This window comes from Eucalyptus grandis, chromosome 3 (assembly GCF_016545825.1).
Source record: "Eucalyptus grandis isolate ANBG69807.140 chromosome 3, ASM1654582v1, whole genome shotgun sequence".
Classification (NCBI taxonomy): domain Eukaryota; kingdom Viridiplantae; phylum Streptophyta; class Magnoliopsida; order Myrtales; family Myrtaceae; genus Eucalyptus; species Eucalyptus grandis.
This window is the reverse complement of record NC_052614.1, coordinates 52,035,356-52,107,045: the sequence shown is the minus strand read 5'-3', so window position 1 is coordinate 52,107,045 and position 71,690 is coordinate 52,035,356. Positions and strand designations below refer to the sequence as shown.

Genomic DNA, 71,690 nt, shown 5'->3' with positions numbered 1-71,690 from the left:
TCTCTGTCTTGTTCAAGTCGTGGATTTTGATAATTCACTCTTACAAAAAGGTTCACATCATGCTGCTAAATAACAGAGCTCTGCTGTGCATCATGCATGTAAAACAAGATCTCGAATGAGAAAGTTACTGGATGTCAGACCGATAACATAGAGTAACGAAATCTCAAAGGGAGGAAAATACCATACCGGCCGACCGCATAGATACTCAAATGTAAACCGTGCCACTCCATTGTAACTTTCTGGAACCTCCAGTGTTCTGTTATGATTTATTCATTACAGCAGTTTCATCAAACTGCAGACATGCTACTACTTAACAAATGGAGGATCTTCCAAACATCACTCCTGGAGTCGTGGAAGTTATTTGGCCACCTGACTTGCTTGTTATCTCATGCCACATCCTCTGGAATTCCTTCTGAGAACTTCCATCTAAAGGCCAGAAAAAAATGATCCTGCACTTTGCATGGTTGACATCTCAACAACAATATGATAGAAAATCATCTCAGAATATAGTAACTTGCTTTGAATTTAACAGCACTTAACATCACAATCAGACAAAGATGAAATACTGGTTGCATACTTGTGCACTTTTGTAGTCAAAATAATTATAAAACATAGGACACCATCCTTCACCTGGTTTATGCAGCTTTCTGCTCTAGGATGTCGATAGTCATTATCATATCATGCAACGTTGCGTCACAACATGATAAAACTCTAGACTTAACTCCTTCCCTTTGAAATTAGAAGAAATCAGAACAAGTTGCCTTGAGCATGGACCACCATCGCTCGAAAGCTGGCTGGCTTGTGTTTACGCTCTAAGATTCGAGACGTCCTCTAGGGACTGCCGCATCAGTTGAGCGAGTGTTCACTTTTGTCAAATCCCAGATAGAGCCAAGTAGGACGACCGGCCAAAGAAGTAAAATGAAAGCTAGGTTAGGGACGGCCGAAAAATTTAAAAGAGAGAGAGAATCCCGTGCAGTAGTTGGAGCCCATGTTCATTTCTCCCAAGGCCCAACAACAGAAATGGCCCAAATAAGGTGGTGATCACTGATTATTGATTAGTTTGCGGCCAATAGACCCTAGGAGTGTGCAACTGGAATGGGTCAACCCGGTTGGCCCACCAGGAAAACAGGGTCGGGAACCGGTTTCGGTTGAAATGGGTTCCCAAAACTCAAACCCTGTTTGAACCGGTTTGGGAATGGGTTTTGAGGGATTACCCACCTGGGAATTGGATTGACCGGACCGGTTTGGGAATTGGTTGGAGAACCGGTTTGTAAGCCACCCCCAAAAAGACCAAAACGTAAAACCCTAATCTGTTATCTACTTTCTATCTTTACCTCTTAGGGTCAGGCTCTCACACTCGCAGACGGCAAACTTCCCCGAGCTCGCGATCTCCTCCCGTTTGCCGATCCTGGTTCCGCTCGCCCATCGTCGCCTTCCTCTCGCAGCCCGTGAGATCCCAACGTCGCCCCTCGAAATTGCGACGCCGCCTCTGTCAACTCGATTCCTGGATGCTCACCAGCCTTGCTCTAAGCTCCCCTCCCGAAATCGCGAAGCCTACGCTGCCTCTGCCACTCTCATCACACCCCTCGCGCTTGCACCACCACTGCCATTCCGCTGATCATCTGCAGCTCCGCTCCACTGGTTCTACCCGTGAAGCTATTGCCCTCGCCGAGCTCGCACCTGAGTGCCGACGCCGCCTCCGTTCGATCTTGTCGTTCCACCTGCTGCTGTTGCCTCACCAACACCTCTGACCCGTAGATCTCGCGTTCGCAAGCCCACCTTGTCACATCTTCGAGCAACCCACAGTAGCCCTCTGCCGATCCTGTTCTCACTAGCTACGATACTAGCAGCCTGTCGAAGCCGCTGCTGTGCTGATCCGCGTCAACCTGACATCGTCGCGTCCCGTCGAGCCCCCTGATGCAATGCCTCGCTTGCGCTGTCCTCCCTTGCGAAGCTGCTGCTGCTGGGTCCTCCTCTGCTCGACGCCCGACAAATCTGCTTCGATGCCCAACAGATATACTTTGAGCCTACTCCCAAGCGACGCCCTTGCTGCTGATAGCCCAGCTCCGCCGCTGTCCCTGTCCTCATCGCGCGACGACCCTAACACTACTTTTGGTCCGCTCCCCGCCGGTCAATGATGTTTGGTAATTAGAAATTATTAGCTTCATTGATTAGTTATACGAATGAGCAATAATAGTCGCTCTCTCATTCTTAAATATTTTACTTTTCCGGTTTCACCAATGGATTCTAGTTTTAAAATGGTTGTGTTGCCTTTCACGTTTCACCGATTGATTTTGTATTGATTATGAAACTGTTATGGTGTGTAAATCATTTACCTTTCGAGTTTCATCGATAGATTATACAACAATTATTAAGCTGGTTTTGCTAACTTGTTGCTGTCACAGTATTCGTTAATCCTACCTGATAAGGAAGGAATTTCATTTTCAACTTTCTGGTGATGTTATGAGGTACAAATTATTTGCTACAACGGTGGATGTGCTTATGCTGATCGAGATTGTAAACGTTTTATCTTACATATGAGTGTTAAACACTTTATCTTACATATGAGTGTTGTACAGCAATTTATGCAAAACAAGTTCCAATATAAACAAGGTTAACCTTATTCTCGGACCGGAAAAATAGAGTGGGTCAGGAACATGGTCTAATGCAAATAGGGTCAGGTACGGGGTCCAAAAAAAGAGAACCGGTTATAACAGGAGCGGGTACAGGATCCAGATCTAGACCCTACCCACCCTGGACCCAATCACCCCTAATAGACCCCACTTGGACAGTTGGGAAAAGTAGATGAGGGAGGGTGGTAATGGGATAGACAACCATGTACTTCTCACCACAAAACTGAGGTGAATGATGGTTAAATGCATTCAATCTAATGATCTGTCGGTTCGGGAGGTGCATGTAATGGATCCAAACTTGTTAATTGATCAACAGTTTCTCATTTAAAAATAAAATAAAATTATTTTACCAAAAGTTACATGTCATAAGGTATTGATGGGGTTAAATGCTTTAGGTTGTTTCCATGTAACTCTACATCACATAACGGTTGAACAATCGGTCATTTCATTTTACTACTTTACTCGCCATACGACAGTTAGGGATGGAGCTTCAACAGTTGTCGGAGCAGTTGATTAGCGACAACATACTCAAATTCAATCTTGATGCATGGAAATATTGTTAAGAAAAGCATTACATGCTAGTAAAACTAAAAGCTTTTTCCTAAAAACTAAGCTTTCTCTTTCGCAAAGTGGGTTTTCCAAGTAAATATAAAAGCCTAGAAGAAAAACGGTATCAAATATATATTTCTTGCGTAATTCCTAAGACACAACAGACAAACAATAACTTAAGTGGGGGTCGCCCACTGAATAAAGAGATCCCCCTTGAGCGTAATACCAATGAATGGTCAACAAAATTTCAGATTAAGGTACGTCACTAACGAGGATCTTTGTCGATTACATTGAAGTGGGAGGGAAATAATGTCCAGATGAGCAGAGATCAGCACATGCATCTTATCCAAGACTAAACCTAAAAAATCTTTAAGGATATCTAAGATTTCGAGGTGACGTTTCGGAATCTTGAATTTCCACCAATGGGGCTTTGTACTCGTGCTCAAAAAAAGTTGCTCGCGTTGTCTACGGACTATTACATAATTCGTGAAATTGGGTGGTGGATGCATAGGAAGTGCTTTGAGAATCATCAACTGATGAAGAGTTTTATTTAATCGATCAATCCATGCGAAAGCACTCCACTCCCACGGTTTTATCTTTTAGTTTTCTGCTGTAACCCACCTTTTGTAGTCATAAGTTCTCTCCTCACCACTTTCTGGTGAATGCATGACGGGCGATGCAATATAGTAACATTTTGCATTAGCAACCTCTAAAGTTGAAGACCTCAAGTGGTAAAGATAACATCTTCTGATTCATCGCAAAGGGGAAGAGAAGAAACGATAAAACTCCAGCGAGCCTATGAAAGTAAAAGAAATTGTGGGCATGCGGTCTTTCAGTTCCCAACGGCAAATAAACGACATGTGCTCATTATGCGTTTTGGTTATTATGGGAGAGGGACTATAAATAGACAAAGATGAACAAGTTTGTCTTCCACATTTGCCAGTTGGCTTCGAATTTGCGACGAAGAAAGATGGGTCAGATTGTAATGGCAATAGTAGCTCTCTTAACCTTAATAAGGAAAGAAATGGGTATATTTGTTTTTAGAGGAGCTTTACTAGCATAACCGTCTTTGGGCTACTCTAAAAATAACATTTTAATGTGAGGCAAATTTTTTTGAAGGAGTGGGCCCAATAACAATTTATAATTATTTATTATTTGATTTTTTTTTTATCCAGAATAGACTGTTATTTTAATAGTAAATAAAGATTATCACGTAATCCTTAAGATGTAGGAGTCCCTACTGCTTCCCATGATCCACCATACACCCATAAGTCCAAACCCATGTTATATCTTCTTCTTCTTCTTCTTCTTCTTCTTCTTCTTCCAGTCTTCAAACTGATTCAATCAGCAGAACTTAGGTTACGTTTGGTTTAGCTTTTCTAAGGGGCTTTCAGCCTCCAAAACCCCTTAGAGAAATGTTGGAGGGTTAGGCAAGTATTTTGAAATAAATTTCGGACAAATGCTAGTATTGGGAATGCAAAAAGCCTAATGCTACTCTACCCAGCCTTGCGAAGTAACATTTGCAAAATGTTAAAACTAATATTAAAATATTAATTTTCTTTCAAAACTACCCTCATTAATTCTTTCGTTTTTTATTTTTTTATTTTGTCTCTTCTTGTAATTGTTCATCTTCTTCACGCAAGGGTGACCGGCGAGTGGTTGGCGAAGGCTTGGCGAGCTTGAGTTGCCTGAGATCACCCGACCTCAGGCAGACCGCGCTTGGGTCGCGCAACCCTTGCCGAAGGTCACCAATGGTCAGGCCACCTTAGTTGATGGCCATTGGCGCTAGATCTGGCTCATGGCGGCCATAGCTCTTCATTGGAATTGGCAAAGAATTTGGATCCTTTTTTTAAAAAAATAAAAAAAAAAAAAAAAAAAATAAAAAAAATATACACCCAAAACCCATTGCATTTGTTTTTTTTTTTTTTGTCAAGACACTATTTGAACTCAAATCTCTTTGCAAAGAGTTTTTACCAAACACAATTTACATATCCCCAAAGGACCTTGGACATCATTTGCATTGTACCCAAAGTCCATTTACAAAGTTGAACCAAACTCACAATATAGGATCATGTGTGCAATGAATATTTGTTTAGCATGCTGGCTAAGAAGATGGAAATATGGTCATACGTGACGTCGGGCATTTTTTATAAGTATACAATATTTGATTATTCAAGAGGTTTGAGTTTCCAATAAGGCGAGAATGACACATGACATTTCATAAAATATCCCCACAAAAACAACAGAATAATACTTTCTCGTCATATATCAAGTATCTCTCTTAATAAAAAGATTCACACATGATATAACTTCTATAGGTAATATATGACTGTCATAATCTTTTTTTCTTCGTCATTTTCTTTTGAGGGGCAACAACCAGATGCAATGGGTATAGGGCAGACCAGTTTCCTCCAGGGAATCTGTTCGTGGCGGTGAGCGAAGGGTTGTGGGACAACGGAGCAGCCTGCGGGCGGCGGTACCGGCTGTGGTGCCTGAGCGGCATCAACAGGCCGTGCAAGGACGGCACGGTGGACGTCACGTCGTGGATTACGGCCCCAAGTCTCCATGCCCCTCCACCATCCTCTTATCCACCAATGGCTTCTCCGCCATCTCGGAATCTCCCTCCGCCAAAATCAACGCCGAATATATCCAGTAAAATTTCTAATTCTCTGTCTGTCTGTCTGTCTCTGTCTCTGTCTCTGTCTCTGTCTCTCTCTCTCTCTCTCTCTCACGTATTTTTGGTACTCCAACAAGTTTGACGTTGGATGAATCATTGGCCTTTGTTCTTGAATGAAGGATATGATCAGGTTTCTCTGTCCAAGGAATGAAGACTGCAAGAGGAAGCTCTAGTTAGAACTTTGTCCTACATTATCAGAATTCAAATGTTATCCTTGACATATGTAGATGTTTGCATCTTCAAAGTGAAAGAAAGACCCGTTGGTTAAGCTTCTGAGCGAAATTCTGTTTTGTGCGATAGGAAACGATCGTTCATGGACTCGCCATCGAAGTAGTTGTTCACGAACTACTGAATCATCACGACCATAAAATGAAGGAAACAATCGCGTGCCATATTTTGTTGCCATTCGATTTGGCAAGACACACATTTCAACATAAATCAAAGCTAAACAACCTTTAGAGAAACTCCTATTTCAACCATTAATAGATATCTTCAAATTTCTACCTTCAAAGAAATTCAACCTCAACTGGTCCTCCAAAATTCAAGTGATGTTTTCGACTAAACAAACGAGGCATTAGTCCTGTAGGAAATCCAAGCAGGCAATGATAAGAACATTCTTCATTGTTAGTGAAAAGTATTGACGCATTTTCGGAACGAGGGGTGGGTAGTAGATTAATTAGAAGTTTGAGGTTCACTCACTATAAAGAGAAAGCAAAAGCTTCCACCATATGAAAAATCGTGATGTATATATTGGAGTGCACATTAGTAGACTGACATTAAGGGAAAAGTATCAAAAAAAATTCTAAACCTATTATAATTATACTAATTCAGTTATAAATATTTTGTAATCGTGTTAATTTAGTCTTAAAATTTTTTGCAATTGGCTAATTCAATCCTAAATCTTTTCAAATATGCTAATTCAGTCAATCCGGTCAATTTTGGCTGGCAGACGCTGACGTGGATAATTTTCAATAATATTTTATTTTTTGATTTTTTGATTTTATTTTTTGATTTTTCTTTTCTTCCTTCTTTGCTTCTTTTCCCCATAATGGCTTGGTGAGGGTAGCGGCCCTCACCTAGCCTTGCCCAGATCTGGATGAGGCCTAGGGGCCGCGAGCAAGGTGGCTTCACCTAGATTTGGGCAAGGCCAGCCTCACCATGGCCACTCGGGCCACGGGTGAAGGTGGCCTAGCCCACGGCTGGCGAGCCATGGCTGCCTTTCCCTGGCGAAGGTGACCACACTTAGATTTAGGCAAAGCTGTTCCATCAATAGTTGGCAAGGGCTTCACGGCTCTTGCATAGTGGCCGACGAGCCTTGCCATCCATCGTGGGGGAAAAAAAGCAAAGAAGGAAGAAAAGAAGAAAATAAAATAAAATAAAAAGAAAAAAGATTAATAAAAAAAGATATTATTAAAAATTGTTCATGTTAGCGTTAGCTAGACCAACAGGCGTTTATGTCAACGCCAATTGACCAAAATTGATCGGATGGATTAAATTGGCACAATTCAAAAAGCTTAGGATTGAATTGATATGATTATAATAGGTTTATAACCTTTTTGATAATTCTTCCTTAATAACTTTATTGGCAGATCTTCACAAAAAAAAAAAAAAAAAAAAAACTTTATCGGTAGATTCTCTAGTGAAATCCGACTTCGAGTGCGTCAATATATTCAGTAGGATTGCCTTCAATAAAAAACTTAGAGCTACTAAGTTATGGACTAGCTAGTATATATTAATTGCTTCATATCATATTAATTTTTGGATGTAATACAATTTAACATAATATGCACGTGCATGCAGTAAGGAATTGCAAACCGGTTCACGATAAGCCTCCAGCTATGATCTCACTAAAGGGTGGACAATGATAATTTCCTACTCCACACACTGTTGCTTAACACGATGGTTTTCGCAGATAATGCTCACTATGTCAACCGTTGATGCGCTTCTCTAATCAATAAATGATTTGACATATTTCAGGCTATAACGTGGACTTCCGATGAGAGAGCCGTCAAATCTTTCTCTATTATTAGTAGTGAAAGTCGCATGCGCATTTCCAGACCTACTCTTGTTTGCCCACGAGATAACTCATCAACCCATTAGCCGAAGTTCAAAGCAGTTTTGCTTCTAGCTTCACATCCACAAAGATCAATCAACCAGAGGTGTTTCACTCAATCATTGAGCCGCCGCTGCTGCCTCCGGGGCAATTCGATTCGATTTTCATCATTTTCTCATCACATATGCCATTAACTTTATTAGACTTCATGCCATCTTTGTGCTAAGCTATTTAGTGAATACTACTAATTGGAACATGACAGCACCTCATGCACATTTGAGCAGTTCCTCATAGTGTATATTAGGGGGTCATCAGCTGATCCAATCTGTACTGGCCAAATAGTTTTCTCTTAGTGGTAGCATTAGTTTATGACCGAAAGAAAAAGGTGGTAGCATTAGTTTAAAAGGAGTGCCTTATGCTTTGTGAATGCAAAGGTTTAATTATATATAGAAGTTGCAATTTTAGACGAAACCATCCTGCGGATGTGTAAAGTTGAATGAAATCATCCATTTTTCCCCGAAAACTTTTTGCACTTCTAATACTATAAAACTTTTCTCATATGTAAAGCTAGCCTCCAACGGGTTGTATTAGGAATGTGGAGATGACATCAATTCCAACTGAACGAAAAGGCATGGAAACATAAATTGAAAACGTATAAGATTAGAGCTTCAGATAGCATGAATGACAAAAAACCAATAAAAAGTCATCTTTGTGCGTGGAGAGAGAGAGAGAGAGAGAATTAAGTTGAAGCATGGACAAGACTTAATTGGTATAAATAAGATCAAAACGGGAGATTGCTTAAGAACCGGAAGCCTTCTCTCTGACCACCCTCAGTCTAGGCTCTATGCTGATGCTATACTAGCAAGAACAATATGAAGTCACTCTTTCCAAGTCTCAGTCTAATAATCTTGTGCTTAGTTATTCTGAGAGTTCATGGGGATGTAGGAACTGCCATGTCATATGATCCGCCATATTTGCGTAAGTACAAAGTCAATTCTATTTTCATGTTCCGACATCTTTCTTATTTTACCTTTATTCAGCATTGCAATAACCAAAGCTCTGCTATCACTTTGTGTTGGGTGATCTTGTTCTCCCTCACTCCAAAAGTTAGCTCAAAGAGTGAGATTTTTCCTCATACTTATAAATCGATCACCAGTCCCTTCCACAATTGATGTGGAACAATCTTAACAATTTTCTCCTCACACATTGGGCTTGGGTCATAGTTGCAACAATCCCTAGCTCTCTCATGTAACTGTGTAGTCAAATGTCAAGATGGAGGGAAGAGAAGAAAATAGAAAGAAACCTTTGATGGAATTTATGACCCACAAACCTTATTAATGCTGCTCAGAAATCAACTAGGACAATTTGCAACATGAGAAATTTCTTGTAGTATCCTACCTCTTGCATGTAATCTGAAAAGGGTGCATAAGAAAAACTTACTTTAGCTTTGTTGATTTTTTCTGGTCCTAATGTGTAGCCACAAGGTGCAAGGGATACGACCCGGATCAGTTCCCTGAAGGAGGGTATTTCATTGCAGCGAGCGATGGCTTATGGGACAATGGAGCAGCCTGCGGACGACGGTATCGAGTGAGATGCATTAGTGGACCAAAGAGGCCCTGCAGAGAAGCAACCATCTTTGTTGAAGTGGTCGATTTCTGTCGAAGCAATGTGTGCCCTGCAACAATGACCCTATCTACCAAGGCTTTCAATGCTATCTCAAGATACCTGGATGCCAAGATCAATGTTGAATATACACAGTAAAAATATCTTGTCTTTCTCTCAATCTAGAGGCAGAATAAGTTTCACGATCATGCTTATCAGGACTTTCTCTTGCGTGCAGGGTTTGATGAGAATGCGAGCCAAGATTGGAAGGTTTGTTTCAATAAGGAATAAAGACATACAAGCTCAATAAGGAATAAAGACATACAAGCTGTACAAGGATAAAAATCCTGATGACAACACCAGTACCATCATGTCTTTTGTTGCGAAGGTAGCTTCATATGATAAATAACCAAGTTACACATGTAGAAGATGTTAGTCTCACTTGCCCCATGACAACATGTATCCACCCAGTGAGGAATTGTCTTGACTATGAAATATAAGGGTACATTTAGTAATATTTCTGTTCCCGAGAACAATTTATATTCACAAATATATATTTTTTTCATTTTTATTTTTTAGACAAGTTTTTCAGCAGAAGAACGCGTTTGATATGATTCTAAAATTTATATTTTTGAAATATAAAAGAACAAAAAAAAGTTTGGTATGACCTTCAATTTCTTTTGTGACATGGAACTTTTTTTAGTTTTCTAATTTTTTTCTTTTTCCTCCCTTCTTCTTCCTAATCGAGTTGGTCATTGAGGCCTTGGTAATGGCTAGTGAGTGGCCATAGACAAGGGCAATGAGGTCAACCTCGCCCAGTTACCGTCAAATCTGTGAGGTCGGCTTTGCTTAGTCATGGTGAGGCCGACCTTGTAGTGGCTGGGCAAGGCTCGACCTCAAGCCTCGCCAACTATTGCCGAGGCCAAAGGATCATCTAACGAAGGAAGAAGAAGCAAGGAAAAAAAAAAAAAAAAAGAAAAAAATATTATTTTAGAAATTATTATTGAGAACGAAAAATTAGATTATTTTTTTGTTTTTTTGTTCCAAATATGTTCTCATGTCATTGATCTATTCCAAAAAATAATAAAAAAATTAATTCACATTATCAAATATATTTTTGTTCTTTTTCTGTTCTGAACAATAAAAAAATATAAAAATAGAATAGTTATCAAATAGATCATAATTATATTAAGGACTAAATGTGCTTGTTTGATCAAGAAATGATTTGACATATTTCAGTCTATAACGTGGACTTCCTACGAGACAACCGTCAAATCTATTTCGATTATTAGAAGTGAAAGTCGCATGCGCATTCCAAGACCTATTCTTGTTCACCCACCAGAACACTAATCAACCCATCAGCGTCAATTCGAAGCAGCTTTCGCTTCTAACCTCACACCCACGAGATCAATCAACAAAAGATGTTCCACTCAATCACTGAGCCGCCGCTGCCCCCCGAGGCAATTCGACTTAATCTCTTCATTTTCTCGTCACATATGCCATTCACTTTTTTAGACTTCATGCTATCTTTGTTTAAACTAACATATCTAACTTGCTATCCAGTGGATACTACCTTTTGGAACATGACAGCACCTCATGCACATCTGAGCAGTTCGTCATAGTATATTAGGGGGTCATCGGCCGATCATATCTGTAGTGGCCGAAAGCGCATTAGTTTATGGCCAAAGGAAAAAGGTGGCGGCATTAGTTTATAAGGAGTGCCTCATGCTTTGTGAATGCAATGGTCTAATTATATATAAAACTTTCATATAGGACGGAACCATTTTATGAACATGTAACGTTGAATGAAATCATCCACTTTTCCCCGTGATCCTATCTAACAAGGCTTTCAATGCTATCTCAAGATACCCTGAGGCGAAGATCAATGTTGAATATACACAGTAACAATATCTTCTATTTCTCTCAATCTAGAGGCAGAATAAGTTTCACGATCATGCTTATCAGGACTTTCTCTTGCATGCAGGGTTTGATGAGAATGCGAGCCAAGATTGGAAGGTTTGTTTCACCAAGGAATTAAGACATACAAGCTGTACAAGCATAAATATCCTGATGACAACACCAGTAACACCATGTCTTTTTTTGCGAAGGTAGCTTCATGTGATAAATACCCAAGGGATCTGCTTTACACATGTAGCCTGTACATTACAAGATGTTTGTCTCACTTGCCCCATGACAACATGAATCCACCCAGTGAGTAATCGTCTTGAATATGACATTAGATTTCCATTACAAGAAATATCCAGGGAGGCAGCGACTAGGCATGAATCTGCTCTAGCAAAATCAGCATGTTAGTCTATGGAACTCCTAGAAAATGCTCCATCATCAAATTACTCTGTCTGTATGATGAATCCATCAGGTCACTCTGTCAAAAATGCATGATGAATCCGAGGCAAAGACGTTCTCTTTTATTGCTTTGCAAACGCCAAGGCCAAGACATCTGACAAACGAAGTAAGTTCTCTCAGAATAGGTCCATCATAAAGATAATGGAAAAGATATTGATAAAGTGGGCCTACCTGAATAGTGGGGAGACCTGGCTGAAGAATAAATTTAGTATAATTGAATGAGGACTTCTTCTGGCACTTACTAACGGAATAATATATCAGATTATTTTTGTTGGAGATCAAATAGACAGAAGATAGAACAATTGGAAGCTGTGATAATGGTTTTGTCACTTTTTCACAAGATTGTGATCACTCTGTTTTTAATGTTGCAATTATTGGCGATGTCTCTCAAAATAAGGATGAAAACTCTGAACTCCATCCAGATACAAAGGTGTCTGCATTTCAATTAAGCGCGATACCTGCATGAAGCTCATAAAGTTTAGGAAAAAAGGACAATAACTGAGGAAGGTCAGCTAAATGTTAGGGTGCTATTGGGAAAGTCCAAGTCGAAGAAAGTGATCTAGTGTAGAACCAGCAGTACAAGATTAGATTAGATCCATAACAGCCACCTAATGTCATATGCATCAATATTAAGAAAAAGTAAGTCATAAAAAACTAAAACAAGCAAGAAAGTAGAACTCAGTTTACTAGCAAATTCTGTGTAGTTGTGAGATTAAGCCTTGACCAAGAAGCACAGAGAGAGATAGAGAGAGGGAGGGAGGGAGATCAAAGCAGATCACTTACTGCTCGGCGAAATGCAAACATTTCTTCTTGACCAGATAGCATGGATATGATCCCAGTTGGGGCACCTCCAGAACTCATATTGCCTTCTGCTAAGACATCCCGGCGAAGTTTACTTCCTTCTATCTCAGTCTCAAATTGAAAGCTGGGCAAGGCAAATATACACAAATGGTGATAAGTTCATAGTTTTGAATCAAGTCACCAAGCATCAAACAAAATATTTTATGGTAGCAAAATTCCTGTTAATCCAGCACGACAATTTCATCAACTTAAGTCGAGCAAAACAGTGGTAGAAAGAAAAATCTAAAACATTGAAAATAGGAAGTATTGGGTATGCAGTGGCTACTAATTCCTGGTTTGGAAATCCATAGTTGCTGCAGCAAGGTTCTGGGACATAGATACCATTCTTAACCAGGGTTTCCGTTCATGATATTACTGTTCTTTCTTTTCATGCACCCGAAGCTTTCTAATTTGAATAAGTTATGATCACTCAAAAATGTCTTATTATATCATGAACATCAAGATTATAGGATACAAATCCTATAAATCATTAAAGTGATGGAAGCACACACGTTACCATGCCAACATTTGTTTCTTATAGAGGTTCTCAATAATATAGGATATATCTCCATGGACAGGGATATGGGCCTAGGATACTCAAATAAAATGACAAGAAAACTGCAGGATAACAGGTCCATTTAGATGTTCAACTGCTACTTAAAAAGAAGAGTTGCTAAATTTTGAGGCAGGACCAAACCATTTCAGTCAAAGAATTCTCAATATGGGAAAATCAGAACACTTGAAGCCTGCAGATTGCATCTGTGCTCACGTCTCTGGACCGCAACGGATGGAATAATTTTCTTACTGAAAACAGACTCACCTCTCCAAATCAAACAGAGTACCTTCTTCAGTTCCTTGAAATAAATCATCAATAGAAGAAGCTGCAGTGCAAACCAGGCGGCAGTGATGGTTGTATAGCTCATCAATGAGGGTGATAAACCTCCTTGCCTGAAATTTGGGAGTCAATAATTCCATGAAAAATGCTGCGTAAAAGCAGGTAAGATTAACAAAAATCCCTTTCTGTCTTGCTGAGAGACACGTGCAGAATTAAAGACTCAGTATATAAACAGAATTCGACGGGCATACATGCGTCTACGCACACATAAAAATTTTCAACAAGTATGAGTTTTTTACATTTTCATCTGCATGTCCAATCAGACAATATTCTACTTCCATCTTATCAGAACTTGATATCATCGTTTGCCATACATCAGAGATTCCATGAAGCAGTATTTCTAGAATAAATAGTCAGTACTTGGAAAATGGTGATGTACCTTGTCACGGATGCGCATGCTCATTTTTGGAATGTCAGATATGAAGACAGTATGATAGTTCCTAGCAACAGCAATATAATCTGCAGCTCCCACCTGTGCATGACAGGATAAAACCTTCAATAAAAGCAACAAACTTGACATAATAGAAGGAGGCTAAAGATTGTTTATCAAACTTAACTGGAAAGTTCAGAGACATTGTCCTTAAAATGAAGGTAAAGAGAATTTTGTTAGACTTCCAGGAAGGTATCAAATTGACAAGATTAATTAACTTCCTTTAGATGGAACGAGGCAACTACAATTTTTCTATAAATCATCAAGAAGTTCTACTCTTGGTAATTTAACATCAGCAACTACAATTTTTCTAAAGGATAAATGCACAAGAGGTCCCCGAAGTTTTCCAAATTATTCAATATGGTCCTCGAAACTTTTTTTTTTTTGGGGTGTGAATTGGGTCCTTAAGCTATAGTTTTCTTTATCAACTTGGTCCGGATACCAGATTTATTGAAAAGCAAATATATATATATATTCTAGAAAATTTTAGAAAAAAGGAAATCTAATCCTAGGTTGGGTGACTTTGGTGATCAGCGGTTTGGGTCGTGCCGCCCTAGGATAGGGCACGACACGCATGAACCCAGGCCAGATCTGGCCCAACCTGTGCAACCTGGCCAGGTGTAGCCTGGGTTGGCGCAACCCGACAGTAGTCAGCAAGGGAGGCCGAGCCCTTGCTGGCATGTGGGGGGTGCCACCACTCACCCTTGCTGCCTCCCCCTTCTCCTCTTTTTCTCTCTTAGGGTGTGGTCTTTTGTTATTGTAAATTTCAAATATGCTATGCAGTTCAGACATGAATATTATATGTAAGCACTGTCAGCATTAAGATAGCGCCAATGTGTCTCTCCACGTCAGCATCTCCGTGACTCAAACAAAAACACATATACTTTAAGGAACTGATTGCACCAAAAAAAAAAAAGTTTAGGGACCTCATCATACAATTTCAAAAAGTTCAGGAACATATGTTGCCTTTTCCCTTTCCTAAAACAAAGCAAAATTAGACAACATATCCAATTAGCTTTCCGAGAGACTGTACTCAGCACTGTTTACATTGTTATTTCTTCCTAGTCAGGCAGTTAGCTCCCTTCTTCCACTTTTCTCTGTCTTAATCATGTCGTTGATTTTAAAAATTCTCTCTTACAATAGAGTTCAAATCATGCTGCTACATAACAGAGCTCTGCCCATGTTAACCCATCATGAAGAGAGATTCAACTGTGCATCATGCATGTAAAACAAGATCTCGAATACGGAGCCTACTGGATGTGAGACTGATAACATAAAGTTATGGAATCTCAAAGAGAAGAAAATACCATACCGGCCGACCGCATAGATACTCAAATGTAAACCGTGCCACTCCATTGCAGCTTTCTGGAACCTCCAGTGTTCTGTTATGATTTATATGCATTACAGATGTTTTATCAAACTATAGACATGCTAATACTTAACAAATGGAGTACCTTCCAAACATCACTCCTAGAGTTGTGGAAGTTATTTGTCCACCTGACTTGCTTGTTATCTCATGCCACATCCTCTGGAATTCCTTCTGAGCATTGCCATCTAAAGGCCAGAAAAAATGATCCTGCACTTTGCATACTTGACATCTCAACAACAATATGATAGAAAATCATCTCAGAATATAGTAACTTGCTTTGACTTTAATAGCGCTTGACATTGCAATCCAGACAAGTATGAAAAACTGGTTATATACTTGTGCACTTTCCCAGTAAAAAGAATTATAAAACATAGGACACCATCGTTCACCTGTTCTACGCATCTTTCTGCTATAAGGCGTCGATAGTCAATGTCACTTCCTATCAGAATGGTCTGACAGTGTTCCTCCAATTTCCGGACCAATTTGAGAAAGATATCCCGCTGCATACCATCCTGTATCACAATTTAGAAAAGGCAGAAATTATGTGACGTAAGCAGAAGTAAGAAGGTACACAAGGTCATTCTTTGCTAATATTAGATTAGCATACTCCAGACTCGAAGAAAATTCTTCCAACCTACCAACTAATACAGCAACTGGCAAAACTCATAGCTTATACAGGTCCAATAAATTCTGACATGGTAATGCAGAAGCAAAGAAATCTTCCAAAGTACAACGAGTGGCTAGGCAAGGAAAAAGGTTGTGCGGCTTTCCAAAAGGCTGACGTACTTGATTTAAATCATTCGGTGCTCTGTTACTGGTGGCGACAAGTACTGTTCCACTGCCCAATAATCTGCTCAGAATTCCAGATAAGGCGACAATTGCAAATACATCAACAGTCTGCATTAGAGAGCACAAACATTTGGAGTCATAAAAATTGGGGGAACATCTAGAAGATAATTTCTCTGGAGATTATTTTTGACCCATATATCAGTCAAGGTAGCATCTATGCAAGAATAATGACCAAATTAGGATGACCAAATTAGGACACAGCACAAGTGTGTTCACCTGTATCTCATCGAAGCAAAGAACACTGGCTCCTCTATGATCCTCTCTCTGATCTATGAGAAACATGTCTGCCACTGCTGGAAGGATGTTCTTCATCTGTACCTCTTGCTTGTACCTTTCTTCTGCAGCCAACCATTCCTTAACTTTGGTATCAAAGGGGAGATTCATAATCCAGCTAGAGAGACTCGACTGCAAAGACTTGTCCTCTACTTGTTTCTTCCAAATCTGATGCATGCGTGCATTAATCTCGAGCATTGCCTACATAAAACCAGAAAGGCAACATCACAAGCTCAGGAAAGGACTCAGAAATAGAATGTCTAAAAAAGACGTACACAATAGCACAGCTTGTAACAAAGGGATAGTTTCAAGGCATTGAAGAAAAGGTTTACCTCATGAAAGTGATATCGTCTTCTATGCTTAATAATACCATTGGTGGCGCTATAAAACATATCCATAAGCATTGTCTTCCCTACAATTTACCATAATTATCAATAGATTTAAAGTTCTACAAGCAAAGTAAGTAAGAAGAAAATTGCTTCAATGTTAAGTTTTTCTTAGTTTTCTTTAGCTGATATGAACAACTAAACCCTATTGGAGAGTCAATATTGGAAAGTCAATCTAAGTGATCATCACTGCTGCAAGGAGCTGAGTGAAGTATGCTGCATGTCTCTTCCTGTGACAGCAAAATTTACCAACGTACCACTGCCCACATTGCCATACAGGTAAAGTCCTTTTGGAGAGGGAGGTGCAGTAGGACGCCGACCAATCATTGAATCCAACTTCCTCTCTCTGTTGAGATATGAGACCCATCTTCCAACTCCTGGCTCTATATTTTCAGGCCTTTTTCTGATAAAGCAGAAAACATTGGAAAATATGCCTCTTTAATCAATGCGGCTGGCAGACATCAACCTTTATCGTCTATACATTTCTCTATGAAAATATGCAATATCCAACAAATGAGGAAGTGCGAACTGGAGTTCAAATTCCAATAAATTAGTGTCATCACGAAAATCAGGAAGCATTATTACCAAAAATATCACTAGTTTTATATTATAGAGCAAATGGGGAGGACATCATTCAAGAAATTAGGACTAGAAGCAAATGTAACACAGGAGATGAGCCCATAACATATCTAGTGATTGATCAATTATGTCGTTGACATATAACAGAAGCACGTCTAGAGTAGCTGCACTTCCATAATATCCTGCATAGGAGATTTGTCAAATAAGAAGTAATAACTCCATTGAGCAACTTGCTTCATATTAATATATGATCGCAAAAATTACATCTACGTCAAAGCCTATGAATTCATGAGAATTTCAAGAAAATAACCATTGAAACAAAAGCCATACTTGAAGTGCACAGTTTTCTTCAAATGCATTTAGAGTGGGCTTACCGAAACATCCACTTCTCAACAAGCTTATTTCTCTGCTTGCTGAGTGATGGCCATTCATTTCCATGCTGCTTCATCTCTGCTTCTTCCATCAAAATCCTGCGCCGCTTATCCTCCCTCTTGTTCTCCCAATCAGCTAGCTTCATCTGCATAGAAAAAGGATAAACCGTCAGGAATGAAATTTCAGTAACATAGATGAATACCAAATTAAATTATGAATTAAACAATGCAAATGCATATGTGGTACATGGTATTCTTCCATATCTTTCTCATACTGTTCCAGCCGCCCAAGTAGATTTTCCAATTCGATAGCTACGCATTCCTGGTAAGGATCATGCTGCAGCTTTCCCTGCTTGATGAGATCCTTGTATTGTTCAAGTAGCCCTGAAAATGGGTTTTGCTTTCAGAACCAAGAGTTGGGTTCTCTAAACAACTCAACTTAGATGCACATACCCTTCACTGAGTACAATACCAGACATGACAGCTAAAAGAAGGTGCTTTAGGACAACCTATCTTTCACCCTAACATATGCCCATCGTGGACCTCGCATTGAAGAGAAATACTAGCTCAAAGACTGGAATAAGCCCACCATCAGAGCACGACTCGATCACATTCTTCCGATTGATAATTCGAACTTCTCAACTGGCTATTACTTAGAATTACCAGCTAGAAATAATCGACGACATCAATCATCTGTAGTAGCCTTCCCGGTCAAGACATAAACGACGTAATAAAAAATCCACACTTGCTCCAGAACAAAAAAAGAAAGCTCGAACCGGCATTACGAATATAATCCTACATCAGGCGCGCACACGAATCACATAACTCTCGGTCGCCGGCTCGAAATTCGTCGCGAATCCAGCTTCAGCTTATCAGTTTCATCGCGCCGTTAATCAATGCCCGGCGAAAGAAAGAGGTCAACGAAACATGAATTTCGCCCCGACCATCGCTGGGCGAGTTAGCAGAGATGGAAGTCCGAGGCAGCACTCACGAGAGAACCGACATCAACGAATCCAGCGAGGGAGAGAGAGAGAGAAAGAGAGAGAGGGATGACCTGGACGCTTCGGGGAAGCGGAGCCGGCGAGGCCGCGGCGGAGGCGAAAGCGAGCGGCGTCGCGGCGGGGAGGCCACGGAGAGAGAGAGCGAGCGATCGAGCGAGCTCGGCCCATGACAGCTCGGTGAGCCATGTTGATCGATCGAACGAGAAGCGAAGCGAAGCGGCGAGCTCTTTTGCTTCGATTCGGTCTCCTTCCTGCAACTGGAAAAGAGCAGAGGAAGGAAGGAAGGAGGAGGGAGGCGGGAGATGTCGACGTGGCGGCATTGTGGACGTGCCACGTCAGAAAGTACGGTGGCCTTTGGTGCGTCTTTTTCCTATTTTTGGGACCGAGTACGGAGAGAGTGACGTGGATGGATTTTGACCATCCAATGAGGCTCCGCGTGGGGGAAAAGCCGTGTTTTATTGGATGAAGTAATTCGGATTTAGCGCACCTTTGGCAATAAATAAAATGAAATAAATACAGAAAAAAAATCGCTATTCATACTTATAATTCGAATCATGAAATTATAGAAATCATTAGCATAAGATCTCGAGCAAATGAATTAATAGGTCATTGAATCAAACGGCTCTATTAAGTTGATTGTCAAATTCAATTCCCTACAATGTTCGGCCGGATATGAATCGGACATTTGCCGTTAAGAAAGTGACTAAATGCTTATTTATCTGAAAATGACAAAATGGAATACTCACTTTATTTATTTGAAGAAATTACTTTGCCAAATTAAAATTATTTAAATGCCCCTAAGCAGAATCGGTGTTAAGCTGAACTTTTACCGACATGAGAGAACAATCCACCACTACCGACAAATTCAACTCTCCTCTGAGGCTGAGATGGGATTCATCAGCACAGAGAAAAGGCCAGGATCATCACATTCAGAGAACTCTTCACCAACTTGAGACGACCGGATCCGATGCACGCGATACAACGACATTTGCATCGTCATTGGTTTGGTAGAGTCGTCCTGAGTTCCAGGATAGGCCGATGAGTAACTCATACCCTTCGACAGAGGGCAGAAAAATGAAGAGTTTGACATCAAGGTAGGACAACAAAGTTTGCCGGTCGAGAAAGGCAAACGTGTGACTTTAACAGAGATTCATTATTGAGCCTGAAGCAGTTCCCTCTAGTTTTTGGTACATATAAACTGCGCTACTCAGATTGTCCAGAGTTAAGGAGCTGACACAGTCCACACAAACATGGCAAATTGCACAAGCAGAGGCTGCCACAGCTCATCTACCGATGAGGCTGCGAAACCATCAACATGTTTTGAGTCACGCTACGCATTTGAGATCATTGGATGAGACATCATCTGAATGAAGATGAAAATATGAGTAGCAACTTCTCAACATTCAATGTCGGTTTGGATGATAGGTCATGATCTGTTCATTTACCTTTCTCAAAAACTGAGGATCCATACCCCTGCTAACAGAAGGAACATGACCTATAGATCAAACAAACTTATGCGAAAAGGATGATTTCCTGCACACTAATTAGCTCTAACTAGTGCCAAAGTTTGAGACTTGAAATACAGATGATTCGGGGCAGGTTAAGCATTACACCACTAGCTAGAGAGATGCCAGATAAATCATATGACAATTCTCCAGGACAGCTTCTGTTCTCACGCACACTCCACATCCTGAACTTCAATGACTTCCATAGTGTATTCCAGTTCAATATTTCAACAGCAAAGCACAGAATGAATGTGAAATGATAGCGGCATTCCTTTCCTCCATCATACGTCAATGCAAATAACTGAGATCTACTCATCCAGCCAGCATTCACAAATCTCCTAGCAAAATATGTGACTCCTCATTCATGAAAATCACAGGGCAACACAAGGGAAGAGTAGACTGATCTAGCCATCCCAAAAAGAATGGCGTGTCACAGAACTAGTGGTTATCCATATGATGAACTAATGATTTCTACCATCACCAAGAGTTTGAGAGTGCCTCGGTTAGTATCTGCCATAACCAGTGACAATTAGCGACCGATCATTATCTTCGTCGAAACTAGGTACTATATGCATAACAGTGTTTCTCAGGAACTCATTCTCACATTCGCATAACACAAACGCTGTCCCATAAAGGCTCGACCTTCAGAAAGTACTGACGAGCAGCGGACACAAGCAAATCTCATGGGTTTCAAATAAGAGTCAGGGACAGTGAAATCAAAGATGCAATATGTATACCAGCCCAGCAACTCAAGACAAAAACTCGCATACATATATAATTCATAAGAGTCAATAAGCACCGAAACCCAATAAATGAAAGTCGCTACAATGCTAGTGTGAAGAACAATAAGGATAAACAAAAAGAGAAACATGGGAAACATAGCAGGCCATCAAGATTCCTTCAACTCGAGTAAAGCATCGTAGTCGCATCCAAAGCGATGGACATGAATCTCGACCCTGCCACAAGCGCAAGACATCATTAAGTAGCGGATGACGCGGACAACATAAATGCCACATACCAAATGGTGCAAATTGAAATTGAGAGACATGACACTCATGACACTCAATCCACTTGCCCTTCCTCCTAACCAATATAGTATCCACCAAGACTCCCTGATAACTTATTTCCATACTCAACTCGAATATCCATCTATCCCTAAAATCCGATCAAAAATTTAGGCTTGCGAGTCTCTCTTCTCCCCCATTCCATCTCCATCCCTCTGCTCCAGCAACCTGCCCGCCTCCTCATCCGCCTGCGTGGCCTTCTTCTGCGCTTCCTTCGCCTTCAGAGCCTGCAGTTTCGAGTGGTTATAATACGCCACGCCCAAGAACGCCAGGCCGTAACCGAACAGGTTCACCGGCGTGACGGTGTCCTTAATGACGGACCAAGAGAAGGCGATCAGCAGCCAATCCTTGACGACCCCGGCCACATTCATCGTCAATGCCGAGGTCTTCCCGACGAGCAAGAACACGGCGAGATTCAGGGCGAAGGCGCAGAGGGAGTTGGTGCCGAAGATGACGAAATCGAAGTGGAAGCTGGAGGTCTCCCTGAGGACGGGGAACTCGACGAAGATCCAGGGCACGAAGAGGAAGGCGAGGCAGCAGGGGGCGACGTAGTAGAGGGAGGTGATGGGGTTGAGCTGGATCCCCTTGGAGGTGAGCAAGATTTGGATCATGACGAGGCGGGTGGCCTCGAAGGCGACGGCGCCGAGCTGGAGGACGACGCCCCAGGCGTCGAACTTGGCCTCGCCGTAGGCGGCGACGCCGACGCCGAGGGAGATGGAGAGCATGTTGACCATGGTGTCGGCCTTGAAGCCGTCCTTCTTGAGGAGGACGCCGATGGAGTAGACGGCGACGGGCATGAGGGCCTTGAGCATCTGGATGAAGGAGACGGAGAGGTAGATGTAGGCGGAGTTGGAGAGCCAGAGGGAGACGGAGTAGAGGGCGCCGATGGGGACGACGGAGGAGAGGTAGAGGTCGCGGGACATGGTGACGGGCTCCACCAGCTTGAGGACCTTGACGAGGAGGAAGGCGAGGGCGGCGCAGAAGGACATGTGGATCATGGTGAGGGAGATGGGGAAGGGCCAGTTGTAGAGCTTCCGGTCGAGGATGTACTTGTTGTACACGATCACGGTGAAGGAGAGGAAGATCCAGATGGCGACGTAGGTGTAGGAGAGCAGGATCTTCTTCACCACGCCCTCGCTCAGCGACCCCGACCCGGATCCGCCCTTTCCCATCTCTGCTCGCCGGAAGGAGGACGACGACGACGGCGGCGGCGGCGGCGGCGGAGGAAGGAGGAGCGGGGGAGGGTGCGCAGGATAAGCAGGGAGGGTGGCGTAGGATTAGGATGTGGGGGAGGAATCAGATTCGGGTTGGGGGTTGGGGGAAATGGTGCAGATCTGAGAGTTTTTCTCTGAGAGAGAGAGTGAGAGAGAAGACGATGAAACGATCTTTTTTTTTTTTTTTCGATTTCTTTTTTGCGATTTTTTTTTTTTTTTTTTTGGCGGTGTGTTTGGAGGGGAAATGGGCTTTTTCGGACATGGGAGATCGGTCGAGGATCGCGTTGGTGGTGTATTGGGCCGTGATGATGAGGTGTAGGGCCCATGCGTGTGGGAATTTCCTTCTTTTTTTTTTTTTTTTCTCTCGGGTGATCTGCTCGTCTGCCGTTTGTGCTGCCAATCATTGGAAGTTCAGGTGAGTTTTGTGACAGAGAGCTGCACAAATGACCCACGAAGTTTAATAATACTGTGGTCCTAAACTGTTATAAATGTTCAATCTATTTCTTGGATTATTATATCTCAGATTCAGTATATTTCCTAAATTATTTAGTTCGACGACGAAATTGAATATGTATTAAAAATTTATAGGCCACATCTTCAACTCATTTCTTGCTTTATTTTTATTTTATTTTTTGTTACCTGTGAACCATGGGTTAGTACATTTCGTGCACAAAGAGCTATTATTGGCATAATTTTTAAATTGGGCAAGCCCAAAAAGGGAGAGAATTTGAATTTGGCGATACTAGATTTGGATTTTAATTGTAGATCTGAGCTGTAATCTTGAGAAAGGTTACAGCTCAATCTTAAATGATGCAACCTAATTTTGCTGGCCGTTCATCAAGGACGATAGGAAAAGTTCAAAGGTCAGGTATCTCTGCAAGCATATTCCCTGCACGTGGCAAGTGCAACTAACTTTTGCTTTGATTTATATTAAATTTAAATTTCTGGATGGTAGTCTCAACAAGCCGCGTTTGTAGTCCAACGGTTAGGATAATTGCCTTCCAAGCAATAGACCCGGGTTCGACTCCCGGCAGACGCATTACCTTTTCGTTTTATACCCTTTCTTTTTCCACGCATTTTTCAATTAAACACGAGAAGTTCATTTCTTTTTTCCTTTTTCATGCGTTTAATCAGGCAAGAGAAGTTCATTTCCATATTATGTGTATCTTCATGTAGTCCCCCCTGCAATGAAAATTCAAATGCAAACCCTAATTGCATATGAAAGCTCGAAGGCAAACTCTAATTTTTACATTCATCTCATGAATTGGTACAATAGTGCACGATGCAAGCGTGAATTGTATGTGCAGTTTCTTTGAATGATTAAGGAGTGATGAGAACTCATTTGTGTGAGACTGCCAACCAAGAGCTTAAGGACCCGAATGATAACATTTTAGTCAAAAATTAATTTCTAGAACATAACTAGATTTTTCTATTTTTATCCTTAGATGAGTTTCTAAATAAAAATATGTGTTTGATAACGATATAAAATTTATATTCCTAGAAGTAAAATTTCTCCCTCCGTAGCAGTGACTGGTGGTGACTAGCGACGCGTAGCGGTCGATGGCGGACTACAATGGAGAGGGACGGTAGCTAGTGGTGGGTGAACCATCGGGTAGTGGCGAGCATAAGTGATACAAGCAGTTTTTATTTTTCATCTATATCCTAGAAATGGAAAAGTAAAAAAAAATTATTTCTCATTTCTATTCCAAACCCATTTTAGACTAAAAATTTGTTCTAGAACATTGCTAAACGGATTTCTATTCTAAAAACAAGTTAAAAAAATTCTCAAATAAAAATAAAATGATTATTATTCATGCCCTGAGAATAAGGGATGTGCAAAAGAAAGCTCTATTTACTGTAGTTAATTGACTTTAACCTATGAGTCAGGCTGATGAATCAACTAGACAATCTTTTCAAAATTTTGTAATAATGAGGAAAAGCATATTGATGAACCCAAATTTTTCCAAAAACCTGATATAAATATGTTAATATACGTTTTGGTCAAAAAATATATTCCTCCAATTTAATTTTGACCAGATTTTTCTTATGTAAGTGTCATATTGTAATCAAATCTAAAGATTTATGAATTAACTTATTCTTCTGTAAACTTTCTACTAAGCTGTGAGCCGTTAAATTTTAGAAAATGGTGATTAATTTTATAATTAACTCTCTATACATATACAGGAAAATACATAGATTTAAACTTTAGTGCAATGTGCAATATCATTCTTTAACTTATAATTCATTCAATTTAGTCATTGAACTATTCATGAATATTCAATTTACTCCCTTATCTTTTTCACACAAAGTCAAATTAGTTACTCAATACTATCACAAGTTTTCATAATTGCACTATAACCCATATTTTAGAATACCATTTCATTTTAGTCTAATTCCTAAATCAACAAAAAAATATGTTTTGTTTTTTTTTTAAATTAACTCGTTACCTTTTTGGTTTTCATAAATATTATTGTAGTTTAATTTTAGTATATTTTAACTTATGATCTTGATAGTAGTAAAAATATAATCTCATTTAGAGCTATATTGGATCCATAGTACTTTTTATTTTGAAAATAAGTGTTTACATAAGAACATAACTATATGCATTTATCTATAGATTTCTTGTACTTATACTAATCTAAATCTTGTCCATAATTTTTAGGTAGATAAAATTTTCAAGTTTTTATGTTTCGTATTTTTTTAATCAACGGAAATTAAAATAGCTGAAATATTAACTTGATACAACTCTAAATAAGATTATGATTTTACTGTTATAGTTCATCATAATATTTATAAGCTAAAATGTACTTAAATGAAACATCATAATATTTATAAAGAAGGATAAAAAGTAATAAAAAATTAGTTATATATATATATTGTTGATTTAGGATATGTATTGAATTGAAAACACATTCTAAAACCTAAGCAATAGTGTAATTATGAAACTTTTTGACTCTGCTATGGAAAGTTCAGGGATTAGATTGAACAAATTAAAAATTCAGAGACTAGAATGGAATTTAGGAATAGCTTAATGACTACATTGAACAAATAATAAATTTAATGATGGCATTGCACATCGGATCAAAGTTTATAGACTATTTTATGTCATTTTATATATATATCATAAAGACTACATTTTCTATATCTAATAATTTTTAATTTTTTTATTATTCCTCTTAATCTAAGTCATTCATTTTTTAGGTCTTTATCCTTGACCCTCCGCTCTTTTTCTTTATTATAAACCATAGGATCTTTTTATTATGAAGCATCAAATAGAAAATATTCATATATTTTCAAGCTTTATTTTCTCAATAGGCGTTTGTATACAAGTAAAAAGTTAGATCAAGAGAAAATAGGCAAATCGCACTAAGAGACAACAAAAGTACAACAATAAATCAAGCCTCTCTTAGCTTAACATCATTGTAAGCATGGTACTAGAGGTACAATGAAGGCAGCTGATCTATGGGCATTCTTACGAAAACTGGCAAGTGGTTTTCCAGAACATGATGTCATGGAGATGTGGTTAAGCTAAATGTTACTGCATGATACATAGTAAAATCTAATTGCCCGTGTTGTAGCTAAAGTCCCTTGAAACCCACCGTAGGTCATATTGTTCACTACTAGATTCGAGTTCGAGATTGCATCAACTTGCGTTGGTCATATACATGAGTGAGGAGTTGTTGACACTAAATAGACTATGGATGATCAAGGTGCGTGTCTTTATGATGAAACTCAAAAATTGAGTCTATGAAGCATTACATTTCATTGATATGTTATACAATATTGTTGAAAGAAAAGTCGGCAGAAGAAACAACTTACCCATTCAATGCACAATAAACAAATTACCCCTAAATGTACGTTATATCATGAGCGAACGACGGACAATACACCTTTACGATGGTCCGAATACAATCACGAGGAAAGTATTCACATTCCATAACGTTAATGCCGATTGTTTTCTTAAAATAGTAATGGAATTGCCTTTTGTTCTTTGATGGAGAAAGGAGAAGAAGAGATAACAGTTTTTTCATAATGTTCTTTATACTAACTATTATGATGGTTAATTCTAGAAGTTATTTATATAACTTTGTTCACGCCCTTTCAAAATGTGTCTCTCCATTATGTCATATCAATACGAATCAGTGCATCTTAATTGCATCTCTATCAAGAATATAAAGCATTCAACTTTCATCTACTTTAGAAACAATTCATACTAGCAAGAAAGCCGTGTGACCAATGAGTATATCTGCACTTGGAAGCTCAAATTATGTACTTGTTAGGGATGACATAATGACTATAACCCAAAAAGAAACAAACAATTGATGTCTCACAATACCCTATACATATTTTGTTGCATCAATCTAAATATATGTATCCCTTAAAGGTCATACTTAACTATTCTCATAACACAATGTATTTACAATTATATCCAAAATCACATAAGGTGATATAATTGATCAACTAATAAATACATGTGATATATGTAAAATAACAATAGTCTTTCCTTGCCCTCATATCTCTCTTCATTTTAGAGTAACTGCTTTCCTAAACATGTCCCATAAAGTCATATCTATTTATGACCGTCAATAACATACTAAAGTAATAACATTATTTTTTTCACTTCAAGAACATAGTCAAAAGTATCATAGAGCACAAAATGAGATAAATTATAAATTGCCTCAATGGCTCACACAATGAGTAAATATGAATATTTCACTCACTTTCCCTTATTGATCGTACAATGTACATATAGTATGAATTACATACTATTATGGATTTCTCTTTCTATAAGAGCATGTGTCATTTATTAAACACATACATTATATGAATATTAGCCTAAAAATAATTATGTGTTTCTCACATACTTATATTTAACTTGAGTACTATATCAGTTCGCTTTCTATAGTGCCCAATTAAATACTCGCATTTGACATCTTTTAAGCATACATGATTGTGAGACTATCATGTTCGGTCTTATTGCATACAAATCACAGATCTCATCTTAGCTCCAATCAAGGCGAGAAAAAATTTTATGTACTAAACTTGCTCTTTCAGTATTTATAATATACAAAGTCTCATTTCAATGTGCTAACTATAACACTTGAGGTGATTGCTCATGTGAGTAAGACAATCATTGCTTGCTGACATACTTTTTAATAATATATATGTGTTTGTGACGGTCTCATAATGCATTTGTATTTATTAATGAAACATCAAGTCACAATGACAAATAAGTACAATACATATGCTCACATATACATAAATCAATTATTCTCAACAATATTATCTATCACATTTTACGTAACTCTATAGACATCCTGTGGGTCAAGAATACGTCTTTAGGAACAACTTTTGTAAACGAATCAGCAGCCATTCTATTTGTTAAAATGTATTGTAGAATCACTTATTTATATACTATTATATCTCTAACGAAGTTGTCTTTTATGTCAATGTGTTTCATCATACCATAATACTTAGGATTTTTCATATAAATAATGGTTGCCTGACTATCATAATAAATTGTCACTGATCCTAGAACTTCAGTAACACTGGCTAAGTTTTTCAAGAAACGTTTTAACCACACTGCTTCTTGTACTTCGACAAAGCATGTAATAAATTTTGCCTCCATCGTAGATAAGGTCATGCATATCTGTTTTTTTTATTATTATTCTAAGAAATTGTACATTTATTGAGTAAGAATGCATATTCAAAAGTTAATTCACGCTTATCTAGGTCTCCTCCTCAATTAGCATCTAAGTAATCTAATAATCATAAATCATATTCTTGATAACGAAGTTAACAGTCCACAGTGCCTTTCACATATCTTATGATCCTCTTCACTACTTTCCAGTGTGCTTGATCAATGTATGACATATATCGGGTCGAGTACACATTAAAGCATACATCGACTTCTGACTACACTAGCATAAGAAACAATTTGTACTTCTTTTTTCTTCTAGAGTCGTAAGACATATCTTAATACTCAGGCTTTCAACTTGCATGAAAGAGGTATTAATGGGATTACAATACGATATATTGCAATGCTCAATAATCTTCATTATATAAGACTCTTTTGACAGAGTAAGGAATTTTCTTAATTAATATCTTTCGATCTTAACTCCTAATATATAAGTAGCTTATCTCATGTCTTTCATTTTAAAATTAGATAATAAACATTTTTTTATAGTGATAACCAAACCCTTGTCATTCACAACCAATAATATATTATCCACTTAAAGTGATAAAATTACAAATTTATTTTACTGTTTGACATATATACAATGATTTTCTTTGATTATCATGAATTCAAAAGACATTATGACTCAATGAAAATAAAAATACCACTGTATAAATGATTGCTTGATACCATATATTGAACGATGAAATTTGCAAACTTTATACTCATAACATTTATCTATGAAACCTATTGGTTGTTCTATATAGATTTTCTCATTTAGTTCCTCATTAAGAGATGTTGTCTTTGCATCCATTTGAAGTAATTCTAGATCCAAATGTGTGATGATGATTAAGATAAGACGTGTAGAGCTAAACCTTACAACTAATGAAAATGTTTTCTCATAGTTTATATTCTCTTATTGAGTATAGTCTTTTGCCACAAGACAAGCCTTATACTTTTCAATTGATCAATTCACCATTTGCTAAATCTTGAAAACCCATTTGTTTCCAATAGCCTTGTGATTATGTAGCACATCAACCAAATCCTAAATGCGGTTTGCTCTCATTGACCCCATTTCATATTTCAAAACTTTTTTCTATTCTTTATTATCAAAAGAAGAGAGACTCTTAGATATTCTTAGGCTTGGTATTGTCTTGCAAAGTAATCATAAATGCTTCTCCTTTATTCTCAACATGACGACAGGAAATACTTCAATTACTTTTGCGTAACTAAACTTCTTCTAAATTCTGTTTGCCAAGTGATGCGACACTCCTACTAGGTATTGTATGTTGAGATAAATCTTCATTTTCCTTGACAATATTAGTAGATGTGTTATCAGGATTTTCCATTTCATATAATTAGAAGTTTTTGTCAATCTTGCCTTTATTAGAAAAATATTTCTTTAAGAACGTGACATCTTGTGACTCTATTTCAATTACATTATCATCAGCTTGTTCACTTATGAATACATATTCTTTGAGTGTTCAGAATATCTTATGAAGAAACATTTCTTCTCTCTAGGGCCTAGTTTGTCATATTTATGGGAATAATCATAAACATAAGTTGCACACACCCAATGTTGTAGATATTTAAGTCTAATTTTTTTACCAATCCACAATTTATAAGGGGTGGAAGTGATCAACTTAGAAAGTATACGGTTAAGTATATAGACAGTAGCCATTAAAACATCTCCCCAACATGAGATAGATTGATTTGATTGCGCTATCATAGACTTAACAATTTTCATTCGGGTTTTATTCATTTTTTCAGCAACCCCATTTTGTTGCGAAGTATGGGGAATAATGAATTGTTTTACAATTCTCTTTTCATCACAAAGAATCTTGAATTGCTCAGATAAATACTCAGTTCGCGATTGATTCTCAATACCCTTATTATTTTGTTCAATCAATTTTTTACCAATGCTATATTTCGTTTAAAACAGTCAATACTTTTGACTTATGAGAGATTGAAAATAGATAACCGAAATGCGTGAAGTCATTTATAAAAGTGATAAAATATGAGATTTAATGTCTTGTCATCACATTCAATGCACCACAAATTCTAGAATGTAGAAGTTCAACTTTAGTTCCTTTATCGAATGGTTTACTAGTTGCTTTTCCTATTAGACTATATTCCACATACGGATAGATCAACATTAGCAAGTGACCCTAAAATGCATTATCTAACTAATTCTTACATTCTTTGTAGCCCAATGTAATCTAGTCTAGCATGTCAAATGCTTGTATCAATCTCCACATTTCTAGAAGATACAATTAAGGAAAAAAAAAACCCATCAATATTAATATTGTATACATCATAATCAATATCTAACACCATAAAATCATTCAATACATAATCAGAACTGTAATAAACGGTTTAAAATAAAATGTCAACACAATGAACATGGAAATCCAACATATAACATAAGTTAAGAAGAACAACTATAGAGATTAAGTTCCATCGAATATCTAGAGCGTAGAGGACATTATGTAAGAACATGTTTCGGCCACTACGTAAAATTAATTTACATGTGCCAATACCCTTCACTTCAACTCTTGAATTATTCATAACATATATCCATCTTCTTTTAAGTTGTATCTAACGATACTTTGCAAATGCTTATTGATCTCTAGCTATATGGTCTGTTGCTCCCGAGTCTATAGTCTATATAGGATGAAATTCAACAACAGTATTAAAACAAAAATATAATTTAAAGTAATAGAATAATGGGTATTTCTTTTGATTTAATGTATTCACGAACGAAGTGGCCTAGCTAGCGACACTTGTAGTGCTTCATCTTGGCCTTGGCCACTTTCCCACCACGCCTCTTGCGTCGAAGGGTTTTAGCTTTCTTGGGTGCCTGGTCAGTCTTCTTTTTTGTTGTTATTGAATTCATGATTCCTTTTGCACTTAAAATCTGAAATTTTGTGTGAGCCCGATTCAATAACATAAGTATTGGTAGAGGATCTTGTAGCCTCTAGGCGCTCATCCTCTAATTCCAAATGATGCATTATATCGTCAAAAGTGACAATATTCTTATTATGTGTCCTTTTAATGTTCATACATTCCCAACTATCAAGAAGAAACCTTATAACATCATGAACCTATTGTTCATCAGTAATGGTGTGACCTGCCGAATTCAGCTCATGAATCATATTTGACATCTCTCTTAGATGCTACTTTATCATCAGATTTGGGCATTTCGATATGTGTCAAACTTGATGGTGAGTCTCCTCAACTTGGTGGTAAACGTACCCCCAAACTTATCTTTTAATGTAATACATATTGCTTGAGGTTTATCATAACCTTCAACCTTACACATGAGATCATCATACATATAACTAGTAATGTGATGCGAATAATGCTATTTTTCTTTTTTCAAAATTGATAAGTTTTTTGACATCTTTTGTGCTGAGTTGAAGTTCGAAGCTCAGGTTCATCCATGATGTGGCTATGGGTTTCCAAAACTTCTTATTCCTCAAGAATGTACTAAATTTTTTGATACCAAATATTATAATTGTTACAATTTAACTTCTCACATTTATTGAGGTTAGCCACAAATGTTTTAGACATTGAAGCCATAATCATTTACTCTAACCATATTAATATAATAAACGTAGAATCAATACAAGAACATTTTCCACATTAACACACATATTTAATTTGTAGCAAAGATAAACTAAATTAATGATAATTCAATAAAAGACATCGAAACAAAAGTTCACTATGGTCCCAATCAGCTTCTGCTTATGATTGTTTTACTAGTTTAATTTGCACAAATTTTAAGTTTTTAACCACCGCTTGTGGTAGCCCAGTTGGATAAGTGCTCCCATGATCCTTTGCAAGAGGAGATGAGTTCGAATCTCGCAGGCCGCATGGGATCTTAAGTGTGACGTCGGGGTGGTGGGTCTTCCGCTAGCGTCACCCTAGGGTTTACCCCCTGTTACCCCGGGCCTGTCGGGCTGTCCGTGTTGATACAGTGCGCGGGTTCCCTGGGTCATAAAAAAAAACATTAAGTTTTAGATGATAACTCCTTTGAATTTTATTAACCTATGAAATTCCATTAGAAGAAATGATTACATGATCTCATGTACTTTCAACATTTTTCATTTAATATCAAAATGCATAACATGATGTGAACCAGCGTATAAAGCAATCATGCAACAGCTATAATCAAAAGTGAAATTCATAACATAATGAAATAATTAAAGATCTTCAGCCTTTATTCCAATTTGCTCAGAATCAAGAAATTACCAGATAAATCATATACATGTTACTATTGAAATGAGCTCCTATGAAGCACCACCACTCTTCAAGAGCATTCGTGTCATGTTGGATATTTCGACATGTGTTTCAACACTCTTGGACACTCTTTGACACTCAGTCAATACATACTTTCTCAACACTCCAACATTCAAGTTGAAATTCTGACATACGAGTTTCTGACACGTGATTCTAATATCAAAGTCAATTTTAAAAATTCAATAAATGAGAGGTCAAGATATATATATATATATATATATATATATATATATATATATGTGTGTAAATGTGTGTGTGTGTGTGTGTGTGTGTGTGTGTGTGTGTGTGTGTGTGTGTGTGTGAAAATAAAACACAACAATATAAATAATAAATGAAAAAAAGAAGAAAACCTAGTATTTTCTTCTCTTCTGACTCTCATTTCCCATGATACACAATTTACCCCTTAAGTTTTTTTCTCCTCTTTCAACATATCTAACATGTGAATCCAGAATATGGATCGCTTGTTTTTTCTCCAAGTTTTATGAATTATTGAAACAAAATTGAATTTGTTAAATTGAAACAATGAATGATATTAATAAATTGCGAATTGATGTTTTTAGTGTGTATTCATTTTAGGCTTTTTTTAATTAATTAATTATTTATGAATTTGATTTAAATTAATTTGATTGAAATAATCATAAAAATAATAATTTATTATGTATATATAAAAATATATATTTAATATACAACACGTTTTAACGTGTCGGAATTCTCTCATTTTTAAGAAACGATGTGTTAGCGTGTCGTGTTCCATGTCACGTGTTAGTGTCAGTGCTACTTAAATGAGCTTTACACAACATATATATGACCATTTACATGTAGGCTAACTTCTGTATTTGCAAAATCATAAGAATATACAGGTTAGAAGGAATAAACAATATATTTATAACCCAAAAAAATGCATATTTAGGGTTTTATATGCATTTTTATATCTTTAAAAGCCTTAAACATATAAAATAAATATATCACATTGTAGAGCATATTCGTATGAACCAAACGCTACCGATTATGTGTTTGGAACCCCCCACACACCCACACATGTTGCTTGAATGCGCAACGCATGTGGTGCACATGCCAGCGAGCTAATAATGCTACTAGCTGATTTGACTGATCCAATCAATGACCAGTCCGATTGGTCCACCAAGTCAACTGGGTTAGATCGTTAGGTTGGGCCGCCGACCGGCGTACAACCAGTGGGGTGATGTCATCAATGACGTTAGTGGGACGGTTTTTGATCGCTGGTTGACGTTATCATTGATGTTAGCATGCGTTGGTTCATTGATGTGCGTGTGGTGCTCACGCGTCGTAGTTTCTAGCCACACGTGTAGGCATATCCAGCATTGCCCAGCGGCATGCCACTCGTTGTTTTGATCATTTCGACAAGTATTTTCATCCCATATATTCAAAATTTTATTTTGGCCTAAAAGACTATTTCAGGAAAGGCCAAAACCAAATGGTTGTTGGCGACTTTCAAACTCGTTCTTTGCTTTAGTTCATTTTTTGACGATTCAAGTTATAATTTCTGAGCCATGAATATCCAAATGATATGAAGTTCACCCTCTTAATCCCCATATCAAACATTAAGCAAAAAATTTTGACATAAAAATAAGGTAGAGATCATAACACACGATCTGATACTAATGTTGGGAGAAAAATTAGCGGAAAAAACAACATACCTCTTTGATTCGCAATAAAAAAAATTACCCAAAAATGTACGGTGAATCACGAGCGAACGACGGATGATACGACTTCATGATGGTCTGAATACAATCACGAGGAAAGTATTCACATTCCACAGTATTAATAGCGATTGTCTTCTCAAAGCAATAATAGAATTGCCTTTTGTTCTTTGATGGAGAGAAGAAAGGAAGAGAGAAATGTATTTTTAGAACGTTCTTTCTATCAACTAGTATGACGGCTATCTCCATAAGTTATTTATATAGCTTCCCTCACACCATTTCAAAAGGTGTCTCTCCATTATGTCACATTGACATAAATTAATGCGTCTTAGTCACACTCCATCATGGATGTACCATAGAGATATAACAAATATATTATCAGGTAAAGTTAAAAGTAAAAGATAACAATTTTATCTATAAGGAAATTGAACAAAAGATAAATTAGAAAATATTTCCAAATGATCAACTCATTGATACTCTGCTCGATTTCTTATTTTCGTACTGATTGTAGAAGATTCAGCACGATTTCCAAATGATTAACTCGTTAATATTATGCTTAATTTGTTATCTTCATATTGATTTATAGAAGATTTTGCATGGTAAACATTTTGATTTTTGAATTGCTGAAAAACTGGTCTATGATGATGGGGTTTGCGGCTTGCACGAGCATGGTATGCTCGAAAATGTTCTTGACGTAGCCGGAACCCCCCTACGGAGAAGGGGAGAGAAATCGGCGGAAAAGGATGAGAAGTAAAACCCTTTTTCCAAATGAATGTTAAGAAATCAGTATCATATCGTGATGAACCCTTTACCTGCCAGTCTTGATCCTTGCTCCATTCGTTGTTCTAGTAAAAGCACAATTCCGCACATGTACATCTTGAACTGTTTCATGGCCTTCATGTTCCCCTAAGCTTCCAACACTATATCGTGCACATGTACATCTTGAACTGTTTCATGGGCTCCATGTTCTCCAGGTTTTGATAGTAAAATCGGCGATGAATAAGTGATGCAGCAACGATTGTAAGCTTTCCTTATACCATGGCCGACACAACATGAAACACTAGTAATATTGATAGAGTAGGTGTTACCATTTATGGCAATGCAATCATCCTCGTAGCACCAGGAAAAGCGTGACCAATCGTGAATACACAAAGACGATAAGAGCAAAGAATAAAATTGGGTAAAGCCGATGAGAATGATGATGCGAAAGTTTCGCAATTAGCCAATTTTTTTTTTTTTTTGGTCGAATCGATTAGCCAATTGAGTGCCTATTCCTATGTCAAGATCATGGATTGTGATGTGGTTTGACAAAGATATGCCAATCCCATCTGTATGAGGCTGGATTATTATTATTATTTTAATTAAAACACTACTTTTCATTTTATTAAGTAGGGGCCCTGTTACATGATAAAGGAATTTCATAGTAAATAAGCTCCCCAAGAGGGAGAAGGATTAAAAAACACCGGTTTTGTGGGTCTTTATCACATTGAATAGGTGGTGTCCAACCCTATCTCACTTATTATTTGTTGATGATGCTGTTTTCTTCCTGGATGGCAAACTTCGGGAATGTCGAATCTAGCGAATTTGCTAAATCATCTTTTAGCAGCTGCGGAGCGTGAACCGGAACAAATCTGGTATCCTTTTCAGCAAGGCGTGTCCTATCCAACTACAAGAGAATTTGGCCCAAGAACTCCGGGTTCCTATCCTAACTAAATGTAGTAGATACCTTGGTATACCATCAGATTGGGGAAGATCAAAAAGGGATATGTTTGCCTGGATTTTAGCTCGTGTGCATTCTAAACTAGAAGGCTGGAAGGAGCAGTTCATCTCAAAAGGAGGTAAGGAACTTTTAATCAAAACCGTTATTCAAGCTATCCCTCAATATGTGATGTCTATTTTCAAGATCCTTGTTTCTTTATGCAAGTCTATTCAACAGAAAATTGCCAGATTTTGGTGGCAGAATAGCAGTACTAAGAATGGTATCTATTGGAAACAATGGGATTTTCTAACTACAAGAAAGGATATTGGAGGGATGGGCTTTCGTGACCTCACCATTTTTAACAAAGCCTTACTAGGCAAACAGGCATGGCGTCTAATTAATAATCCCACTTCCCTATGGACTAAATTGTTTAAAGGTCTTTACTATCATTCCTCGGACTTCTTGCATGCTAATATAGGCGTTAGACCTTCATGGGGCTGGCAGAGTCTACTGCTTGGCAGAGACTCAATTCTGGATAATATTCAGTGGTCTGTTGGTAATGGGCAAGATATTTCAATCCGTGAAGATAGGTGGCTATCAAGAGGTACCATTGGTGGCCCTGCACCCCAAGGTGAACCAAAGCAAGTTGCTGGTTTTATCCTACCAGGTCGGTATATTTGGAATGAACCCTTACTGCGTCAATCTTTTGATGCCCAAATAGTGACTGAGATCCTAACTATTCAGCTTCGACCCCAATGCTTAACTAATAAAATCATATGGAAAGGCACTCAAGATGGCGAATATACAGTCAAGAGTTGTTACAACTACCTTAGAGCAAAAGCAAACATGAATGATCGCAACAACGCATCATCTTCCTACCAAGCCCCTACAACCCTTTGGCGCAATATCTGGCAGATCAACACATCTCCAAAACTCCGTGTCTTTATGTGGTCTCTATGCCACAATGCTCTTTCAACGTGTGAGAATCTCTACCGTAGACATGTTATTTCGGACTCCCTGTGCAAGTTATGTACCACACATACCCCAGAATCTACAGAACACATCTTCTTATTATGTCCATGGACAGAGAAAGTTTGGTCGCATCCGCAGCTAAACATCAATCCGGCAGCTTATAACACTCAACGTATGGATGCTTGGGTAACAGACATCTTAATGAATAGTAGTATCTTACCCGATCTGGAAATTATTGTGCATACTCTGTGGCAGATCTGGAAGGCCAGAAACAGCTTTGTCTTTTGCAGAGTTCATCCTGATCCAACACAGGTGGTGCGAACGGCTCTAGCTAATGCTCTGACAGATCGTCGTCTTTGTGCAGCGAGCCCGGCATCTCGACTTCAATCCCTTCCATCTGATCGTGTTTGGCATCCTCCGATTCCTGGCACCTGGAAGGTTAACATTGATGGAGCTTTTATCCCAGCATCTCCTGAAGGATCGGTGGCTTCAATCACTCGAGATCACGCTGGTCGAATCGTAGATGGATTCTCAAGCCATGTCGCTGCATCTTCGGCTCTGCAGACAGAAACCCAAGCTTTAACCCTCACTCTACGAGATCTGATGCAGAAAGGACACACAAACCGTGATCTTACCGTGGAATCGGACTGCCAGACGCTGGTGGATGTGGTCAACAAATCTTGCCCTCCGCCATGGGAGCTTCGCTCTTTGCTTGCTGAGGTAGCGGCGCTCCTGCAAGGGTTCACAAACCTACGTATTGTCCATTGCAGCAGAGATGCGAACGAGGCAGCCAACTGGGCCGCCAAGGCCCATCAGTCAAGAAGTCTCCCTCCAAATTGGCCCTCTTCTATCCCCCCTCCGCTTTTGGATATAATATGTACGGATTTTCTTGCAAACGGTGTAACTCTTCCTTAATTATATATATTTGCCTCTTCGACCAAAAAAAAAAAAAAAACTGATGATGGCTAGTTTTCTCAGCATCAACAACCCAATCCGCAAGCTTATTTCTTTGCCTAGGGCAACGGGCTAGCTTTAGATGTGGATATAGGACCAAAAGTGTCTTGCAGTCCGTGATGACAATAGGGACTTCACAGGAGTAGAGAGAGTTGCCCGTGAGAGAATCTACTTGACTTAGATTGTCTTACGTACGAGTAAGGTTCAATTCAGGTTTTGTTGAGAAGTAATTGAGAGTTCGAAAGACATGCAATGGTTTCGACTTGAAGCGCTGAAAAGCCTTCACAGTCCGCCCGAACCAATCAATTAATCTCCCTCAAAGTTGCGGCAAACACAAGCTACGGATCCTTCAGATGATCCTTTTGTGGAAAGATCCGTCGATGTGTAGCTTCGGTATTCCTTTGCTCGGTGATGTCCATCTCATGGGTAAATCATTTGGGTCCCTTCTTCACTCTGATTCTAGTACTAGGGCTGGACTGAGGTGCAATTCTATTGAGGTTGGAGAGAGTTGCGCCACTACAAAAGTCAGTTGCAATGTGACCCTTTGGACTGTCGATGACGCGCATTCGATACAACGTTAGATTTACTCAGTGAAAACAAAATGAATTTGGCTATCATGAGACTATAGAATGAGTAAATCGTTAGTCAAAGAGTTTGCTACCACCGGTCAATAGCAACCTGACGAAGCTTGCAAAATTAAATACAATTAGTTCCTCAAGGAACAACAATTTCACAAATGCATGAGATCAAAAGCTTTATAAGTGCATGATTTAAGTGAAATAATGGTTTTGCTTAGTGATTTATATTTTTACAAAAAACAGAGTAAGGTAACCTTGCTCCACTACATCAAAGTGAACCTTGGCCGTCGATTCCTCCTGAGCCTCTACTGATGAGATTGGTTGTATTAAGAAAGGCCGACCAGCTATTCCATAGCAGATCTGCCAACTTCCCTAATGAACTTGGAGCAACCAAAGTTCCATCAGTCAATACACCAACAGGAAAAGAGACAAATTCATCCGCATAGGTAAAATATCTCCATAAGTTGCCGGAAAGTCACCATACGACATGCTTCTGGTGACCAAACTTGAATTTGGTCGACCGACGTAGCTGGATCATGCTACTTCTGGCGACTTATTTGCAAGGTAGCATGTAGCACCGTATTTCTGCACGTTATTAACAGGCGATCGCTCCACATTCCTAGGGCATACTTAGACGAGGCTACTAGAAAGATGACACATGGCACGACCACTTCCTGCCCCATAAGACAACTTCGTATCGATGTACTCCCATTTTAGTCACTGGTATGACATATGAAATTCAGCTTAGTTTGAATATTTTCCTAGATTTCTGTTTTGGGTACTTTCCAATTTCCGCTATCCCAAGAGCACTTTCAGATTACCTTCTATTATGGCCCGGGGAAATTTTGATTTGTAAATGGAGACCCGTAATTTATCGATCTTTCGTCACTTACCCGATTAAGTTAATCATTTTATGTCTACCATTTTAGGGACATAAAATTTTTTATCGTAATAAATTGACACGCAGTAGCAAAAGCTACCACTTTACACTGCTGATGAGGGTTGGGTAAGAAAGAGGAAGACTATATGCCATACCTTTCATTCCTTTGCGACAAAAATATCGAATTCGATCAATAAAGTAAGTTTACTAACGAAAATTTCATCAAAGTTTATAGATTATACGTTTCAAATTGAATGGTGTAGAAATGATATTTGACCACGTGACTTTTCTTATGAACACACCATATATTGTATCATGACTCCGCATTATATGTGCAAAGTGTCACATGTACTTTTGACTCATAGACGTCAATTCGATTTATTGACAAAACCTTGCTTTTTATTAAAAATGACATGGAAATGCATTTCAGCATCTTATATCAACTGAATTACAAATTTTCATAGACGTGGGTGATGGTTTTATTAATGATGGGCTTAAGGCCCGTCCGCCCATGTTGGGCCTAAAAGCCCGGCCCACAAGAATAGGGCTCGTGGATGGAGGGACGTATAAAAGGGATGCGAGAGAGGGAGAACGCACATTTTGGAAATCAGAACGTACGTACGTCTCCCTCTGCCCCCCCTCTCTCTCTCTCTCCCAAAAAGGAAAATAGTAAGGCTCTGGCAACGTTTTTCTTCCATTCAACCACGATTTAGCGTCATCGGATCGAATAGGGCCAAATTCTCTTCCTCACGTTGGCGTCGGTATTTAATCTGTGGCTAACAAGATACACTCGAATCCGTGGTGTGCTTTAGGATCGGTGATACATGATTTTCTCGGGCTTGTCTTCCTTATTCGTTTTAGGGGTTCGATTTAGTGTCGAATCCGGTTTTTGGGGATCCGTTAACCCCAACATTGGTATCAAAGCCCGAGTTCATGTTTTCCCGACCCCTTTCATGTTTTTTGATTGAATTTTCGCGAATATAATCGGCCGACACGGATCGGGGCGCAAAATCCCGACACCCGAGCACTGTTCGTCCATTTTTTCGAGTTTCTGTAAGTCGAAATCGATTTCTGAAATCATAGGGTGAAAGGGCTCGTTGAGACGAGTCCGTCGACATGTCGTGCGCCGCCGAGAGACGCCGGACGCGCCCACACGCGTGGCCAGAAGCCAATACGCGTGGGTGCGACGCGCCCGAAGCGCTGGCATCGGCCAGCGCATGCGACACACGCGCCGGTCGGCGAACTGGCACGTGCGTGCCGCCGGCTGGCAAACCGATGCGTGCTGACGTCACCGCGACGTCACGGTAACCGCCGGGATGACGTCATCGGTGACGTCATCGCTGACGACCGTTGGATGGCCGGTCACCGGCCGGCAACCCGACCCGACCCACATGGAAGCCTGGCGCATGCCGCGCACGTGCCGGCTGACATCTGCGTGACGTCAGCCCGCGCACGCGCGCGGCACGTGCCGGTCGGTTTGTCCGACCCGGCTCCGACCGGCCCAACCGGTTGGTCCGACCACCGATGACCGTTGACTGTTGACCAAAAAAAAAAAGAAGGGAAAATGAAAAGAATGTGTTTCTTTTTCAATTAAGTCTATGTGGATTATATGTGATCCCTTATTTGTTCTACATTTGTTGTAGGAACAATGCCTCCCCTAAGGTTGCGCACACCTATTTGCGCAATTACCGATGAACAAAAGGAAAGGCTTTCTAAGTTGATAGCTGAGCTGACGGATCATCGATGGGAGAGTGGTGACTTAATTGATCACGTCCTTGAAGTCAATGGGAAAATTCAAAAGGTCATATGGAATGGTCGCCCTATGCCACAGTTAGAGATAGTGCGATTTTTCATGAACACCCTTCCACCAGAATGGCAAGGAGTGTTAAATCGCATATGGGATGTCAACAGAGCTGCCTCATATAGGAAAATTGTGATAGATTTTATAGATGATTATTATAGGATTGTTACAAGGGAAAACATCAAGAAATTAAATAAAAGAGGATCTTTCCCAGTTCGTGTGCTGACTTGGTGTTAGATGTATTGGTTGATCTTTGTTAAGTGTGCTTTGTGGACATCTTATGTAATGTTTACTACCTGATTGTTGTTGATGTAGCAACTGATATGTTAGTTGTATTATGTGAAAGCATTATTGTTTTATTGGATGTCAATTATTATTTGCTTTCTATTATTGTTGGTTACTGTGGGTAGTTATAGAAGTTTTTGTAGCTTTATAGAATTTATTTTGCATAAAACAATTATATTAATGATAGTTTTAAGTTAGGATTTTTGGAGGATGATTGGAAATTTTGTGACCTTTTTGATTCTGAAACCTTGCTTGAAATTGTTCATTAATAAGATGGGTCTGTGCAAAAGGGATGCATAAATGATAGGCATTAATAATTCGTGCATATATGTCTGATGTGTTCAGATCAATGGCTTCAGCCACGAAGAGCATAGTTGCCGAGTTGAACAAAAGTGAAAAGCTCAATGGTGATAACTATGAAATATGGCACATGAAAATCCAATATGTGCTGGAAGAGCAAGAGGCGCTTAAAGCTCTTAACCTGACCATGGTAGAACCTGAAGAAGGAAACACTGCACAGCACAAGAGAGATAAGGAAGCTTTTGTTGCATGGAAAAGAAAGAACTCTCTTGCTCGCATCATGTTGCTGAGCAGCATGGAAAATGACGTCATGCGAGAGTTTAGGCGTTTTGACAATGCCAAAGAAATGTGGGAGGCATTGGCAGCAAGATTTGATCATACTTCGGTGACCAGACTGAGGCAGCTCACTATTAGGTTTGACTCATATAAGAAGCCTCATGGTCAGACCATGAAGCAACATCTTAGAAAGATGTCAAACATGATAAATAAGCTGAAAGATGCTGGCCATGTCCTCACTGATGAGCAGCAAGTGCAAGCAGTGATTTATTCCTTGCCTCATAGTTGGGAGCATATGAAAGTGCACCTGACCCATAATGAAAATATCAAAACCTTTTAGGATGTAGTGCACCATCTTGAGCTGGAAGAGAACCGCCTCTTGGCGGCTAAGCCGGATGCTGAACTCTATCATGCAAGTTCTAGCTCACATGGAGCTTTGAGCTCCAAGCGCAAATGCCCTAACTGGTTTGATAAAGGGAAAGGCAATGAAGCAGGTCCTTTAGAAAAGAAATCCAAGTTTAACCAACATGAAAAAGGAAAACGTCCTCGCATGAAGAGGCTAGCAAGGGTAAAGTGTTACAACTATGACAAAAAGGGTCACTATGCTCGCGACTGTCGTGAGCCAAAGAAGGTAAACATCCCTTGTACTTTTCAGAACTTTGCTTTTGTGTCGAGTTCTGTGTTCTTAACTGAGTCTAATCCTTTGTGGACTATGGATTCAGGAGCCACAGACCATGTAGCGAAGGATAGAGGATCTTTCGTGGAATTCCGACGAGTACCAACTGGAACTAAGTGGATCTATGTGAGAAATAACTCCAGAGCTAAAGTGAAAGGAATTTGCACTTGCCAACTGAACATGCATGGTGGACGCACTTTATTCCTACATGATGTATTGTATTCTCCGGAGATTCGTCGGAATTTAGTGTCTGTTTTAGTGTTGGTTAAATTAGGTTTTAATATGAACTTCTATAATAGAGGTGTTGATTTGTTTTTGGATACAAATTACTATGGTTGTGGTTATTTTTTGAATGGTTTCATTGTATTAGATATTGACTATGTTAATGCAAATGTTTGTTATTCCCTTCTCACGTATCCTAATACTTATGATAATGATGTGAATGTGTGGTATGCTAGACTTGGTCACATTGGCCAACAACGTATGAATAGACTAGCCAAAGAGGGCTTGTTGGGCAACATTGAAAAAGTCGATTTACCCATATGTAAGCATTGCCTAGAAGGGAAAACGACAAGAAAACCATTTGGAAAATGTAAAAGAGTTGAATTTCCTCTGCATTTAATCCATTATGATGTTTGTGGTCCAATGAATGTAAGAGGAAGGCATTGGGCTGTTTATTTCATCACTTTTATAGATGATTATACTCGATTCGGATGTTTATTTGATTTCTCATAAATCTGAAGCAATAAGTTATTTCAAAATGTTTATGAACCTGGTAGAAAATCAATTAGACAAGAAAATAAAAACATTGAGATCCGTTCGAGGTCGAGAATATTTATCTGATGAGTTCAGAAAATTATGTGATGAAAAAGGAATAGAAAGACAATTGTCTATTTCGTATACTCCTCAACAAAAATGGTGTTGCGGAGAGAAGAAATAGAACCCTATTGGAAATGGTTAGGTCCATGATGGCGCATGTTAACTTACCTATTACTTTTTGGAGTGATGCGTTGTTAACAGCTGTCTATATACTTAACCGGGTGCTTTCCAAATTAGTTACTTCCACTCCATATGAGTTATGGACAGGTAGAAAACCAAACTTAAGTTTTCTTAAGACATGGGGTTGTGCTGCCTATATACTTGAGTTCTCTCACAAGTTTGAGAAATTGGGTCCTAGAGAAAAGAAGAATATTTTCATAAGATACTCGGAACACTCGAAATGGTATGTGTTCATAGGTGAGCAGGAAAGTGGGAGTATAACTGAATTTGAATCACGAGATGCCACATTCTTAAATGATGAATTTCCTAAGAAGGGCGAATTAGGGGAAAATTACTCCTTATTTGAGACCTTGGATCAAGATAATGATATTAGTGGAGTTCGTCCAAGTGGGAGTAATATGAGAAGTAATGAATTGAATTCAACTCATTCTCAATTGCAATCACATGATGAGATGATGTCATAATTATCTAATCCAAGTAGGAGCATAATGGGGAATGATGTGCAAAGTGTACAATCTCCCATACGGCGAACAAGTCGCCAATGTATTCCCCGTCGACGTTTTGACATTGAAGGGGAAACTTTTATGGTTGCTCCACAAGATGAGGATGAGCCAAGAAATATTAATGAGACTCTGAATTGCCCCAGTAAGGAAAAATGGATTCATGCAATGGAAGAGGAAATGGAGTCAATGAAATCAAACCAAGTCTGGGAACTGGTTGATCTTCCAAAAGGACGCAGAGCTATTGGGAACAAGTGGGTTCTCAAAATAAAGCGAAAAGCTAATGGCTCGATAGAAAGGCATAAGGCTCACCTTGTTGCAAATGGGTATAATCAATAGGAATGAATTGATTATGAAGATACGTTTTCTCCTGTAGTGAGATTTACCTCGATTTGCATTATTCTGACAATAGTGGCTGGTATGGATCTTGAGTTACATCAGATGGATGTAAAGACTGCTTTCCTCAATGGAGAATTAGATTAAGAAATATATATGGAACAACCTGCTGGTTTCATAGTAAAATGTCAAGAAGAAAATGTATGTCGACTTATGAGATCGATATATGGCCTTAAGCAGTCATCGAGATAATGGTATATACGTTTTCATAATGCCGTAATGGCATATGATTTTACAATGATTGATGAGGATCATTGTGTATATATCAAAAGATCCAAGGATCAATTTGTGATCATATCATTATATGTTGATGATATACTAATTGCCGGAAGTAATAAGGAGTTTGTTCATATTGTCAAGAGTTGGTTGTCTTCCAACTTTGAGATGAAAGATATGGGTGAGGTTGCATATATTCTTGGAGTTAAGATTTCAAGAGATCGTTCGAAGAGATCGTTATCTCTTTCGCAAGAAACATATATAAATAAAATTCTTGAACGATTTTGTATGCAAGATTGTAAACCCATAGACACTCCTATTGCAAAAGGTGAAGGATTGAGTCATAGATTGTGTCCAAGAACTCTACAAGAGAATGAACAAATGAAACATGTTCCTTATGCTAGTGCTGTTGGGAGCTTGATGTATGCTATGATGTGTACAAGACCCGACATATGTTTTGCAGTTTGAATGGTAAGTAGATACCAATCCAATTCAAGTCCAGCACATTGGAAAGCCATCAAGAGAATATTGAGGTATCTGAAGGGAACTGTTGATTACAAGTTGAATTACCAAGGAAAGGATCTGCGATTTGAAGGCTATTCAGATGCTGATTGGGGAGGAGATTTAGATGAAATGAAATCTACCTCTAGATTTGCTTTCTTACTGAACAATAGCGCCATATCATGGAGCAGTAAGAAGCAAACGTGTATAGCCTTGTCCACGATGGAAGCTGAGTTCGTGGCATTATCAGCAGCGGTACAAGAAAGAGTTTGGCTTAAGAGATTTTTGGATCATTTATGTGTTATTGAGAAAGCTGCAAATCCATTATTGGTTAACTGTGATAGCCAAGCAGCTATAGCGTACACCAAAGATCCAAAATATCATGGCAAGACCAAATATATAGATACAAAGTATAACTTTGTCAAAGATATGGTTGCCCGAAAGGATGTGAACTTACAATACATATCTACGCATAGAATGGTAACAGATCTTATGACAAAGCCAATACCTAGAGATGTATTTTGTGGTCATGTAAAATCTCTAGGATTGCGTAGAGTCTGATGTACTAGATTGTAATTTCCCTGATTTGTTCACATTTATGAACTTGTGTTTTTTCATTGTTAATGTCTATGAATCTTTGTTTGATCTTTATGCATCTTGATGCTCAGTGCATTATTTTAAGTTGAGAAAGTATGTCGGATAGATATAAGATTGGCCCACTCACACGGGTAATCGCCTCTATTTACTGTGTGATGAATAGAGACGAGACTGTTTTTAAGCTTATTATCTAGGTGATAATCGAGAGCTCAAGCTTAAAATATTTGTCGTCTTAACTAAGTGTTAAGATGAAGATATAATACTTCCTATGTTCAAAGTAAAATAATCCACATATTTTACTTTATCTGTCTATGATGCTAGATGTGAGTTCTGATAAATTTTTTATGAATGAGTAGATACGTGAACTCAAGTTAGACATTAGGTATGTCTGAACTATCATCTGTACGGTATTGAAGGTGTAGACATACGCTCCATGAGAAAGGAGTTAATACCGTAATACTTATTTCGGCAAAAGAACGCTTCAAGTGCCATAACTTTGGCCAAAGGGACACTTAAGTGCCATAACTTACGAAAGGTACACTTAAGTGCCACATTCGAAGAAAAACGGATCACTTGAGTGCCACTCCGGCTAAAGTCCGGCCAAAACACCAACGTGGCGTTTTTCCGGCGAAGCGCGCCCAAAACAACGTCGTTTTGCACGTTGACGTGGCCAAAACGGCGTCGTTTTGGGCTAACGTGGTAAAAAAAATTAAAAATTAATTAAAAAAAATTAAAAATTAATTAAATTAAATTTAGTTAAAATATTTAAAATTAAATTTAGTTAAAATATTTTAAAATAATAATTTAAAAAATTTAAAAAAAAATTAAAAAAAAAAGGGAACGGGGGAGGCGGCCGAGCCCTTAGCCGCCTCCGCCACCGCCCGCCGCCGTCGGGAAGGGTGGCGACGGCGGGGGGAGGGTCGGCCGAGGTCGTTGGGCCCGGGCCGGGCCGGCGACCTCGACCAAGCGGCAGCGAGGGCTTGTGAGCCCTCGCCCCGATCCGGGGCGAGGGCCGCGAGCCCCCAAATCCGGCGGCAAGGACTCGCGAGCCCTCGTTGCCGATCGGCCGGGTCGCCGACCCTGGCTAGGGCTCGGCGACCCCGACCGACCCTCCCCCCGCCGTCGCCGGCCCCCGCGGCGGCGACTAAGGGCGATCCCTCACCCGCCTCCCCCGTTGCCTTTTTTTTTTAAAAAATTTTTTTTTTAAAAAACTTTTTAAATTTTTAAAGTTTTTAATATTTTGACTAAATTTAATTTTAAAATTATTATTTTTTAATATTTAATACTAAATTTAATTTTAAATTTAATTTAATTAATTTTTTTCCACGTCAATCCAAAACGACGTTTTGGCCACATCGCGTGCAAACGGCGTCGTTTTGGGCGCGCTTCGCCGGAAAAACGCCACATTGGCGTTTTGGCTGATTTTTGGCCGGAGTGGCACTCAAGTGATCCATTTTACTCCGATTTTGACACTTAAGTGTACCTTTCGTAAGTTATGACACTTAAATGTCCATTTGGCCAAAGTTGTGGCACTTGAGGGGTCCGCACGTCTACGCATTTCATACTACGTATGCATGAAACGACCAATAAGAGTGGTAAAAAATTTTTATCTCAACTTTTATGTCGTGTGAGACTCTTGAGGAAAAGAGTTCCTCAATTTTAGTGCCATCGTGACTTTTTACTTATTCTCAAGATTTCTATTTAGTGTTTACTATCTTAGGATGTTGCTAATGGTCATGAGTTGATTCGATCTAATGGGACATTTCTAAAAAAGCAACCTAAACTGAAATTGAGAGTTTGAAGGAAAGAGGAAGATCGAATATAGAGAATCACATTCTAAGTTTTGTGTTCACTAGTCGACAAATTATGATTGTCTTTGTGATAATTATAATTGTGAATATAATATAAATCATTGTTTGAAAAAGATCAAGAGAGATATAAATGTGATCAATCGATCTATGGTACTGCATACTAAATCTACTCAGATTGTGACGCCCATTATGAGTTGTTATATATTCCTAACAGATGTATAGCAACGAGCTCTCAAAGTATGTTGGTCGCACAGATTATTCACCGGTATGAATGTTGAAGAGAGGTAAAGAGAATCCTGTTCAGCCCACCATGTGCGAGTGAGAGATAATGGTTTTATTAATGATGGGCTTAAGGCCCGTCCGCCCATGTTGGGCCTAAAAGCCCGGCCCATAGGAATAGGGCCCGTGGATGGAGGGACGTATAAAAGGGATGAGAGAGAGGGAGAACGCACCTTTTGGAAATCAGAACGTACGTACGTCTCCCTCTCCCCCCCTCTCTCTCTCTCTCTCCCAAAAAGGAAAACAGTAAGGCTCCAGCAATGTTTTTCTTCCCTTCAACCACGATTTGGCGTCATCGGATCGAACAGGGCCAAATTCTCTTCCTCATGTCGGTGTCGGTGTTTAATCTGTGGCTAACAAGGTACGCTTGAATCCATGGTGTGCTTTAGGATTGGTGATACGTGATTTTCCCGGGCTTGTCTTCTGCATTCGTTTTAGGGGTTCGATTTAGTGTCGAATCCGGTTTTTAGAGATCCATTAACCCCAACAGTGGGAAACATCTGCAGAATTTATTAGAATATCTACATGCATAAACTGCAGCTTGCTTATGTGCTTGGCAACTAATGATTTAAACAAGGAACAGGAGGTGTGGTCAAAGTAGCTGATCCATGGCAATTCTCACACGAGGCAGTGACCGTATCTCCAGGCTTCGATGATGTTATGTCGACGTTGTCAAATGTGATATCCGAGCAACCTACGCTCGAACAGCTGAGTGTGATGGCTTGGTCTGAAGCACTGGTCCCTCGAATGCTGGTGAAACTCACGTCGCTCACCACCACGCTGGATGCCTGCATCGACATCCCTTCTTCATTGACACATCTCATGCCAGAAAATCAATATAGGAACTTTAATCCTGATGATACCGATACATTAAAAGACATCTCGTTTACGGTTAACAGGTCGTGGAAGCTTTTGCTCAAAAGGTTCTCCTGGCTCGGTAATAAACGCTCGACAAACTTTCTATATTGTTAGTTCTTTAGCTTGCAATGTTACAGCAAGGTGCTCGAAATTTCCTTACGAGATTACCTCATTCAGTTGAGCTCCTCCGGGATTATAAAATTGGTCGATGATGATTGGGTTACTCACTGCGTCGAGCTTGATTTGATTGAAAATAATATTCTTGGCATATCCCGAACCTCCCTGTATGTATGTAAAGTAGAGGAGATAGGTTACCGGGAGCAAAAAGAAAAGAGTAAGAGATCTATGTAATCGTGTTTTTTGTTCATTGGGAGCTATCATCATTCTTTTTAAGCTATAGAGCCCATGGTCACCTGCCAAGTCTTGATCCTCACTCCATTGGTAGTTCCCCTGAAGGTGCAATCCCGCACTTGTACCTGCTCTACTGTCTTGTAAGCTCCATTCTTTCCTAAGCTTCCGATACTGAACATATATAAAGACAAAACACATCAAAATTTAAAATGTATATATCCTAACTATTAGTTTGGATCATATAAGGCACATCTCGACCACACCGATAACACGACAGCTAACCTTATACCATGGCCAGGTCCGCATGAAACTCTGGTGATACTAATGTTGCTGGAGCCACCATTTATAGCGATGCAATCATCCCCTATATTACATAGCATTATGCGATAGATCATCAACATGTACAAAGAAACTTCACTGCAATGTAATTAGAGCTTATTTACCTGTTTGAATGTCAAGGTCGTGAATGTCAAGGTTATTAGAGCGAGAAATGTCGATTCCATCTGTGTTAGGGCTACTTTCGGGTGCGGTTATATGGAGATTGGAGATGATACCATTATGACAATTAATGATGGAGATGTGGTTTCTTGGACTGTTAACGTGGTGCAGTCCACTTAGGACCAGATTGATGCAATTTAAAAAGCCCAAGGCCTGCAAACATAATTTCCTAGTCATTGAAATTGGAAGACTCGATCATAAAATATGGGCTAATAAGAAGATCTCGAATTGGTTCAAGGCGTTGGGAACCGGCTTCTTACAGTTGGTCGCTTCTCGCAGCCTCCCTACAAGATGAAGATCCATAATTTTTGCTCAGATTGGAAAAAGATGTGATGGTGAAAAGTAATATGGAACTCATCTATTACGTGATGATGTGTGTCGACCGACCTTTGCTCCATCCCACCAAAGCGATCCCTGGCCATCGACTTGTCCTGATCCTTTGACATTGAGATTGGCCACGTCTTGGAAATTCAACCATCTACCCGAAGAGCAGCCTTTCCAACCACTTAGTGAACTAGGAGCAACTAAAGTCCCATCAATCTGTTCTCCAAGAAGGGAGAGTGATGTACATTATGCTATGTTTGGAGCAAGGACGTGGTGGCAATGACAAAAAAAAAATATTAATAATTGATTACTTAAACTTAGAAATGTATAGATTCAGTCCGGTTTGACTTAGTGTTTAAAATTTTTTATGAGGAACTAAGTTCTTTTGCACTTAAAAGGTTGAGAAGTAAGCTCTTTTCAATGTATCCAATCAAGATTTATTGTATGATACAAATCTAGTCATTCGAGAAAAATGATGGAGAACCTTGTGCTTTTAATTGTTGTTATTAATTTTGACTATGACATTGTCAGCCTCAAATGAGTTTTGCCGAACAAGTTCCTAATTATTTTGACATGAAATTCAGTCAACAAAACATTAGCTAGAAATATTAATCCTCCAGAATCTCTGTGTCTTGCCTGAACGTTAATGCTTGAAGACTTGCATGGGCCTTTGAAAGCGACAGGAGATAGTCTAAACTTCTTCCCACCGGGAACAGCTAAAGTTGGTGTGCCTTTTTCTCCGCTGTCTCCACATGTGTCTTCCCAAGCTTTCACAAAGGCCTAAAAAGAACAAAGGAAATCATCGCATGAACACGAACGAATCAACTCAAATGACAAAAAAAGAAAAAAAAAAGAATATACAGGCTTTTTTCAATAGGAGAGAAGAAAAAGGAGAGAAATTAAGGGAAAAAGAATGTACTTGGGCATCATCGTCGTCTCCACTTCCAGTCGCGCCATAGTTTACCACATTGTATGTGGGTGATGCTGCAACAATTCCGTGGCTTGAAAAAGTTGACGAAGCAGCGAAGAGGACCAAGTATATTGCAGCCACAAATCCCTGCACGACCAAAACAGCCTTTGAAGTCGAGCCAACGAACTGACCACTTCATAGAATACTGGCATTTTTCAAAGGGTAAGAGGAGGAGTCGCGACTTGACTTAGATATCGGCATTTCATGCTCAGTGCTTCACTAATTAAAAAGCTAAACAAGATGGAGATGTAAAAATCAATGAAAATACGGGGTTAAAAACACTTAAAGCGTCTTCTCTCTCTTTGTAATGAATTTTCTCTACTGAAGAAATCGTAGTTGTAGACTATCCTTTCGAGAAAAGGTATAGGAAAGAAAGAGCAATTATTTATTTATTTATTTCTCTTTGTAATGAATCAACGCGGTTCATGAATTTTCATGTGTTAGGTATGAAGTATTAACATAAGATACAAACAATAGACATAGCAAATGAAAATCGAAGACCATCATAACAGCAAGACCAATTGAGAAAATGAAATCGAGCCCTACAGAGATTTAGAAGGGGAAATTTGTCAAAAGTTGCGTAAAAAACCAACAGAAAATCCCAACTCAAAAGCTAAAAAAAAAATAAAATAACACTCACCATTTTGCAGACTAAGATGATAAAGGACCTTCTTGGCCAACAAAAGACCAGAACAGATTAAATGCGAGATGGAGAGATACCGGGTGTTGTCCTTAACATCTTCATAGGGCTTTTATTTATAGATGGACTTGTGGACTTATTTAGGCTCCTAGAATCCCAGCATTTATTATTACACGTATAACAGGGAAACAATAATTCTTATCCTCGATTCCTATCCTAATCAGGCACCAAAAGCGCAAAATTCATTTGCACGCCGCTTCATGTTGCTTTCTTTTGGGAAGGAGCAAATTGGGAAAATTATCAATAAAAAAAAGTTAAGTTTATTATACTATGCCAATTCAATCTTAACCTTTTGATGATTTGTTGATTTAGGGTTTGTTCGTTTCGCAGAAAATGAGCCATTTCCAGAAAATATTTTCCTAGAAGTCATTTTCTAGGAAAATGACAATATTTTCTGGTGTTTGATTAAAACCTGAAAATGTTTTGAAAAATATTTTCCGGTGTTTGGTAAGGAAAATATTTTCTGCTCACCAGATTGGCCAACGCGAGCGTCAATCAAGGCTCGCCAGATCGACAAGCGCGAGTTTGAGATCAACGAGCTTGAGGTTCACTGGTCCGACGACTAGCCAAAAAAGAATAAGATGATAAACAAAAAAAAAATATAAAAATAAAAAAATAAAAAAATAAAAAATAAAGAGAAACAGAAAAAGAAAAAGAAAAGAAAAAGGAAATTAAAAATAATTCGAATTAAAAATAAAAAGATAATTAAAAGATAATTAAAAATAATTTGAAAAAAAAAGAAAAGAAGAAGAAGAAATGAGAGGAGGAAGTGAGGATTTATAGAGGTGTGAGATAAGAGAGATCAAGTGAGGAAAATATTTTCAACTTTTCAAAAGTGGAAAACATTTTCCCCTACTTTAGAAGATTTTTTTTCTTTTCCCCAAGGAATTCATTTTCCATGAAACGAACCCCGGAAAATCCGGAAAATGTTTTCTCAGAAATTATTTTACGCGAAACAAATGGAACCTTAGACAGCCAAAAATCCTTATCTTAGTTGACTGATTTTTTTTATATTTAATTTTTTTATTATCGCTGGCAAGGGAACAAACAGAAATCAAAAATAAAATATATATTCAAAATTCGGAATTTTAAAAAGAAATATAAAAAGTTCACGTTAACGCCAATCGTGCTACACTGGAGACGTGTATTTTTCTAACATCATTCTAAGCATGGCACTGGAGGTACAGTGAAGGCAGCTGATCCATGGGCATTCTTGCAGAAACTAGTGAGGGCTTTTCCAGAAGATGATTTTATGGAGATGGGGTTCAGCAAAATGTTACTGCCCGATGCACAATAGAATGCAATCGCCCGCGTTGTAGCTGAAGTCCCTCGAAACACCTAGTTCGAGAAAGCATCATGTGTTAATCATGTGTTTGAGTGATTTTTTTCTTTTTTCTTTTTGAATCCTTGACGCTTGACAGGCTATGTATGATCAAGGTAAGCATCTCATGTCTTATAGAAGGGGATAGGGTGAGTCGCTGTAAAATTGATTTATGATGATGGGGTTTGCGGGTTGCACAAGTGTGATCTGCTCCAAAAATTACGTTCTTGACAATAGCCGGAACTGCCCTATAGAAGGGTAGAGAAAATCGTGAGGAAAGGATGAGAAGTGCAACCCCTTTCAGAATATCAAGAATCCAGTATCGTATCGTGATGAACTATTTACTTGCCAAATCTTGATCCTCAGCTCCGTTACCGTTCTGGTAAATGTACAATTCTGCACCAGTTCTCTTAAGCTACCAACAACATACGCGCATTGCAAGAGGCGGATCGAGTTAGGGCTTGATAGTAAAACCAGCGATCATAAGTGATGCAGCAAGGATGGTAGCTTACCTTAGACCATGGCCCGGACCACATGAAACACCGGTAATATTGATAGAGAAAGTTCAACTATTTATGGCAATACAATCATCCCCTTGCACGTCATTGTAGCGCACGTAAAAGATTGATCAATCATGAATACACAAAGAAAATAAGAACAGGGAATAAAATTCGGTAAATCCAATGAGAACATGATGCGATAGTTTCGCAATTAGCCAATTGAGTACCTATTCCAATGTGAAGATTATGGATTGTGACGTGGTTTGAAGAAGACGAGTCAATTTCGTCTGTATTAGGGCTGGCCCTTTTCTTTTCTTTTTTTAATGGAAAAACCACCTTCCATTTCATTAAGTAAGGGCTTTATTACATGATAAAGGGGCTTCATAGCAAATAAGCTCCCAAAGAGGGGAGTGGGATTAGAACACTAGTTTTACGGAAGGAATTTACATTAGATGAGTCTTCACAATCTAATCTGCAATGAGTCTTCACAATCTAATCTGCAAACTTATTTCTTTCTTTAGGACAATCGGCTAGCTTTAGATGTGGATATTGTTTCAGAAGTGTCTTGCAGTCAGTGATGAGCACGTGGACAGAGTTGCTCGTGAGAGATTCCACTACTCTGAGATCGTCTGACTCAGCAGTAAAGTTCAATTCAAATTTTGTTGAGAAGTAATTGAAGGAATGAAGACATGCAATGGTTTCGGCTTGAAGCGCTTAAAAAGCCTTCACACTCCATGCGAACCATTTCATCAATCTCCCCACAAAGTTGCGGCAAATGCAAGCTACGGAGCCTTGGGATGATACTTCGAGGAAAGATCGGTCGATGTTTAGCTTTAGTATTCCCTTGCTCGGTGGTGTCCATGTTGGGAAAATATGGCTTCGAATTAGATAGAATAATGAAGTTGGATCTTTAGAGTAATCAAGTCGGACTTTGAGACGTGATATCACTTTCTTTAAGATTTATTTGCCCTACAAAGTTTCCTCTAGGATACAATAAAGTCTCAAATGAGAATATTAGATAGCAATTTTAATATTTCTCCAAGGTCTCTCATGGGAAACAATTGAAAACAATAGTTGTAGTTTCTTTCAAAAGAAAATGGAAAAATTGAAGAAGAAGTTAGTTTGATCTCAAAACAAACGTACTTATCTTTATCTTTCGAATAAATGTAACTCTTCAAAAGGTTACAAAAAAGAAAAAAAAACAACCTTTCGGGAAAGGATATAAAATGAACAAGTACATTTCAAATGTTACGTTGAAAAGACATAAAAATTCGGAATTAAATAAATATAAAATAAAAAAATAACTGTAACTTTTCGTGAATAGTCGCACTGTTTTAACAATATTTATAATTAATTTTTATAGAAAAAAATCCGAATTTTTCAATAAATAAAAATGATGATCGTCGGTTAGTACCAAATCTCGTCCACGTGTTGCACTCAAATCTTTTCGATGTGGGATAAGGCACCTCTTCATTTGTTTTATAAACAAACTACCAACAATCCCCCACTTTTGTTTATAAAACAAAAACAATAAATAAAATGTTAGAAATATACAGCCAAAATTTCCGTGAGATTAATATACATACATAAAGGTTTCTTTCAAGTTAAACCTTTACTTAATACAAATATCTCAAAGCTTTATCAAAATGACAAGTAATTCGGCTTTAAACTTGTACTTTTATAAAATAGAACCGGACATACCGCACATACACTAACTTCATTTTTAGCGAGAAGTTCTATATTATTATGTACTATTATGGCCTTATTCTTGATCCTGTTTCATGAGCTCTTTAGAAAGCAATCCTAACTTTCGTAAGAAGCGGCATTACTTCTAAGCTCATATAGGTGAAGTATTTACAATGTACTTATGTTACTATTAACACATTACAAATTTCTACTATACTTCATTAAGAATTCAATTTAACCTACAAAACGTAACAAACGATATTGACTTCTCATATCGGGACTACATTAGTATCAAATAATTACATTCAATAACTTGTTCTTACCCATTAAACCTTGTAACTAATAATGTTCTAGAAAAATATCTGGTTACCATTATTGGTGATTTTAATTAAAGGAGTTCAGCCCCGTTTCTTATGAGGTCATTATTACCATGTCTCTCGGTAAAGCTTTCATCAAAGGATCGGCAAAATTATTACTTGACCTCACATAGACAATTGTTATGATATCATATTTAATCAATTATCTCACATATTAATATCTTAGACTGATATGTCTAGACTTACTATTATAAGTGCTACTATAGGCTCTTGCCAAAATAGCCTGACTATCATAGTTGATAGAAATAGGAGACATAGGACTAGGCCATAATTTGAAATCCAGCAACAAATTACTAATCCATTCAGTCTCTTTCCTAGTTGCCGCTAAAGCAATGAATTCAAATTTTATCATTGAGCAAGTTATGTATATTTGTTTCTTGCTTGTCCAAGAAACAACACATTCAAGTAATGTGAAAATTAATCCATTAGTGGATTGTTTATCTCTCACACTTGTAACCCAACTAACATCGGTGTATGCTTCTATTATAGCTAGATTAATATAGAATAATAAGATAACCCTCCCATGTTATATATTGGATTACTAGTATATCTACTCAACTTGCACACATAATAAACAATATCAGGTCTAGTATAATGCATCACATACATTAAAGACTCATAATACTCACATTAAAAACCCTCCACTAGGAATCAAATGAAGTACTTATATATTTGAAAACAAGATATTTAAATCTATACAACATCTTCTCCATGTAATCACTTTAGCTCAAAGAATAACCCCCTCTATTTTTTTTTTTAATTTTAATACTTAAGATAGTATCTGATTTGCCCAAATATTTCATTTAAAAAATGAAAGTTAAATACTACTTAGTCTCAATGACTTCAAGTCCCCTTCGGATAGCCCCACCACAAGAATATTTCATGAGGCATCCAATCGAAACTATGCATCGTAAAATTTTCATGCTCAATGAAATACAAATATCAAAATAGAAGACCAATGCAATCCTACTCTCTATTCCTTAGAATCAATTCTATGAGGAGCAAGGACAACAAATGGAACACATTAGAACCAAATAAGGAACACCCTTCATTGAACATTGGACATAAACCATAGAGTTTGCTCTAACATAACCAACCTAATTGGTGGTTTGACACATGCCACAAACTCTTTCTAATTGCCAGCGTCAAAGTCCAGTTTGTTCACCTCTCTTGGGAATTACCGATCCCCGAAAACCGGATTCGACACTAAATCGAATCCCTAAATCAATGCGGAAGACGAAGCCCGGGAAAACACGTATCACCGATCGTAAAGCACACCACGGATTCGAGCGTACCTTGTTAGCCACAGATTAGACACCGATGCTGAAGAAGAGGAAGAAATTCTGATCTGATGATGTCAATTGAAGGGAAAACAGTGCCGTTTGCCTTACTGTTCTTTTTGTCTTTTGGAGAGAGAGAACGTGCACGGGAGAAAAGTGTACGTACGTCTGTTTTTCCAACCAGTGTCTTCTCTCTCTCTCTCCTCCCTTTTATACCTTCCCCTTCCACGGGCCCTATTCCCGTGGGCCGGGCCTTTTGGGCCCAGCATGGGCGGACGGGCCTTAAGCCCATCTCATAAATCCATCAACCTCTAATCAAGATAAATATGGATGCATCAGAATAAATGATATCAGAAAAGGGAAAACCTTTGTATCTATATATAGATAGCATTACCAGATCATTCATTCCTATTGATCAAACCCACAAAAATTGTCATTTTTCTTTTGCAACAAATTCATCCATGAATTGACGATACCTGTAGTGAGAGGAAACGTACTAGCTCTATCAAATGGAAAAGGACCTTCTCAGCGCCATCAATGGTTCGCTGATTGATAAACCCACCCAAGACTCTTCATTCACAGATTTGTCTTGTTTCTATTGATGGCGACTATGCAGCTCTGCACTGTTACAGATGGAGAGTCCAATCATTAACATCTCTTTAAAATTAGTCGGTGAACTCTGCACTGTTGAACAGATGGAGAGTGGCCAATCAAACTGCGGTGGAGGTAACATCTCTTTAAAATTAGTCGGTGAACTCACTGATGTGGAGCCATTCCGTGGGTTGAGAATGGTGAATCACAGCCCGATCCCTTGTATTTGTCACACGGTACTGGCGATATCGAATCACAAACTGCGGTGGAGGTGTGAAATCCATTTTCCGTAATTGCAGTAAGTTGTTGGTGAGCGACTAGAGAGGCACCAGCGAAACTGGACTAAAACGGACAAGGCACCGAAGGGCCTTGTCGGAGGTTGCCGAGTCCGTGAACTGACCTTGTTAATAGGGTGGTAATTGGATTACAAACGCTTCGGTTATCATTGACGATCGGAGTCATGGCCAACGGAAAGGTCTCGATCGAGATCCAGTCACTTTAGATTCTCAGCCATGAAGCAGAATGCTTTGAGCTCTTCTGAAACTATGGCCAACGCCGACGAGCGCGGAAGCCATCCAGGAACAGACCCGTTGGCAAGTGAAAGAACTTATCCACGTCGATGAACCCAACCCACTCGCTTGCTTTTGGTGCCTGCATCGCTCAATGGGCAAACTTGGCTTCTTGCGTCTTAATCTACGGCTACACGTGCCTCGAGATGTTGTAATCGACGTTGGCAAGGGACTCGATTATGTCGTCTATGTCATCCTCGCGTAGATGAACCAACGCTACACTCCAATTCAGACATGATAAATGACCTATTCCCCGATGAACCACCGTCTCCCCATCAAAGAAGATATCCTGCACTAATGCACAAAATAACCAAGAGACGCATTCCGAAGAAACATTGCAGTGTTCCCATTCAGTGCTAAGAATATCGATGCCATCAAATAATATAATATTGAGATCTCTAATAGCGCTGCAATAATGAGAGCGGAGGAGGCAGCGAAAAAATGATCCATATTCCCCTGGCGACTAAGTCCCACATCCTGGTCAGCGCACTCTACATTGTGAATGGCTTCGCCGGCAACTTCACCTCTCTTGCTCGTGCGATCTTGTTTCACCACATCTTGACTTATGACTTTGATCAACCCCGACTCCATTGTTGCAAAAATAAATCCTTAAAACTGTTGGGAAAATATGGCTTCGAATTAGGTAGAACAATGAAGTCGGATCTTTAGAGTAATCAAGTTCGACTTTGAAGCATGATATCAATTTTTTAAAAATTTATTTGCCCCACAAAGTTGCTAATGGTCACCGGTAAATTTCCTCCGAGATACAATAGTCTCAAATGAGAATATTATATAGCAATTATAATATTTCTCTAGGTTCTCTCATGGGAAACAATTGGAAAGAATGGTTGTAGTTTCTTTCGAAAGCAAACGAAAAAATTGAAGAAGAAGTTAGTGTGATATCAAAACAAACGTACTTATCTTTGCCTTTCGAATAAATGCAACTCTTCAAAAAGCTACAAAAAAGAACAAAGATAACCTTTTAGGAAATGTTGCAAAATGAACAAATACATCTCAAATGTTACATTGAAAAGACATAAAAATTCGAAATTAAATAAATAAAATATAATCATAACTTTTCGTGAACAGTCGACTGTTTCAACAAGATTTATAGTTAATTTTTATATAAATAAATCCGAAATTTTCAATAAATAATAATAATGATCGTCAGTTAGTACCAAATCTCATCCACATGCGCACTCACATCTTTTCGATGTGGGACAAGGCACCTCTTCATATGTTTTATAAACAAACTATCAACAATCCATCTCTTGGGTGAGTCACTTGATTCCCTTCTTCCCTTTGATTCCACTATTAGGGCTGGATTGAGATGTGACTATATCAATGTTGGAGAGCATTGCCCCGTAACAAAAATCTATAGCAACATGACCCTTTGGAATGTTAATGTTGTGCAATCAACTCATCATTAGAAATTACTTAATGAAAGAAAATGAATTTGGTTGTCGTGAGAACATGAGTGAGTAAATCGTCATTCAAAGAGTTTGTTACCACCAGTCGATAGCAACCTCATGAAGCCTAAAAATTAAATATAATTAGTTTCTCAAGGAACGGAAATCTCACAAATATATGAGATGAAAAGTTTCATTAGTGTGTGATTTAAGTGAATTATTTTTTTTCTTAGTGATTTATAACTTGCAAAAAACTGAAAAAAAAAAAAAAGAAGTTACCTTGGCTTCACTTCACCAAAGTGAACCTTGGCCGTCGATTCCTCCTGAGCCTGTATTGATGAGATTGGACATATTAAGTGTTAGAAAAAATATTAGAATACATGATTACATTGAAAAATATTAGAAAATAAAATGAATTATCTAATACACACAAGCACTATCTTTAAGGATAATTTCGCCCATCGGAATACGAAACTCAATCTATAAGGCTCTAGCGACTATCCTCTCAATACAACAGACTTTTTTATATACTCTGCAATGGATATTAAAAGTTATGTGTATAACACAGCAATGATGTAAGACAAATGGGAATAAAGAAACAAAGATATTCTGATTTTGAAATATTAATATCACTTTCAATTATATTCAAATAAGCAATTTATAGGTGGAAAAAAAGAAAAGAGAAAGCCATGAAGAAACAATTATAGTAAAATGGTATTTATTGAAGAAGATGACTGTTGCATAACTTGGATCCCTGAACTCCTCCACTCCTCGACTCTTCGGTTATAAAATAAATCTAATGTTATAAACCGTTAGAAAGCCATTATATAGTGTTACATGGCCGTTAAATAACTGCTCTAAAACATTGCAAAACCATTTTATATTAATGGCAAACAAAAATCATTGCAAATTGATAACAGTAAAAAATCATTACAAAAATTAATAGCTGTCAATATTTGAAAACTGCTGAAATATCCAACATTAAAAAATGGCCAACCAGCTATTTGCATAGCAGTTCTGCCATGCTCTAATGAACTTGGAGCAACTATAGTTCCATCAATATGTTAATACGCTGAAAATGAAAGAGACAAATTCATTAGTATATCTCTAAAATCTCCATAAGTTGCCAGAAAGTCGGCATATGACATGTTTCTGGTGACCAAACTTGAGTTTGGTCGCCCGACGTCGCCGGATCGTACCACTAATGGCAACTTATTTGCAAGGTAGCATTGTAGTTCAGCGAGTTATAGAATGGCGATGCTTCCGCATTCCCCAGGCATACAATGGATGAGGCTGCGAGCCACATGAAACATGCCACGACCCTTCCTGCACCATAAAAACTTTGTATCAATGTACTTTCATATTTTATTTTATTTTTGGTCAAAAGAAAATTTAATTAATTTGTTATAAACAAATATGAGAGGAACATAGAAAGCTTCCAAACAAAATAAATCCCAAAAAAGCTACAAAACAAAACAAAATCTAAAAAACACTAGAGCCTGCAGTTATAAGCACGCTCTTATCTTAAAAGACCAGATCTGACACAGTATTAGAAAAATAATCAGCGGCCGATCATTAGAACTATCAATGATGGGCACATGTTGAGAAATTCCACTCCATAAACTATTGCTTGCTTTATGCGCCTAGATTTAGCGTCATCAACACTATCGCCATACGAAGACAATAACAACATGTTGAACTACCAGAGATCAAATGCCTTCAAAAGACTCCCATAACTAGATTTAAATTGAGAGAGAAAAGCTCTCAAATTTAGATTTATACCGAAATCGGGAGAAGACAGCTTCCACTGAATCTCATAGAAAGTCACGGAACCGCGTCTCAGGCATCCTGCGACTAGATTGGTGAGAACGTTGTTGTTGTTTTTCTCACTCGTTGTGGTGAATGTATTTCCATTTTAGTCGCTGGTATGAAAATGCAAATCAGCTTAGTTTTTGGATACCTTCCCAGATTTTAGTTTTGTATAATTTCTATACCAAAGAAGATTACTTTCCAGTTCCCACTACCCAAAAGCACTTTGAGATTACCTTCAGTTTTGGCCCGGAGAAATTTTGATTCGTGAATTGAGACCCCATAATTTTTCAATCTTCCGTCACTTACCTGATTAAGTTTGTCAATTCGACCTAGTAGGAAGAAAGTCGGCAGAAGACGACTTACCTCTTTTTGATGCGCAATGAACAATTTTCCCCGAAATGTCCATTGAATTGCGGATGAATGACAAACATTATTACTCTCACGTTGTTTTGGATGCAATCACAAGGAAAACATCAAATTTCCACAACGTAAATGCCAATTGTTTTCATAAAGGAAAAATGGAACGTCTTCTTTTTCTTTGACAAAAAGGGGAGAGAAAAGAAAACAATATATTTCCGAGCGTACGTTTTGTCAATTGTCCCAACGGTTATCTTCAAAAGATTTTTATACGACTCCATCATACCCTTTCAAATGGTGTTTTTCCATCATAACTTATCAAGATGAAACGGTACATTCTAATCGCACCCCATTATGGACGTATTAATAAAGTACTACGGATCTTTGCCATTTTAAGGACATATAAGAATTTGTCGCGATAAGTCAAAACGCAGTAGAAAAGTTACCACTTTACACTGCTGATGACGGTGGGTTCAACGGTAATGAGGAAGACTATATGATGCCATACATTTCATCCGTATGCAGTGAAAATATATAACTCGATGAATTAAGTGAGTTTACATGAAAAAATCATCAAAGTTTTAGCTAATATGTTCCAAACTGAATGGTGTAAAAATGGTATCGACCACATGACTTTTCTTATGCACACTACATACCGTATCAAGACTTCACATCATACATGCAAATGATCACAAGTGTAAGAATTTTTCTTGTACGGACTACATTCATTAAGATTGAAATTTACCACTCGATGGTGTTGATATAATAAGGAGAGATATAAATATTCTTAATTAATATAATATGGGGCTAATTTACGTGAGCTGAGTAAAACTCGGCCGGTGATGAGAGGATTTGTGATTAAAAACTCATACTTAATTCTCTTCTAACCCCAATACAAAATTACATCACAAAAAAAAAAAACATTTACTGAATAGCGAGGCACAGTTTCATTGAGCCAGCGATATAAAGGGCAATTGAGAGAAGCACTTGAGTTTTGAATTATCGCTCTTTTGCATCAAATCAGATGCACAAGCTTCCTTTTACACCATCATTGTATTCTAGATTCTACTTATGGAAATCTTGGGGTGTCATTTTCGGGTCTTACAGTAACACTACGTTTGGTCGTCCAGACTTCTAATCGGGATAGGACTAGATAGGATAGGATATAAAATCCTAGGATTTGTTTATATCCTATCAATTGTTTGGTGAATCACAATATTAAAGTTGGATATGATATCATATTATGTACATTTTTTTTTATATAAACGGCATATCATTATAAATGAACCTAAATGTTCATAAACGGAGATGGTGAAAATCTCTCGTAACACTATTCCTTAATTTATTTTTATTTTATTTTTCTTCTTCTTTTTTATATTATTTTCTTTATTATTTCTTTTTTCCCCTTTTCATCATTCTTTAATAAAATTTTATCAAATAGTAAATTGTACTAACATACCTAAAATACAAAAATACCTATAAATATATATAAAATATAAATATTTAATTTATAGATTGAATGTTTATTATAAGATATTTGAATATATACATTAAAATAGGATTAATTAAAAATGATTTTTTATTTTTTATTTTTAATTTCTTAAATTATAATTCAAATAATCATTTTTTATTTTTTAATTTTTATTTTTTAAAATTATAATTCAAATCTTATTTATATTGAAATATAATTTCAATTTTATTAATTTAATAAATTTATTATTTGAGAAAAATAACTTTCCTAATATGGACATTAGAAATCCTATCCACCTTTATCCCACCTCCCCCATGGGATAATTTTATCCTGTCCATATCCCCCTTATATCCGACTTGATCCTGTCCTGAGCGAGCACCAAATGTAGGATATGATAAATCATATCATATCCCAAATTTTATCTCGACTGCCAAACGCAGCCTAAGTACTTTTGACTCACATATGTCAATTTGACATATTGACAAACCCTTCTTTTTTATTAAAACAACATCAGAAAACATATCATCATCTTGTATTAACTAAATTTCAATTTCTCCTGATAAATTGCAGAAGAATAAATTTTTGAGTTCTCCACAAAAAAATAAAAAATAAATAAATAGATAAATAAAAGTGGAAGACATCTGATGAATCATCATCAACCAATGGAGACGCATGACTACAAGTGGACACCGCAAGTTGCTTATGAGCTCGGTAACTAACTACCTAAGCAACGCACAGGAGGTGTGGTCAAAGTAGCCGATCCATGGGCATTCTCACACGAGGCAGTGACCGTATCTCCAGGCTTCGATGATGTTATTTGGACGTTGTCCAATGTGATATCCGAGCAACCTACGCTCGAACAGCTGAGTTTGATGGCTTGGTCTGAAGCACTGCTCCCTCGAAAACCGGTGAAAGTCACGTCGCTCACCACCACGCCGGATGCCTGCATCGACATCCCTACTTCATTGACACATCTCATGCCAGAAAATCAATAGAGGAACTTTAATCCTGATGATACCGATACATTAAAAGACATCTCGTTTACGGTTAACAGGTCGTGGAAGCTTTTGCTCACAAGGTTCTCCTGGCTCGGTAAATAACGCTCGACAAACTTTCTATATTGTTAGTTCTTTAGCTTGCAATGTTACAGCAAGGTGCTCGAAATTTCCTCGCGAGATTACCTCATTCGGTTGAGCTCCTCCGGGATTATAAAATTGGTCGATGATGATTGGGTTACTCACTGCGTCGAGCTTGATTTGATCGAAAATAATATTCTTGGCATATCCCGAACCTCCCTGTATGTATGTAAAGTAGAGGAGATAGGTTAGCGGGAGCAAAAAGAAAAGAGTAAGAGATCCATGTAATCGTGTTTTTTGTTCATTGGGAGCTAACATCATTCTTTTTTAAGTTATAGAGCCCATGGTCACCTGCCAAGTCTTGATCCTCACTCCATTCGTAGTTCCACTGAAGCTGCAATCCCGCACTTGTACCTGCTCGACTGTCTCGTAAGCTCCATTCTTTCCTAAGCTTCCGATACTAAACATATATAATGACAAAACACATCAAAATTTAAAATATATATATATCCTAAATATCGGTTTGGATCATATAAGGCACATCTCGACCACACCGATAACACGACAGCTAACCTTACACCATGGCCAGGTCCACATGAAACTCTGGTGATACTAATGTTGCTGGAGCCACCATTTATAGCGATGCAATCATCCCCTATATTACATACCATTGTGCGATAGATCATCAACATCTACAAAGAAACTTCACTGCAATGTAATTAGAGCTTTTTACCTGTTTGAATGTCCAGGTCGTGAATGTCAAGGTTATTGGTGTGAGAAATGTCGATTCCATCTGTGTTAGGGCTACTTTCAGGTGCGGTTATTTGGAGATTGGAGACGATACCATTATCACAACCACTGATGGAGATGTGGTTCCTTGGACTGTTAACGTGCTTCAGTCCACTTAGGACCAGATTGACGCACTGAGAAAAGGCCAAGGCCTGCGAACACAATTCCCTAGTCATTGAAATTGGAAGACTCGATCTTCAACTATGGGCTAATAAGAAGATCTCGAATTGGTTCAAGGCGTTGGGAATCGGCTTCTTACAGTTGGTCTATTCTCGCAGCCATCCGGTCCCTACAAGATGAAGATCCATAATTTTTGCTCAGATTGCAAAAAGATGTGATGGTGAAAAGTAAGATAGAACTCATCTATTACGTGATGATGTGTCTGGACTGACCTCAGCTCCATCCCACCAAGGTGAACCCTGGCCATCGACTTGTCCTGATCCTTTGACATTGAGATTGGCCACGTCTTGGAAATTCAACCATTTACCCGAAGAGCAGCCTTTCCAACCACTTAGTGAACTAGGAGCAACTAAAGTCCCATCAATCTGTTCTCCAAGAAGGGAGAGTGATGTACATTATGCTATGTTTGGAGCAAGGACGTGGTGGCAATGACAAAAAAAAAATATTAATAATTGATTACTTAAACTTAGAAATGTATAGATTCAGTCCGATGTGACTTATGTTTAAAATTTTTGATGAGGAATTAAGTTCTTTTGTGCTAAAAAGGTTGAGAAGTAAGCTCTTTTCAATGTATCCAATCAAGATTTATTGTATGATACAAATCTAGTCATTCGAGAAAAATGATGGAGAACCTTGTGCTTTTAATTGTTGTTATTAATTTTGACTATGACATTGTCGGCCTCAAACGAGTTTTGCCGAACAAGTTCCTAATTATTTTGACATGAAATTCAGTCAACAAAACATTAGCTAAAAATATTAATCCTCCAGAATCTGTGTCTTGCCTGAACGTTAATGCTTGAAGACTTGCATGGGCCTTTGAAAGCGACAGGAGATAGTCTAAACTTCTTCCCACCGGGAACAGCTAAAGTTGGTGTGCCTTTTTCTCCGCTGTCTCCACATGTGTCTTCCCAAGCTTTCACAAAGGCCTAAAAAGAACAGAGGAAATAATCGCATGAACACGAACAAATCAACTCAAATGACAAAAAAGAAAAAAGAATATACAGGCTTTTTTCAATAGGAGAGAAGAAAAAGGAGAGAAATTAAGGGAAAAAGAATGTACTTGGGCATCATCATCGTCTCCACTTCCAGTCGCGCCATAGTTTACCACATTGTATGTGGTTGACGCTGCAACGATTCCGTGGCTTGAAAAAGTTGACGAAGCAGCGAAAAGGACCAAGTATATTGCAGCCACAAATCCCTGCGCGACCAAAACAGCTTTTGAAGTCGAGCCGAGGAGCTGACCACTTCATAGAAAACTGGCTATTTTTCAAAGGGTAAGAGGGGGAGTCGCGAGTTGACTTAGATATCGGCATTTCATGCTCAGTGCTTCACTAATTAAAAAGCTAAAAAAGATGGAGATGTAAAAATCAATGAAAATACGGGATTAAAAACACTTAAAGCGTCTTCTCTCTCTTTGTAATGAATTTTCTCAACCGAAGAAATCGTTCGAGAAAAGGTATAGGAAAGAAAGAGCAATTTTTATTTTTATTTATTTATTTCTCTTTGTATGCGGTCCATGAATTTTCATGTGTTGAGTATGAAGTATTAACATAAGATAAAAATGATAGACATAGTAAATGAAAATGGAAGACCATCATAACAACAAGACCAATTGAGAAAATGAAATCGAGTCCTACAAAGTCAAAAGTTGCGTAAAAAACCAACAGAAAATCCCAACTCGAAAGTAAAAAAAAATAACACTCACCATTTTGCAGACTAAGATGATAAAGGACCTTCTTGGCCAACAAAAAAGACCAGAACAGATGAAATGCGAGATGGAGAGATATCGGGTGTTGTCCTTATCCTTAACATCTTCATTAGGCTTTTATTTATAGATGGAATTGTGGAATTATTTAGGCACCTAGAATCCCGGCATTTATTATTACACCTATAACAGGGAAAAAATAATTATTTTCCTTAATTCCTCTCCAACTCAGGCACCAAAAGAGGAAAATTCATTTGCACGCCGCAAATTGGGAAAATTATCAATAGAAAAAGTTAAGTTTATTATACTATGCCAATTCAGTCTTAATCCTTTGATAATTTTCTGATTTAGGCATAGCCGAGAATCCTTATCTTAGTTGACTGAATTTATATATATATATTTTCATTATCACTGGCAAGGGAACAAACAGAAAAGAAAAATAAAAAATATATACAATATTCGGAATTTAAAAATAAAAATAAAAATAAAAAGTTCACGTCAACGCTAACCGTGCTACATAAGAGATGGGTATTTTTCTAACATCATTCTAAGCATGGCACTGGAAGTACAGTGAAGGCAGCTGATCCGTGGGCATTCTTGCAGAAACCAGTGAGGGCTTTTCCAGAAGATGATTTTATGGAGATGTGGTTCAGCAAAATGTTACTGCACGATGCACAATAAAATGCAATCGCCGGCCTTGTAGCTGAAGTCCCTCGAAACCCTCTGAGTTCGAGACTGCATCATGTGTTAATCATGTCTTTGAGTGAATTTTTTTTTTTTTTTGAATTCTTGACACTGACAGACTATGCATGCTCAAGGTAAGCATCTCACGTCTTATAGAAAGGGATAGGGTGAGTCGCTGTAAAATTGATTTATGATGATGGGGTTTGGGGTTTGCGGCTTGCACAAGTGTGATCTGCTCGAAAAATTACGTTCTTGACAATAGCCGGAACTGCCCTATAGAAGGGTAGAGAAAATCGTCAGGAAAGGATGAGAAGTGCAACCCCTTTCAAAATATCAGGAATCCAGTATCGTATCGTGATGAACTATTTACTTGCCAAATCTTGATTTTCAGCTCCGTTACCCTTCTGGTAAATGTACAATTCTGCACCAGCTCTCTTAAGCTACCGACAACATAAGCGCATTGCAAGAGGCGGATCGAGTTAGGGCTTGATAGTAAAACCAGCGATCATAAGTGATGCAGCAAGGATTGTAGCTTACCTTATACCATGGCCCGTACCACATGAAACACCGGTAATATTGATAGAGAAAGTTCAACTATTTATGGCAATACAATCATCCCCTTGCACGTCATTGTAGCGCATGTAAAAGATTGATTAATCATGAATACACAAAGAAAATAAGAACAGGGAATAAAATTCGGAAAATCCAATGAGAACAAGATGCGATAATTTCGCAATTAGCCAATGGAGTACCTATTCCAATGTCAAGATCATGGATTGTTACGTGGTTTGAAGAAGACAAGTCAATTTCGTCTGTATTAGGGCTGGCCCTTTTTTTTTTTTTTTAATTTATGGAAAAACAACCTTCCATTTCATTAAGTACGGGCTTTATTACATGATAAAGGGGCTTCATAGCAAATAAGCTCCCAAAGAGGGGGGTGGGATTAAAACACTAGTTTTATGGAAGGGCTTTACATTGATGGGTCTTAACAATCCAATCTGCAAACTTATTTCTTTCTTTAGGTCAATTGGCTAGCTTTTTTTTTTTTTTTTTTTTTATCAGAAAAGATAACATATTGATAATAAACTTCACGTAGGAAAATGGGAACAACCCTGAACTAGGGCTTCATTACAAAGCATATCCATCATGACTTGAGGAGGAGAGATGATCCAATTAGGTGAAATAGACCCTCTTCCATGGGCCTTGGTGGCCCAGTCGGCTAGGGCATTTGCTTCCCGACGACAGTGCTTTACGTGGAGGCTGTGGAAGCTCTATAGGAGGTCTACGCTTTCGGCAAAGAGGGCGTGGCAACACGGCGGCAGACCGCACCGATTGAGGGTTTCGACCAGAATGATGCTGTCGGACTCCAATACCAGGTGAGATTCTGTTAGATTTTGCTGTACCAGATCCTTTAGGGTGTATATTAAAGCTTGGATCTCTGTCTCGAGAGCAGAGGATGCGGAGACAGAACGGGTGAAACCTCCGATCAAGCTGCCCGAGTGATCGCGAGCAATGCTTGCTATTGCACCCATTTGATTCACTGTGGGGAAGGCTCCGTCCACATTAATCTTCACCGTGCCCTACTACGGTGGAAGCCATGTCCGATTAGGGTTCAGCCAAGCAGATCTACTTGTCGATTCCTGCTGTTGAGTACTAATCTGGAGGTTAGTCGGGGCGAAAGCTGTTTCAATCGGCTAGCTTTAGATGTGGAAATTGTGTCAGAAGTGTCTTGCCGTCAGTGATAAGCACGTGGACAGAGTCGCTCGTGAGGGATTCTACTACTCTTAGATCGTCTGACTCATGAGTAGTTCAATTCAAATTTTGTTGAGAAGTAATCGAGGGAATTAAGACATGCAACGGTTTCGGCTTGAAGCGCTTAAAAAGCCTTCACTCTCCATGCGAACCAATCCATCAATCTACCCCCAAAGTTGTGGCAAATGCAAGCTATGGAGCCTTCGGATGATACTTCGTGGAAAGATCGGTCGATGTTTAGCTTTAGTATTCCTTTGCTCGGTGGTGTCCATCTCTTGGGTGAGTCACTTGATTCCCTTCTTCCCTTTGATTCCACTATTAATGCTGGATTGAAATGCGACTATATCAATGTTGGAGAGCATTGCCCCGTCACAAAAGTCTATAGCAACGTGACCCTTTGGAACGTTAATGTTGCACAATCGACTCATCTTTAGAAATTACTTGATGAAAGAAAATGAATTTGGCTATCATGAGAATATGAGTGAGTAAATCATCAGTCAAAGAGTTCGTTATCACCGGTCGATAGCAACCTCATGAAGCCTACAAAATTAAATATAATTAGTATCTCAAGGAACAAAAATTTCATAGATATATGAGATGAAAAGTTTCATTAGTGTGTGATTTAAGTGAATTTTTTTACCCTTAGTGATTTATAAAGTGTAAAAAACATAAAAAATAATAAAAATAATAAAAATAAAAAGTCACCTGGGCTTCACTCCACCAAAGTGAACCTTGGCCATCAATTCCTCCGAAGCCTGTAATGATGAGATTGGACATATTAAGCGTTAGAATACGTGAAAATAATAGTAGTTATTGAAATTACATTGATCCCCCCAAATTCACAGTGGAATGGAAATCTTTATTTATATGAGAAAAAGAAAACTTACTTCTACTCATGTGGTTGTTGCAGTCTGTATCCACATAGCAAATATCTAACTCGAGCTTCTTTTCTTCTTGAACAGCCATCAACAACATTTTTTTTTTTCGGTAAGGTAAGTGGTATTATAGCTTTGAACAAATTTACAAGAAAACTCGACCGGCTCCTAATCTTGCACTATCGATACAAATGCAGGGAGAGTGGAAGGGAGCACAATCAAGAAATAGGAAAAGAAGAACAACACAGACTAAATATAGCAAGGACCGAAGGTCCAGGAGAGACAACAAAGAGCTAAGACTAGCAAAGACCCTCCGCTGCCAGAAGAGAAGCCAACATCCGGATACTGAAAAGGCAGGATGTTGAAGGATGCCGATCTAATCATGCTCCTGTCGATCGCTGAAGATAGCTGGGTGGAAGCCCCAACTCCGTTGGAGACGTCTATTTCTCGGGATATCAGGGATATTAGAAAAACTTGTAGCTTTGTCCTTCACACTTTTGATAATGTGATTTTTGATTGAAGTAAGGACGACCGACTCTCCACGGAAGATAACGGCATTCCTTTTCTTCCAAATGATATAGCACATAGCAGCAAAAGAATGCCGTGCTATAATGTGAAAAAATTCTTTACCTTTGAGGAACCACATAGCCCAGAGGAGGTTATCCTTCCAAGGCCTAGGACGCCAGGGAAGATTGCAGCGAGTGGCTCAGAAGTAAGCAACAGAAGCCATTAGATGGCAATCAAAAAATAAGTGGTTAGTGGAATCAGGGACCTCATTGCAAAAAGCACAGGTGGTGTAGTCAATTCTTCCATATGATAGAAGGAGTTGCTGCATGGGTAGACAATTTTTAGCAATCAACCAGAGAATGAATTGGAACCTGGGAGTAATGTCGCCTGCCCAAATGAGAGAAGCCCAAGGAGCAGGGGGTCTCTTCCTTCTGAGGCGGTCCCATGCGGACCCAATGGTGAAGCGACCCGAAGGGTGCCATCTCTAGGAAAAGCAATCCGGAGAGAAGTTAGGTGCTAGAGAAGAGAGACCCCAGCTCAATAGAAGGAGGCGCGTGGAACAACCTAGGGGCGAAAGAAGATCCACCACCAATGCATTTCTTGGAAGCTCAGATCTCTGGATGATTGGTTCTGGTAATATGATGTGAAGAGGCCCTTTCGGATGCCAGTGGTCATACCATAGGGAAACTTAGAGGCCATTCCCAATTTTCCAAAGGAAGGATAGGCGAGACTCGCTTCTTAATTGCAAAATCTTCTTCCAAGCCCAAGCCCCAAGACTCTGATATCACTGTAGAATAGCAAAATCTTCTTCCATCAACAACATTTTTTATTCTTTTTCTTCAACAAAATTTGAACTCTCTACCTTCTCTTTATTATTAGGCAGCCTCATATAACATTCATATGCATAATGACTAAATTTATGACATCTAAAGCACTCTACATTGGATTTGTTAAGATCTTGTCCTCTACCTTTACTTTGAAATTGGTCATTATTGGCTTTGAAATTCCTGCTAACA

At 38.5% G+C, this 71,690-nt stretch overlaps 5 protein-coding genes, 1 long non-coding RNA gene and 1 other non-coding gene across 9 annotated transcripts; 3 read left to right on the top strand and 4 right to left on the bottom strand.

The window, feature by feature from the left end:
• The first annotated feature begins 8,729 nt into the window (after positions 1-8,729).
• LOC104439873 (EG45-like domain containing protein) lies at positions 8,730-10,031 on the top strand. The gene is made up of 3 exons (XM_018871149.2): positions 8,730-8,890; positions 9,390-9,669; positions 9,753-10,031. Exons 1-3 carry the CDS (start codon positions 8,785-8,787, stop codon positions 9,757-9,759), a joined length of 393 nt encoding a protein of 130 aa, XP_018726694.2. The 5' UTR covers positions 8,730-8,784; the 3' UTR covers positions 9,760-10,031.
• Positions 10,032-11,563: 1,532 nt separating this feature from the next.
• On the bottom strand, positions 11,564-19,120 carry LOC104437681 (AFG1-like ATPase). Of its 3 annotated transcripts, none has more exons than XM_010050677.3 (15): positions 18,925-19,120; positions 18,118-18,254; positions 17,874-18,016; positions 17,178-17,323; positions 16,867-16,946; positions 16,478-16,735; positions 16,199-16,309; positions 15,802-15,924; positions 15,498-15,619; positions 15,356-15,425; positions 13,993-14,085; positions 13,539-13,666; positions 12,662-12,803; positions 12,050-12,336; positions 11,564-11,972 (listed from the first exon to the last, which is right to left on the bottom strand). In XM_010050677.3, exons 1-14 carry the CDS (start codon positions 19,055-19,057, stop codon positions 12,250-12,252), a joined length of 1,773 nt encoding a protein of 590 aa, XP_010048979.1. In that variant the 5' UTR covers positions 19,058-19,120; the 3' UTR covers positions 11,564-11,972; positions 12,050-12,249. The 3 variants fall into 3 exon arrangements, with proteins under 3 accessions (XP_010048979.1, XP_039166392.1, XP_039166391.1); XM_039310458.1 differs by lacking the exon at positions 18,925-19,120 and adding an exon at positions 18,324-18,858; XM_039310457.1 differs by lacking the exon at positions 16,199-16,309.
• A 2,005-nt stretch (positions 19,121-21,125) lies between these two features.
• On the bottom strand, positions 21,126-22,831 carry LOC104437680 (probable sugar phosphate/phosphate translocator At5g25400). Its single transcript, XM_010050676.3, has one exon. It carries the CDS (start codon positions 22,610-22,612, stop codon positions 21,551-21,553), a length of 1,062 nt encoding a protein of 353 aa, XP_010048978.2. The 5' UTR covers positions 22,613-22,831; the 3' UTR covers positions 21,126-21,550.
• Positions 22,832-23,621: 790 nt separating this feature from the next.
• TRNAG-UCC lies at positions 23,622-23,693 on the top strand. The gene has a single exon. It is a non-coding gene; the product is annotated as a tRNA-Gly (tRNA).
• Positions 23,694-48,592: 24,899 nt separating this feature from the next.
• LOC104439872 (probable polygalacturonase At3g15720) lies at positions 48,593-58,648 on the bottom strand. Its single transcript, XM_010052882.2, has 10 exons — positions 58,361-58,648; positions 50,983-51,120; positions 50,700-50,843; positions 50,127-50,279; positions 50,000-50,023; positions 49,685-49,892; positions 49,524-49,605; positions 49,304-49,412; positions 49,059-49,172; positions 48,593-48,820 (listed from the first exon to the last, which is right to left on the bottom strand). Exons 1-10 carry the CDS (start codon positions 58,646-58,648, stop codon positions 48,593-48,595), a joined length of 1,488 nt encoding a protein of 495 aa, XP_010051184.2.
• Positions 58,649-63,821: 5,173 nt separating this feature from the next.
• Positions 63,822-68,171, bottom strand: LOC104439871 (probable polygalacturonase At3g15720). Its single transcript, XM_039309769.1, has 8 exons — positions 68,151-68,171; positions 65,934-66,077; positions 65,364-65,516; positions 65,231-65,260; positions 64,916-65,123; positions 64,756-64,837; positions 64,534-64,642; positions 63,822-64,049 (listed from the first exon to the last, which is right to left on the bottom strand). The coding sequence occupies exons 1-8, from the start codon at positions 68,169-68,171 to the stop codon at positions 63,822-63,824; spliced, it is 975 nt and encodes a 324-aa protein (XP_039165703.1).
• Positions 68,172-68,804: 633 nt separating this feature from the next.
• On the top strand, positions 68,805-70,692 carry LOC120292273. The gene is made up of 4 exons (XR_005550065.1): positions 68,805-68,916; positions 68,994-69,571; positions 70,255-70,284; positions 70,365-70,692. It is a non-coding gene; the product is annotated as an uncharacterized LOC120292273 (long non-coding RNA).
• Positions 70,693-71,690: the final 998 nt, after the last annotated feature.

What these genes read in the sequence shown, in the direction of transcription:
- LOC104437680 (XM_010050676.3), bottom strand. Translation starts at nt 22,612, where the DNA reads ATGGGAAAGGGCGGATCCGGGTCGGGGTCGCTGAGCGAGGGCGTGGTG.
- LOC104437681 (XM_010050677.3), bottom strand. Translation starts at nt 19,057, where the DNA reads ATGGCTCACCGAGCTGTCATGGGCCGAGCTCGCTCGATCGCTCGCTCT. An exon ending in GTATGGCAATGTGGGCAGTG is followed by an intron (nt 16,947 to 17,177) that starts GTACGTTGGTAA and finishes GGTAAATTGTAG; the next exon opens with GGAAGACAATGCTTATGGAT. An exon ending in TTTGCTTCGATGAGATACAG is followed by an intron (nt 16,310 to 16,477) that starts GTGAACACACTT and finishes TCTCTAATGCAG; the next exon opens with ACTGTTGATGTATTTGCAAT.
- LOC104439872 (XM_010052882.2), bottom strand. Translation starts at nt 58,648, where the DNA reads ATGGAGTCGGGGTTGATCAAAGTCATAAGTCAAGATGTGGTGAAACAA. An exon ending in GAGACGACGATGATGCCCAA is followed by an intron (nt 50,844 to 50,982) that starts GTACATTCTTTT and finishes TGTTCTTTTTAG; the next exon opens with GCCTTTGTGAAAGCTTGGGA. An exon ending in TGAGGATCAAGACTTGGCAG is followed by an intron (nt 49,173 to 49,303) that starts GTGACCATGGGC and finishes ACATACATACAG; the next exon opens with GGAGGTTCGGGATATGCCAA.
- LOC104439873 (XM_018871149.2), top strand. Translation starts at nt 8,785, where the DNA reads ATGAAGTCACTCTTTCCAAGTCTCAGTCTAATAATCTTGTGCTTAGTT. An exon ending in ATATGATCCGCCATATTTGC is followed by an intron (nt 8,891 to 9,389) that starts GTAAGTACAAAG and finishes CCTAATGTGTAG; the next exon opens with CCACAAGGTGCAAGGGATAC.
- LOC104439871 (XM_039309769.1), bottom strand. Translation starts at nt 68,171, where the DNA reads ATGACGTGCAAGGGGATGATT. An exon ending in CTTGGTGGGATGGAGCTGAG is followed by an intron (nt 65,261 to 65,363) that starts GTCAGTCCAGAC and finishes TTCATCTTGTAG; the next exon opens with GGACCGGATGGCTGCGAGAA. An exon ending in GCTGCGAGAATAGACCAACT is followed by an intron (nt 65,124 to 65,230) that starts GTAAGAAGCCGA and finishes TTGTGTTCGCAG; the next exon opens with GCCTTGGCCTTTTCTCAGTG.